The 72,089-nt window shown below is 45.9% G+C and overlaps 3 protein-coding genes and 1 long non-coding RNA gene across 5 annotated transcripts in view; 1 reads left to right on the forward strand and 3 right to left on the reverse strand.

The window, feature by feature from the left end:
- Positions 1–4,662, forward strand: part of LOC147010194 (epidermal growth factor receptor kinase substrate 8-like protein 2) — a 133,355-nt gene extending 128,693 nt beyond the window's left edge. The window contains exon 12 of the mRNA XM_085863354.1: positions 2,522–4,662. Within this exon, the coding sequence (XP_085719480.1) occupies positions 2,522–2,648 (127 nt within the window). The 3' untranslated portion in view covers positions 2,649–4,662. The remainder of the gene's footprint in view (positions 1–2,521) is intronic.
- A 6,811-nt stretch (positions 4,663–11,473) lies between these two features.
- On the reverse strand, positions 11,474–49,707 carry GYS1 (glycogen synthase 1). Of its 2 annotated transcripts, none has more exons than XM_085863078.1 (16): positions 49,109–49,707; positions 28,487–28,668; positions 25,587–25,778; positions 22,879–23,064; positions 22,099–22,243; positions 21,898–22,015; positions 21,395–21,515; positions 21,203–21,309; positions 15,387–15,446; positions 14,658–14,736; positions 13,847–13,960; positions 13,430–13,556; positions 13,216–13,311; positions 12,882–13,045; positions 12,707–12,787; positions 11,474–12,541 (listed from the first exon to the last, which is right to left on the reverse strand). In XM_085863078.1, the coding sequence occupies exons 1-16, from the start codon at positions 49,227–49,229 to the stop codon at positions 12,206–12,208; spliced, it is 2,229 nt and encodes a 742-aa protein (XP_085719204.1). In that variant the 5' UTR covers positions 49,230–49,707; the 3' UTR covers positions 11,474–12,205. The 2 variants fall into 2 exon arrangements, with proteins under 2 accessions (XP_085719204.1, XP_085719205.1); XM_085863079.1 differs by lacking the exon at positions 49,109–49,707 and adding an exon at positions 42,396–42,524.
- An 8,044-nt stretch (positions 49,708–57,751) lies between these two features.
- On the reverse strand, positions 57,752–65,941 carry RPL27A (ribosomal protein L27a). The gene is made up of 5 exons (XM_085863364.1): positions 65,752–65,941; positions 61,051–61,114; positions 60,500–60,575; positions 58,125–58,299; positions 57,752–57,925 (listed from the first exon to the last, which is right to left on the reverse strand). The coding sequence occupies exons 1-5, from the start codon at positions 65,752–65,754 to the stop codon at positions 57,797–57,799; spliced, it is 447 nt and encodes a 148-aa protein (XP_085719490.1). The 5' UTR covers positions 65,755–65,941; the 3' UTR covers positions 57,752–57,796.
- Positions 65,942–70,272: 4,331 nt separating this feature from the next.
- The window catches only part of LOC147010201 (uncharacterized), a 12,680-nt gene continuing 10,863 nt past the window's right edge, over positions 70,273–72,089 (reverse strand). Inside the window, exon 2 of the long non-coding RNA XR_015053028.1 lies at positions 70,273–70,803. This is a non-coding gene — a long non-coding RNA (uncharacterized LOC147010201). The remainder of the gene's footprint in view (positions 70,804–72,089) is intronic.

Consider the following 72,089-nt stretch of genomic DNA (forward strand, 5'->3'; position numbering starts at 1 on the left):
GTACACCTCCGTTTACTTTGCGATCTGATCAAAGATGGCTGACTGGTAGACTGGTGACCATTTTAGTTGTACATAAATATGGACTAGCCCTTTAACTTCGTGCAGCAAAATTACTAAAACAACGGGGGCCGATATTTTATATCTTAAGTTCCCACACTTAGCTAAGGAGTTTTAAGGTGCAACTCACTTGGTCAACCACAACAAGGCAAACATGAAGATCAAGGAGCTTTCCAAAGAAGTCAGACATGAAGTGGTGGAGAAGCACCCTTCAAGAGAGGGTTCGAAGAAGATTTCAAAGTCACTTATTAACCCTTTGAATACAGATAAATCCATCATTAAGAAGTAGAAGAGGTATCATACCACGCAGACGCTACCCAGATCAGGTCGCCCATCCAAACTCAGCAGCCAGGAAAGATGTACAAGGCTCTATGTCCGAGATGGGGGTCTGTGTCCATCAATCAACAATATCCCGTTCCCTTCACAAAGCTGGCCTCTATGGACAGGTGGTGATAAAGAAGCCATTACTGAAAAAGACGCATCTAAAAGCATGTATGGAGTTTGTGAAAAAGCATCTTAATGAGACTGCAGGGATGTGGAGAAAGGTTTTGTGGTCAGACGAGACAAAAAAATTCAACTTTTTGGTTTAAATTCAAAGCATTACATCTGATGCAAACCTAACACTGCACATCAACCGGTCAACACTCCTTACCATCAAGCACGGTGGTGGAAGCATGGTGGTACTTTTCATCAGCAGGGACTGGCAAGCTTGTCCGGATAGAAGGGACAATGGACGGTGCAAAGTACAGGAGAATCCTCGATGAAAACCTGCTCGAGTCAGCCATGGATCTGAAACTGGGTAAGAGATTCACATTTCATCAGGACGATGATCCGAAGCACAAAGCTAAAGCCACACTGGAGTGGATGAATAAGAATAAAATAAATGTTCTTGAGTTGCCCAGTCAGAGTCCTGACTTGAACACAATTAAACACTTATGGTGACACTTGAAGATTGCATTCCATCGATGATCCCCATCAAACTTGGCAGAACTAGAGAAATGTTCACGTGAAGAATGGGCAAAGATTTCACCATCTCACTGTGCGAAGCTGGTAGAGACCTACCCACAAAGACTCGTCACAGTCATTGCTGCACAAGGTACTTCAACCAAGTACTGACCTAAGGGGCACAATAATGTTACAACCAGTGAATTTTGATTTATACATGTTTTTACAGGTATTCCTGAATTGTAACCTCCTTCAACGATAACAGTGTTTAGTTTGATCTCTTCAGTTATTAATAAAAAAAAGTTCATTTGGAAAAATTATTTCTACATAATTTGGAATTCATCTAAATGCTTCAGAATTTGATTGTCAGGTCAGGCCAGATCAGATCTGTGACTTCTCCCAGCAAACATGGAAACCCATACTAACCTGTTCATGGTTGAGTGTCGGCGACTAAACTAGCTACTCCGACCAAGCCCCCCCCCCTCGTGTGGAGAGGGTATGCATGTGGACACCCGGCAAGATTAAACAAAAAAAAACCTGCCAAAAGGTGGAGGACCTCCTCATGAGCCAACGGCCATCCATATCTGGTGCCAGCTGTGTCTGCGGACATCCTCCTGCAGTTGGTTATCTTCCCTAGGAGGTTGGTGGCAGTATTTGCACTCCGTCCACCAGAAAATACTTAATTCCACAAAACACACTGAGCTGTGTGTATAGTCGAGGGGGTGCTCAATGTCGTCCACCAGACAGTGGTCGCCTCGGGTTAACCTGAGGCAGTCCCATCAGGTGGGTGCCTGGAATGTCCTATCCCGAAGAGATGGGGATGGGCCAGGCATTTTCCTGGGGGATGGCCAGATGGAGGCCCATGGAGTAGCGATGGAAAGTGGCCGCAGTGGTGAGCTGTGGCGCATGCTCTCCATGCATGTATCTAAATGCGTCATTATTGGAAGGGGGTGAATAGTTTTGCAGGCCACTGTAGGAGGGAATTGTATTACACATACAAGGAGCGTTGTGCACATTATATTATGTTAACCATAAAATGGCAAAATATTTTATCATCACCCACATATCCCAAACCTCCACCTCATCACCCACGCGTCCCAATCCCCCCCTTCCTCATCCGCATGTCCTAAGCCCTCACATCACAAGCATCCGTTCTCGTTCCTCTTCCTCCTCCCAACCTCCTTTTGCACGTCATCCCAAATGGAGATCACCCTCAAAATAACAATTGCCTCATCATGATTGGGATTTCAAAGAATCGATAGTGTGTGCAGTTAAACTGCCATGAACTGGTAGTTGCGCGACAGAAATGAATCCTTTGAGAGTGAAGGTTAAACCTTCACAGGTCCAGCTGGATGAAGGCCACCGTGTGACCGAAACATTGGCCTGAGCGCATTTCTGTTGTTAGAGTTGGTTGCAGTATTTGAGTGAAGGGTCTGGATCGGTCACGTGTTGGTGGAGTGAAGGCCGAGTTAAGATGAACAATCGGGCCATGGCCGCTGAATTTGGGTTGTACCCACAGAGCTGTGGACAGCCTGTCGACCCTCGGCGGGGAGGAGGTGTTGTCCCTAACTAGCGAGGAACTACAGGAGGTGTGTGGAAGAGAAGGAGCTCGTCTTTATCGCCTCATCCAACAGAACGAGAACTGAGGGAACTCGTGCTGGTTCTACTTTACAACTCTGAACACCTCCACAAATCAAGTGCCAGGATGACCCAGAGAAGGTCAAGGGTCAAATCCCTTACCTGAAGGGCCTCAGGTGTTCACTGGAGTAGTTGATGCTTAAAATAAATCAAAATACCTGTTTTATTATGAGCTTGAAGTTGTAATAACACCTCATCAGTAAGTCCAACAAACCATCAAATTGCAAAATGCACATTCAGTCAGTGTGATGGAGTGAGAACTAGTTAACTAAACTAGTCTCAACCAAAAACAAAGTGGCCACATAGTGCAGGTTCAAGTAGCGAGGGTTCAATTTAACCTAAACTAGTCTCACCCAAAACTTGGTCATTCAAATAAAGTGGCCACATAGTGCAGGTTCAAGTAGTGAGGGTTAAATTTAACCTAAACTAGTCTCACCCAAAACTTGGTCAAAATAACAAAGTGGCCACATAGTGCAGGTTCAAGTCGTGAGGGTTAAATTTAACCTAAACTAGTCTCACCCAAAACTTGGTCAAAATAACAAAGTGGCCACATAGTGCAGGTTCAAGTCGTGAGGGTAAAATTTAACCTAAACTAATCTCACCAAAAACTTGGTCATTCAAATTAAGTGGCCACATAGTGCAGGTTCAAGTCGTGAGGGTTCAATTTAACCTAAACTAGTCTCATCCAAAACTTGGTCATTCAAATAAAGTGGCCACATAGTGCAGGTTCAAGTAGTGAGGGTTAAATTTAACCTAAACTAATCTCACCAAAAACTTGGTCATTCAAATTAAGTGGCCACATAGTGCAGGTTCAAGTCGTGAGGGTTCAATTTAACCTAAACTAGTCTCATCCAAAACTTGGTCATTCAAATAAAGTGGCCACATAGTGCAGGTTCAAGTAGTGAGGGTTAAATTTAACCTAAACTAATCTCACCCAAAACTTGGCCATAATAACAAAGTGGCCACATAGTGCAAGTTCAAGTAGTGAGGGCTCAATTTAACCTAAACTAATCTCACCAAAAACTTGGTCATTCAAATTAAGTGGCCACATAGTGCAGGTTCAAGTCGTGAGGGTTCAATTTAACCTAAACTAGTCTCACCCAAAACTTGGTCATTCAAATAAAGTGGCCACATAGTGCAGGTTCAAGTAGTGAGGGTTCAATTTAACCTAAAATAATCTCACCCAAAACTTGGCCATAATAACAAAGTGGCCACATAGTGCAGGTTTAAGTAGCGAAGGTTCAATTTGGCACTTTGGTTGAAATGGAGCCGTCCTTGTGGAGGATTCGATTTGTTTAATCTTTATCTTTTTATCATTTTATAATAACTGCAGGATCGCGATTGATGTTGATGTTGATGTTTGTGTTGGTTTCATCAAACAAGTCGTTTCGACTTTGCTCGGGGTGAGGAGTGTATTCTGAAAAGTCTTCAACAATAGACCGCTGATACACACACAATCCCTTTGCGGCCATTTTTCTGCTCGCTTCCTCTCAAAGCTTAGATCTTGGCAACTGCATTTAACCACAAAATCCACTGCACCACTAACAACCACCATGCATACACCATACAACCACTATTTTACCACCAAATTCCATTGCACCACCAAACAACCACCACACTCCACTGCACCACCAAACAACCACCACGCTCCATTGCACAAGCAAATGCTTTGGCAGCACCAAACAACCTCCAAAACACCACCAAGCAGAATTGCACCACCAAATAACATTGCACAAGCAAACACCATTGCACCACCAAACAAACCACATCGCACCACCAACCCTCCATCGCACCACTATCGCACCACCGAGCCTCCATCACACCACCACTACACCAATGTACTTTCTGTCGACATGGTCAAATGGAAACAATGTGCAGACACATTCATTGCTTGTATGATTCGTGCAAACATTGCAACCCAAGTAGTGGATTTGTTAATCAGGAAACCGAGATCTGCTCTAAACGAGAGATAAAAGTCTCAACTTTGTGCTTACCTGTACCAATAAAGGTCATCTCCCTTTGTTTGTGAACTTCACTTTATATGAACTACAAAACAACCATCTACTGAAACACGACGGAGGGACAGTCTCATTGAAAACACGAGAACGGCACTCGGTAGGGCGCGTACCTTCGGCAGGTGAACAGTTCACGTCTTGTGTCCACTGATGGGTCGGATCTGGATCCGGACCTGAACCAAAATGGAATCACCTTGTTCTTGTCATCCAATCAACTCGTACATCCATAACCTGCTCACAGACAAACATCAACTCTGTCCACCTTGGGTGACGGACGGAATAAACAACCACTATCCCGACCATGACAGACAACCAGTCACGATCCCGACCATGACAGACGACCAGTCACGATCCCAACCATGACAGACGACCAGTCACGATCCCGACCATGACAGACGACCAGTCACGATCCCAACCATGACAGACGACCAGTCACGATCCCGACCATGACAGACGACCAGTCACGATCCCGACCATGACAGACGACCAGTCACGATCCCAACCATGACAGACAACCAGCCACGATCCCGACCATGACAGACGACCAGTCACGATCCCGACCTTGACAGACGACCAGTCACGATCCCGACCATGACAGTCAACCAGTCACGATCCCGACCATGACAGACAACCAGCCACGATCCCGACCATGACAGACGACCAGTCACGATCCCGACCTTGACAGACAACCAGTCACGATCCCGACCTTGACAGACAACCAGTCACGATCCCGACCATGACAGACAACCAGTCACGATCCCGACCATGACAGACAACCAGTCACGATCCCGACCATGACCGACAACCAGCCACGATCCTGACCATGACCGACAACCAGTCGGTCAGGTCAGGTCAGGTTCGATCTGTGACCTTTTGTCAGGTCAGGTTCGATCTGTGACCTGCTTCAGGTCCCATGTAAACCTGTACTAACCTGTTCCATGGTCGGGTTGTCGGCGACTAAACCGTCTCCCCCACCAGGTTTTCTGGTGAGGAGGGTGTTTGGATATGGACACCCAGCAGGATTAAAAACAAAACCTGTCAAAGGGTGGAGGAGCTCCTTGTGAGCCAACGGCCATCCATATCTAGTGCCCAACTGTGTCTGCGGACGTCCTCCTGCAGTTGGGTCACTTCTTATTAGGAGGTTGGTGGCAGGATTTGCACTCCAGACACCGTAAAACGCTTCATTCCGCAAAACGCAAAAACGCAAAAAAATCTGAAAACCCACTCCGTGGGAGTACCTCCTGTGCAGCTTCCCTTCGCCTTCGGGACCCCCAATCTTTGATAGGAGGGAAACCACGGGGTAACATCCCTGGGTCAGATTGCGGGAGAGTGTGTCGGAGTGGTGCTGAGGTGTCGTCCACCAGACGGCGGTCTCCTTGGGTTAACCTGAGGCGGTCCCTTCGGGTGGGTGCCTGGAATGTCCTATCCCTAAGAGAGGATGATCACCTGTCTCTGTTATCATCTGAGCTCAAGCGTTTGGACATCGGGATTGCAGCTCTCTCTGAGGTTCGGAGACCGGATTGCGGCGAGATAATGGTGGGTGGTTACACCTACTATTGGTCTGGTCGCTCTGATGGTTACCATACCCAAGGAGTTGCTGTAGCTGTGTCCAATAAGCTGACCCCAATGATAATTGAGGTAACACCGGTCAACGAGCGTATTATGAGATTAAGGATTCGTCACTCCTTAGGTGTCATTTCCTTGGTCTCTATTTATGCTCCGACTGAGGCGAGTGATCTCACCGTGAAGGACGCATTCTACGCCACACTCGAGTCTGTGGTTGATCAGTGCCCCAGACGAGATACACTTCTAGTCTTGGGGGATTTCAATGCATCAACTGGAACTGATAGGGATGGTTATGAGGTGTGTGTTGGTCCCCATGGGTCAGGAACTATGAACCAGAATAGCACTAAGTTCCTTGACTTTGCAAGAAGTCATGGACTGAGGGTGGCTGGTTCATGGTTTCAGCACCCACAAGCTCATCGCTGGACTTGGTATTCCAACGCTGGCGGTGTGGCAAAGGAGATTGACCATGTCCTCATTGACGGTCGTTGGAGGATGATCCAGAACTGCAGGGTCTACCGGAGTGCTCAGTTCCTCAATACTGACCACAGGCTTGTTGTAGCAACTCTAAAGCTGCACCTTAAATCCTGGAGAATGGTACCATCCCAGCCGAGGCTGGATGTTGCCAAGCTCAGGGATGAGAGAGTAGCTGAGGAGTTTGCGAACAGGCTGAGTGGACACTTGGGGGGTCTGGGTGCTTTGGGGGGTCCTGAAGAGTTGTGGAGCACCTTCAGGACCACCGTCCTTGATGTTGCCGGTGGATGCCTTGGAGTTCACCGCAGGGCAAAGAAGAATTTTGTCTCTCAAGGGACACTGGATACCATTGACCAGAGTCGCAGGGCCAGGCTGAATGGCAGAGCTGAGCTGTTCAGGGAGCTGAGGCGTAAAACTGTACGTGCACTGAGGGTGGACAAGGAGGCCTATGTGCGAGGAATCTGTGAGGGGGTAGAGCATCACCTGTGGACAGGTGATTCTCGTCCCGCTTACAGGGGAATTCGCGCATTACGTTCATCCAAGCCCATCCCTCGGAGCACTGCAGTTCGAGCAGAGAGTGGTAGGCTCTTGACAGAGGAGTCTGAAGTGAAGGCCCGCTGGGCCGGTTACTTTGAGCGGTTGTACCAGGCTGATCCCCCAGCTGTCGAGTTGGACGTCAAGGGTGTTACAATCCCTGTTGCTGACCCTCGAATCAACTGTGGTCCACCATCGCTTGTGGAAACATGGGCTGCGGTGAACCAGTTGAAACGGGGCAAAGCTCCAGGGATCTGTGGCATCCATGCTGAACTTCTCAAGGCTGGTGGAAATGCTGCACTCGCGTCGTTTAATGCAGTTTTGTGCTCTGCCTGGAACACAGGCATCATCCCAACTGACTGGAAGAGGGGCCTTGTTGTCCCTCTCTGGAAAGGGAAGGGTGATCGCCAAGACTGCAACAACTACCGAGGGGTGACGCTGCTCTCAGTGCCGGGCAAGGTCTTTGCTCGGATAATTCTTGATAGGGTTCGCCACCATCTGCTTGAGCACCAGCGTCCAGAGCAGTCAGGCTTTACACCAAAGAGGTCAACGATTGACAGTATCCTTGCTCTTCGTGTCCTCACTGAACGCAGACGAGAGTTTCGGCAGGGGCTGCTTGCAGCCTATGTTGATCTCTGTAAAGCGTTCGATTCAGTGAATCGGGATGTCCTCTGGAGGATTCTTGGTCTTCGTAGGGTGCCACCGAAACTGATCGATCTGATGTCTGAACTCTACTCTGGTACTGAGAGTGCTGTGAAGTGTGGTGGTACCGCCTCTGACTTATTTCCAGTTGTTACTGGAGTTCGTCAGGGATGTGTACTTGCCCCCACACTTTTCAGCACTTGTATGGACTGGATTTTTGGGAGGATGTCGGAGAGATCAAGTTGCGGTGCATCGTTTGGCAATGTCAAGATCTCGGACCTTGATTTTGCAGATGATGCAGTCATCTTCGCGGAGACTTTAGACATCCTCTTGGGGGCCCTCGAGGTGCTGAATGAGGAGTCGGAGCCGTTGGGATTACGGATTTCTTGGGTCAAAACAAAGATCCAGGCTTTCGGTGACATCTTGGATGCTGCTGTCCTGTCTGTGTCTGTTTGTGGTGAGGATGTTGAGGTCGTGGATAGATTCACTTACCTTGGCAGTGATATTCATGTCTCCGCAGGTTGTGAGCCGGAGGTCAATAGACGTCTGGGTCGGGCCTGGGGAGTCATGGATTCACTGGATCATGGGGTGTGGCGCTGCCGGTACCTGTGCGGGAGGACGAAAGTCCGAGTCTTCAGGTCCTTGGTACTTCCAGTCTTGCTCTATGGGTGCGAGACTTGGACTTTGACCAAGGATCTGAGACGGAGACTTAATTCCTTTGGTACCAGGTCTCTTCGGAGAATCCTTGGCTATCGCTGGTCGGATTTTGTGTCCAACGAGCGGTTGCTGAGAGAGACTCGGATGAGATTTGTTACCTGCATAGTCCGTGAGCGTCAGCTGCGGCTGTATGGACATGTGGCTCGTTTTCCTGACGCTGATCCTGCTCACCAGATTCTCTCAGCGAGGGAGTCTCATGAGTGGAGGAGGCCAGTGGGCCGACCACGTGCCTCATGGTTGCAGCAGGTTGACCATCATCTCAAGGAGATGGGGATGGGCCTGGCATCTGCCTGGGGGATGGCCAGACGGAGGCCCCTGGAGTACCGGCGGAAAGTGGACGCAGCGACGCGCTGTTCTGGCACATGCTCCCATACCTGACCTGACATGACAGACAACCAGTCACGATCCCGACCATGACCGACAACCAGTCATGATCCCGACCATGACAGACAACCAGTCACGATCCCGACCATGACAGACAACCAGCCACGATCCTGACCATGACCGACAACCAGTCACGATCCCGACCTTGACAGACAACCAGTCACGATCCCGACCATGACAGACAACCAGCCACGATCCCGACCATGACAGACAACCAGCCACGATCCTGACCATGACCGACAACCAGCCACGATCCCGACCTTGACAGACAACCAGTCACGATCCCGACCATGACAGACAACCAGCCACGATCCTGACCATGACCGACAACCAGCCACGATCCTGACCATGACCGACAACCAGTCATGATCCCGACCATGACCGACAATCAGTCACGATCCCGACCATGACAGACAACCAGCCACGATCCCGACCATGACAGACAACCAGTCACGATCCCGACCACGACCGACAACCAGCCACGATCCCGACCATGACAGACAACCAGTCACGATCCCGACCACGACCGACAACCAGCCACGATCCCGACCATGACAGACAACCAGCCACGATCCCGACCTTGACAGACAACCAGTCACCATCCCGACCATGACCGACAACCAGTCACGATCCCGACCATGACCGACAACCAGCCACGATCCCGACCATGACAGACAACCAGCCACGATCTCGACCATGACCGACAACCAGTCACGATCCCGACCATGACCGACAACCAGCCACGATCCCGACCATGACCGACAACCAGTCACGATCCTGACCATGACCGACAACCAGTCATGATCCGGACCATGACCGACAACCAGTCATGATCCGGACCATGACCGACAACCAGCCACGATCCTGACCATGACCGACAACCAGTCATGATCCGGACCATCAGCTTTCGGTTCAGGGATTTTTTTTCCACGCGTCGGTCGAATCCTTCGCCGCTTCTTCCATGTCATCAGAGTGAAGTTTTCCAAACCAGATCAATCATGTTTTTCTGTTACATCTTCGTGCCTGTGTTACTGTTTGTGGTTTTGTCCATGTTTTCATGTTAATTCGTACAGTGTTGTGCTGTATCGTCAGATTTGTTTTCATGTTCCTCAAGGCCTACTCCTCAGCGAGCCAGCATGCAGATTCTCTCCCTCTGTTTCGATGACTTATTCCTCGTTCCGCTTCTTTGCTTTCTCAGGTATTGTCCTTTCTGCCTCCAACGTTAAACTATTTCACCTCCTCACTTCAAACCAAAATAAAAACTTTTTTTCACTCCAAAACATGATCTCATTCTGCCCGTACTTCCTATAATTCATTCTTTACTCCGTTTTCTCAATATCTCGAAAACGGAATCTTCATTGAATGAAAACGCCTCTCTTTGCTTATTTCTCTGTCAAAAGTACCACACGTATTCTTTCTTCACCATGATCTATTCCTCCTCTTCGTCACAAGGATTATTTCCCAAACCTGTCTCTCATCAAGGCGCTTGGTCCTTCAACCCTCCTCCCATACGTACAAGTCTTGTACTCTGCTGATCTACGCCGAGTCCACAGACAAGACCGAGACGACGGGCTTTGGGAGTCATGCTTTGCCCAAGAAAGATGGCTGATTGATAGACCCGAAAGTTTGAGCGATGTTAAGTCGATGGGAGGGTTTGCCAGACGGTCCTTTCGGAGAGAGAGGGGGCGAGCGTGTGGGATTTGTCGGGCTTGAAAGACTTGTTCCAAGCCTTCTACTCTGCTGTTGCTGTTTCCCCCTTTCCATTCTCTTTTCGCTCTTCCTCAAGCCTCAATCATGTGTACAAAAATTAATTAAAAAAACAAAAAACACAACCATTATCTCAACAATGGAAGACAACAAGTCTTAAGATCACAGCTTAAGTCGTAACTGATGCTGAAACAGACAAAAGAATTGAGAAATTGAGAGTACGAAATCATGAGGCAAATCAAGGCCACGCTCTTCCCGTTTCCTGGGTCAATCATACCAAGTCATCATCTACGCAGCACACAACCACTAACTGGGAAGGTTTAGCACTCATCACCCCTTCACTTGTGAACATTCCTTCACATGATCTGCAGTCAACAGAGGCAGCACAATCCTCAGCAGTCTCCAAGGTGACGGCACACTCTTTCTCTCTCTCTCCCTCCATTCTTCCCTGTCTCTCGCTTTATCCAATTCCTCAACACAGCTTGGAACCCAAGATTAAACAAGTCTCACAAAGAAAGATTCAAAGTTTAATTCCTCTCATGCGCGCACACACACACACACACACACACACACACACACACACACACACACACACACACACACACACACACACACACACACACACACACACACACACACAGGCTGATGGGCACATGCCTCAAGTGCCAGAACACTGGCGAGCGGATTGGGCGCACAAATGTACATGAGGCAGGATGTTCACGATCACACTAAACAGGGGACACGTGTGGCCTGTTACATGTTAAAAATGGATACCTCGGTGGAATAAACCTAAACGATTGCACAATAACCTTGGGAGGGAGACAGAGAGACAGAGAGACAGAGAGACAGAGAGACAGAGAGACAGAGAGACAGAGAGACAGAGAGACAGAGAGACAGAGAGACAGAGAGACAGAGAGACAGAGAGACAGAGAGACAGAGAGACAGAGAGACAGAGAGACAGAGAGACAGAGAGACAGAGAGACAGAGAGACAGAGAGACAGAGAGACAGAGAGACAGAGAGACAGAGAGACACAGAGACAGAGAGACAGAGAGAGAGAGAGAGAGAGAGAGAGAGAGAGAGAGAGAGAGAGAGAGAGAGAGAGAGAGAGAGAGAGAGAGAGAGAATTGCTCACGAGTTACTCTCACTCACGGGGCTTGTGTTCGTGGTGGTTAGTTGTCCCACTCTCGTTTCACATTCAAATCAACCGCCTCGACCCTCCACCCAAGATGAACAACGTCGATTTACTTTGAATTAAAGATAACGTCGATCACTTCCTCAATTAAAACCAGCTGCAGAAAATAAATTATTTACCGTCGGCAAGGAACAACTCTCAGGTTTAAAATTGATCAACCGCTTTAAGGCAATTAGGCAATAGAATGGCAAAAAGACAACAACGTGGGAAATGAAAATTACGGACAGAAAAAAAAAAAAAAAAAATAATTGGTGAATGGCCGATGAGTGGGTTAAGCAAAAGGAAGAGTTAGCGAGGTGGGTGAAGACTGGCTTACGAGACACACACAAAAGGGCGCTAGTTCTTTTCATCAATGCCGTCACGCGAGGCACGACGTCGATACAATTGTGGTATGGCGGACAGCTCCGGCGTACGGATATTCTTCCTGTCTTTTGCGGCTTCTTCGTCTTCATCGTAACGTTCCTCATCCTCGTCTCCTCCGACATAGTCGTCTTCCGAGCCGGCCAGTGAGCTGGGAGCACTGCTACTGCCTGCAAGGCTGCTTTCGCCGACACTGCTTCCACCCAAGCTTCTGACTGCAGGCGCTTCGGTGTCAGAGTGTGGGCTCGATGGACGAGACACACTGGGTGAAGGTGGCACAGAAGCTGGGCGCGGGTAACTGAAACCCGTGGTCTGGGGATTGGGTAGGAGAAGGGGAGAGATGATGTGAGAAGGTTGATTGACGATCCTAGAATGGTACATTTTTGGCTTGGATCAAATTGGTGAGACGCTTCGGGGAAGCTAGGAAGGATGCAGGAAGGGGGTGGTAAGGAGGCAAGGAAGGAAAGGTACACCAACCGTCATTTCGTCAAGCAGCGAGTATGAGAAGATATCTGGATAGGTTTTGGAGAGAGCCAGGTGTCGAGCTTGACTATAGTACTAGGGGGGGGGGGAGGGGTGGAGAGAATAAATGAAAAATGGAGCAAGTGAGCAAATGAATGGATGAAAAACAGGTGAATATCATGGTGAGCACCTTTCCCAGGTATCTCCAGTCGAGTAGGTCGGAGAGACGCTCGGTACGGTTTCGTTGGATGATCCTCTGCCTGCGCGTTTGCTGACAAAATCCATACAGGAAGGATGTGAGCTGATTACAGGATTCATCCGCAGAACGGAACCGCCTGTCCACAATATATATCCCTGAAGGGTCGGTAAGGAAGGCATGAAGGAACAGGGACAATGGAATCATGCAAGGAGGAATGGAAACCATATCCATGGATGCCAACCGCACTTTCAATACATTTCAAGACTTCAAAGACAAAGAATGAATGAGGGTGTAAAGTTTGTGACATGTCTCATAAAACATGTACCGTAAGATAAGGGATCAGCCACGTGCTCTGCCATGAAACAGCCAAAGCCAGACAGGTTGGTTGTCACACTTGGAATTCCCATAACGGTACACTCCGCTGGAGAAATGAAAAACAAAATGGGGGAAGGAGGTACTTTGGATGAATCTTGGAACTCATAAACATAAACACCCCCCCCCCCCAACCCCAAATCCAGAGTCCCTGAAAGTTGTCCCACCTGGGGTGTAACCCCAAGGTTCATAGTATGAAGGGAAGACTCCCAGGTGGCAGCCTCGAACAAACTCTTCATAGTCCATCGGCAGCAGTGGGCTGGTGGAAGACAGAAACTCTGGGTGGAAGATCAGCTGCAGAAAAATGGGAAAGAATAAGGAAGTGGTTGGACTAGCCAGAAAAGTTTTTGTGAAACTGGTAGCAACAACTGCAGGGATAGGGGTCATCTGTCATCATCAGATATTCAGCCATCCTTACGGATACACGTTTCGCTGCTCAGCTAGACGACAAGGAATGAAAGCCTGTGCACCGTCGCTTCTATACGACGGGCCCATCTCAATATCCAAGCCGTTTGTGCAGCTTCCCTTCCCCACCACCCTATGTTTACCGAAATTGCAGTGGATATTGTTGCAGGTGTACATGCCTTGACGCGCTCCATGCGACTGTTGAACAAGCCAATACGGCGGATGTTGGTGAGGACTGGGTCTGTGGCGTCTTCCAGCATGTTGTGAGTGCACACAGGTGGAAGGGAGTGTCTCTGGAGGAGGAACAATGTGATAGAAAGTACATCTCGTTCTCAGTGCAAGACTCAACCACAAGGATATACAACAATGTGGTGCAAGAGAGATCGTAGTTAGAAGACCCTCTTTGTGCCCCTATTATTGTTGTTGTTGTTAATACTATACCGCCCTGTTAATCCTATGAATGCCCTCTTAACCCTATAAGCTACCCATTAACTCTACTCCACCAGGTTAATCCTATAAGCGCTGACGGAAGTTTACAATTTGGTGGAGAAACAAACCCACAATAAACGGCTCATAGGTGAGCTCACTACACAAGAGCTCTGCTGTCAGCACCCCCCCCTCCCTGCCCAAACTGTGATAAATTCAATATCTTCGCTAATGGCACCCAAATCACCAACATAATTCCGTCGATGAACCACATGTCTGTCACATTAGGGAAGTATTTTGGGTGAGAACGAAGAACTAATGTTGATCATGAAGGTTAGGGTCATTTTGCATCGGATTACAGGTAGAACAATGCACGTAAACACCTGGACGTTGGTCGAGGCATGATAACCGACGCGGTAAGCAAGTAGAAGCTGACGTTTCGGGTATCAACACATCTACCCTTCATCCTCTTTATAGCTCAATCAACGTCCTGTTCGTTTCGTCCATTACTTTTGGTGAGCACCGCCACGTGCGAATGACAAGAGAGATCAAGGCCAGCGGTACCTGCGTGGCAAAGATGGCACGTTTCATCAAGGTGAGGTCCTCCTTATCCATCATGTTCCCCATGTCTGGCATTTCTCCACTGCATGGAGACAAAAACCAGTCAGAAAGGATTGGTTGGGTTCCCTTTTTAAGGGGGAAGGGGGGAGGGGGGAGGAGGTTCAGGACATTGTCCATCAAAAGTGCAAAAAAATTAAATAAACGTGTTGGTGACTTGGATACGACAAGTATAACCACAAACTCAACTGAGATTACCACAAATGAACCGAACAAACACTGACTACACCGACATGGATCGCATTCGCAGCATAAATATTGGCTTTGGCCTAAACCCTTTTTCCATTTATCTGAGCTTAATAAAGGTTCGCCTGAGATGTTAAGGTGCAAGGAAGAGGAGAAATAATTTTGAGTTTTTACAAGTCCATTGTTGGGAATACCTTGGGCTGTGCGTGCTCAACCCCTGGCCATTTTGGCCATGTTACCGCAACTTGCACCGGAATGCACCAAGTGAAGCTCCGCCTAACTCTCCCGTCTACACGCCAATCCATCAATTTGCTTCAACTTTGACTCCCAAGAAAACAAAACCGAGCAATTGATCGAAGGGAGCGCACTTTGAGGTTCATGACGTTCAGAAAGTGATCAGGATCGGATGATGGAGGGACCGTGAGGGATGTGCCGAAGGTTAGTGAAGCGCCAGGAGAGTGGCCCTGAAGGTGATGACGTAATACTTACACCAACAGGGATTCGTAAAGCTTCTTGCCAAACTTTTCCTTTATCACATTTGCCGTGTCCCTACAGAACAAAAGGAAGGAACACAAAGCAGATTGGTGAGCGTGTCAGGTGTTGAATCAAGCTCGCCGAGGGAAGCAAAATCATCAAAACGTCAAATTCAATGTTTCAATTGTAGTTATACATGCAGAGAGGTCTGCCTTTTGTCTTATGAATACAAATACATTGGATGTGGAAGAGGCATGAACTTAAGCAGAAACTCATCAGAGTTGGAAATGATCACAGCACCTGCAGCTGTTTGAAATGTTCAACATAAACATTTCTCAGGTGTAGCAGAGTCACAAAACCACAGCTAACCCTCCACATTTTACCAATGTGCGAACTACGTTTAACAATCAAAGGTCGTGGTGTGAGGACGCAGAAACGGAGGGACTGCCGGCACCAAGATCAGACCTGTGTTGGAGGTAAAAGTATATCACTGATGGGATTCTCTCGACAAGCATCACTCGCAGAACAAGACTGAGCAGATAACATGGCAGAACCTCTCCGGGATACGTAGCTCACAGAATATCGGAGAATGGTCGATCTACATCAGAGAAAATCTTAGTGCGGACAACACAATGACAACAGCAGCCCGTCGCGTCCCTTCGGGAACGGGTGAAGCTCATGCAAGTAGATAAAGTTCAATGTATGAGGTTTAACCTTTTGCTGCTGCCTCGGTTTAAACGACTACCGACTTCTCTAAAAAGAATGCGATTCTACTTCTTCCTATTCTTACATATGGCAAATGGCGACTGACAGGTGCCAATGAAAATTAAGCAATGCTCTACAAAAGCTCGTTTTGTTGTTGTATTTTTATCTAACCTAATTGCCTCGTTTCATGCAAGGGATGAAAGGAATACTTTTACATATTTAAAAAGGGGATTGAACAAGCATTCCAGATGGGCTCGGATATTACCCCAAGCACACGAAGCGAAAGATCAGGGTTAAGCAATCGGTTCGTGTCCCACCGTCTGTAAACGGCAGTTTATGATCGAGGAACAAATTATTTAAATTCGTCGTTATATTTTGAACACCAATTGGAAATCAAACCTTCCCTTTTACCGTACCATGGCTCTGAACTCATCGCCATCGCACATGCGCAGAGAGAAGCGAGATAATTGCTTTTGTCTGTCTGGGAGTGAAACATTATTGAAAATCACTCCAAACAGGAAACGTACCGTTTTTAAGGATGTCGTAAAGGACACAAACAACAGGCACGAATAACTAATGTCACGTGTTAAATAAGGTGGTGCATAAGGGTGATGTATATGACCGCTTCAATGGTGCTAAATTTCCACAATTTTTGAAACAATCTTTAAAGTCATTATTTTATTAAAATTGAAGTACGTACTGTGTATACTTGTACACTGCGTGGGTTATCGTGTTCTATGAACTCTCTAGTTGTCCTTGTATTCGAGAGCCATCAACTCGATCATGGGTTGGTCGGATAGTCTGGAGGTGTGCATTTCAAACAAGTGCCCTCTGTTTCTCGGATCATCGAGGAATAGCACCGGGAGAGTGGTTCGTGAGGAAAGTGAGATGGCAGGCTTATTAAACAGGTATTTTGCTTCAACTTCAACACAAGAACAGTTAGGAGGATTGCCAATAGCTGAGAGTATCTATCGAGGAGGTGCAAAAGGGCTTTTACAGAACATCCAGGTTGGAGTGGAGGAAGTAGAGGAACAGCGAGGTAATCTAAGAGTAGATAAGTCTCCGGATCCAGATAATATGCACCTGAGAGTATTGATGGAGGTGGCTGAGCAGGTAAGTGAGATGTTAACGGATATTTTCAATAGTTCCCTGGAGTCAGAACAGGTACCGGAGGATTGGAGAGGAGCAAACGTAACATCATTACTGAAGAAAGGTTCCAGAGAAGAATTGGGAAACTATAGACCTGTTAGTTTGACTTCAGTTGTGGGGAAGGTGTTGGAGATATTGAGGAACCAGATGAGGAACCATTTAAATTAAATACAAACCAATTAGAGGTATACCTGTTGTTGGCTTAATGGTTAGGGTGGTGGGCTTGGGATCCTAGAATCCCAAGTTCAAATCCCACTTATCTGTTGAATAAAAAACCAGGTGGGGTTGACTCTGCCTGTCATCCTTCCGAGGTCGGCAAAATGAGTGCCAGTTTGCTAGTCTCCTGTGTCGGAGTGGTGACCCATCCAGGATTCTGCCCAATAGACAAGGAGACTGCTTAGGCAGCACCAACGCTCTGCACAGAGTATGGTCCCAATGAATAGATGGATGGAATTCAAGGTAGTCAGCGTGGGTTTACCAAAGGTAGGTCTTGTATAAATATTTTGGAGTTCTATGAAGCAGTGTCTGATGGGGTGGATGAGGCAAAGGCAGTGGACATAGCAATATCAAGACTTTAATAAGGAATTTGATAAGGTCCCACATCGGAGGTTGTTAGCCAAAATGAGGGCTTTGGAGTGGCTGGTCAGGTAGCTAATTGGAATGGAAACTGGCTGAGTGGTAGGAAGCAAATAGTGGCTGTGAGTGGAAGGATGTCTTGCTGGGAGGATGAAAGTTGTGGGATACCTCAGGGATCAGTACTCGGACAATTATTAGCTCCTGGTGGACTTGGTCCGAAACGGAGGCTTTTGGATTTGGTCTCGATTTTCGTGTTCATGCGTGCATGCGTGCGTGCGTCCACAACCATATCTCGGACATGTATGGACCGTTTGTACTTGGCACAACACATGATGGTATCCATACACACGCCATTTTTTTTTTTTTGAGATCAGATTCAAGATGGCCGACTGGTATTTTTTTGTCACTTAAATGCGTCGCCAACCATTTTCTCAGACGCGCATTGTCTGATTTTGTTCAAACTTGGCACAAGCAGAGTACATGATGGCAGTGTCGATGCAATTTTATCACAATGGGTTTGAGGGTGATAAAATAAATAAATTGATGATAATTAAAACTTGTAATTAAAATTAAAATGTTAAAATTGAAAGAAAATGTACTCAAATATGATATGATTCTTTTTAAGTATGTATCCATTTGGAATTAACATAATTCTATTTCTCCTCTGTATGGAAAGATCACCTGACTATTAAAAAGTGTAAACAGGTTGAATTTTGCCAGTAAGTTGAATATAAGAATTGCCGATCATTTTTAGAGCTATCTAAAGTAATTTTTATAAAAGACACAAACAAGTTGGAATGTGGATTTAAGAAAGTGTCCAGATGTATCCACTAAGTCCTAGTCGCTTCAAGATAATATATCTTCCCGGTTTTGGGAGAAGCAGACTGATTTTTAACCTACATACGATGGAAACTTGTTTTAATGACCATTAGAGTTTCCGTTTGACGTCATTCGAGCATTCTGCTAGTTTTCTGTATTAGGGGGGGGGGGGGATTAACATGTCTAGATTTGAAATATGTGTTCCAACCATTCAAGCAGGAGCTGTTCAAAAAGACTGAAGATAAGCTTCACCTAGAAGATGTCAAGACCAGACAAACTGACGCCAGTGCTCGAGATGATAAAAAAAAACTGTGTCTTACTGAAAACTATATAAAGACTAAGATTCTCCATTTGTATTTGAGAGATCGAGAATGAGTTTATGTTCAGAATCTCCTATGCACGTATAATAAAGCGTTTGTCTGTTGAATAAATGTTCTAATAGTATAGAAGGTTCAGAAATTTCTTCAACAGCAGACACGTGCCCCTCACTTTATTTTGCGATATGATCAAAGATGGCCGACTGATAGCCTGGCGGCCATTTTAGTTGTACGTAAATATGAGCTGGCCATTTAACTCCGTACAGCAAAATTACTAAAACGACGGGGGCTATGACATTTTATGTCTTTTTTACTTGTTATTCATGATCCATCATCATCAATTTGGATAGTGGGCTGAAGAGTAGGATTTCCAAATTTTCAGATAACGCAAAGCTTGGAGGTAAGGTGGCCAACAGTGAGGCTCATGCTCAGATTCCTGAAATTATTGATACTTGAAGGGTAAAGACAAAATAAATACAGAAGAGTTAATCAGCACAATTGAGAGTGAAAGGACCAAGGGCCACAGCCTGAGAGTAAAGAAGAGTTTACACACTCGGTGGTGTCATGGTTAGAGCATCCGCTCTGAGTGCAGGAGATCGCTGGTTCAAACCACTGAGTCAGAGCAAAGACTTCAAAACGGTAAGTGCTGCTTCTTTGCTTGACGTTCAGCATTAAAAAAAAAGGATAGAGCACAGATAAACAGCCATAAGTGGGTAATACTAGCATTGGCTTTGATGGGCCTAACAGCCTCCTCCTCCATCTAAGTTCCTTCGAAGGGAATTCACATTACAAGATGACAGTAAGGCCTAAGTCACATTTGCTCTACGGAGGTAATACGATGGCCGTACGCCCTCTGAATTGACAGAAACGTGCGGCGGCCGCAGAGTTTCTGAGGTGGCCTCAGGGTGGCCCTACGCGTTATGGCTATCTTTTACAGGCCGTAGGTTCGCTGTGGAATTATAACACGGAGTTATAACTTTTTTCATTTCTACGTTCGCCGTAGCAATTTGACAAGCCGAAACAAAAGAACTGGTAAAAAAAAAAAGAAGAACCCACTCGTTACCGTCCGTCTGGCCGCACGTTCGGCTTAGGACCCCCCTGCGGTTGCCTTGCGTCTGCCTTGAAAATTCTATGGTCGCTGCAGGAACACCCTAAGGTCACCGTGCGACATCAAATCAAAGACCGTACGGCACCCCCACGTTTTCGATCTCCACAATTTATAAATACGCCGTGTGGTTCCCCGAAAAATAAAAAAACATATGTGACTGCTACATTGTGTGACCGTGGAAATCCTGCGGCTGCCCTATAATTGCTAGTGGCCGTAGATTTTGTAGACCCTACGGCCACCGTGCCAAATGTGACAGGCCTGAGGCAGAGGTCTTTTACACAGAGAGTAGTTAATGCATGGAATAGTGTCCCTGGAAAGGCAGTGGCAGAAGAAAAGGTGGATGGTTTAAATTTGGCTTAGATACGTATCTATAAGCATTGGATATCGAGGGGTACAGGGATATTGGCAGGAATGGTTGGTAGTTCGAGTATGGATGGACGTTTGTGTACATCTGTGCTGAATGTGATGTCTGTGAGAGAGTCTTGTCAAGGGATTATGTGTGGTTGGTGTTGTACATTCTTCACCCTAAACCTGCCGTGTTCACTCCTCCCTCCTCCCCGTCCACTCACCACTCCCCCAAAAAGAAAAGGAATAAGAAAAACGACAAAAAAATTCCCATTTTTATTTTTAGCCCCCTGGTGATGTACCTGAACCAATCAATGCTTTTCTCACCGCCACTCCCCCTAATCAAATCAAGTCATTCGCCTGACGGATAGATTTAATGTGGTGTTGGTGCAGCACAGGCATGATGGGCCAAATGGCCTCCTGCATTAAATTTCCTTGTTAAAACGACCTCGTGTCTGCTATTCGTTGGAGAACGTCAAAGATCCCACGGTGTCCTTCGTGAAAAGTAGGCGAGCTATTGCTGGCACCATGACCAAATTACTAATTCCGGTCTTGACTTCCAGTGTTAGAGAGGCGTCCCAGCTCGGATTGCAACCCCAGTCAAGAAACTGCTTTGGCAGCACTGACGCTCCGTATCGAGCATGGTTCATGATCTGAACAGGCCTGCCACTGTCCGCCCAGCACAGATCAACGTCACGTGAAGTTTAACCTATGTGTGCCAGACACACACAAGCTGCTTGGTTTGTAATGAAGATGACAGGATAAGAGAATGATAAGAATAAATTGGGAATCATTTTATCTCCATTACTCACCAGAGTTGCTTGCGGACCGCCTGACCCTTCAGAGTTTCCACGTTGAAGTTGTTGGTTCGTGCCGGCATGATGAAGAATACGACGATGGTGGTGTCACTGCGGTTCAACTGAACAGCATCGACGAGGCTATTATAAAAGCACACAGAGCGAGTGGACAAAGCCCGCGAGATGTGTATCGATAAGGAAACGTACCCGGAGAAGGTAGTTGAGCCGTGCCAGAGCCTCGAGGAAGATATCCGCTCCCTTATTAGAGAACTCGTAACGTCCAGCGATGAAGAAGTACAGTGTCTTATCCAATGAAAAGTCAATGTGCCTGCGCCGAGAAAACTTTACAGTGACATTGCTACAGATCTAGTCCTTAGAAATACAATCGTGTTTGTTGTCCAGATCTCAAGCTATGTAGCAGCAACGACATGTTAAAATTTTACTAAAAGCGATGGTTTCCAGAAAACACAAGAAGCAATGTCCACGGGACACCGCAGAGAGGGGTTAGGGGTGTGAGACAAACACAATGGAGGAAGGACAAATGTAGGGGACACAAGACAAATTGGTTGGGGGAGATAATTCGGCAATTGGAAGCGAAAAGGTTTTTGATTGGGTATCGGGCGTAGCCAATGAGAATCGCACATCGTCACTCACGGCACGCCTGCGTTCACCGAGCGAGGTAAATGGAGGGGTCGTAGTACCCAACGTACCCGTAAAAATGGCCACGGATGAATTCCTGAATGCGCGCCTTACTCTGTGCGTGCAGGTTTTGAAACTCGTGCATTGCGGAGAACTTTTTGAGGTTGAGGCCATTGGGAGTGATGATGTCTGAGGGTTGGAATCACAGTCAGATGGTCAGAGACGAGCGGTTACCTTACAGGGCACAAAAAGTACACCAGTCAAGCACCCACCGGGCTTCCTCTTGAGAAGATGCTGGGCCTCGACGCCCGTAATCTGTGACACCGTGGTGAACACGTGAGCGCAATTTGAGGCGGCGCGCTCCATACAGTAACGGTGATATATCTGACGATCACCTGCTTCCTTGTCCACATTGAACTGAGACACAAAGTTGGGGGGGAGACAGGAATGAGAGCCACAAGTGAGCGGAAGTGGAGTTGAAGGGGTTGTGGGTGGTGAGGGATGCCTGCAGTTTGTACGAGCAAGGAACACAACAAAAACTATAACGGGACTTGGTTGAGCGCATACCTCCACCTGGCTGAACAGTTTACGTTTTCCATCCCACTCGACTGATAGGTCAGATCTGGATCCGGTCCTGACCCAAAATCGAATCGGCTTGTTCTTATCACCTAACAAACTCATCTACCTAGTTTTGTCGTGACTTATGCACAACTTTTTTGAAGCATCATGATATTATATCATTTTTGGCCCTATCTCCCAATGGTGAAGAATCACTTGAAAAATTAAAAAATTCTCACATCTGGATCTTCACCAAAATTGAATTAATTTGTCCTCATCACACTCCCAACCTTTCCACCAAGTTTCGTCCGAATCAGCTTACAACATTAAGAGATATTCTGCTCACAAACAGAGAGACAGACAGGTGTGAAACCATAACCTTCGTCCACCTTCAGTGGTGGAGGTACTAATCCTTCCCAGATAAGAAGCTGTGCCCCTTTCTGGTGCAGTTTGGAATAATTTCAACATCGCTGTGCAGCTGGGTACGGCCTTACATGTTGCAGACCATTGTAGAAGTCCACCGCTCCGGCGCAGAGGTATCGTCCCAAGAGCGTGGCGTGCGTCGTGAATATCGTGGCCACGGGCAGATGGCGCATCCGACACATGATCAGGCCGATGCCGGCAAGCCACTCGTGAAAGTGTGCCACGACGTAAGAAACCTCATCACACTGCGCCGCAAACTGAAAGGCACACACACACACACAGCAGCAAGTCTGAGCTCCTGGCTCACAAAGACTCCTGGCTCATTATCGAACACACAAGGCGGTGTGAGTTCAAGCTAAGGATGAGATACAAAGCCAAAAAAAAAATGGTGAGCAGTGAGTTTGGGCAGCACCACCTTCACCCATCACTCACTTGCCTGGCAGCAGGGTACGTCCGACTGAAGTCCAATAACATCGCCACAGGTCTCAGTCCACAACACAAAATGTTGTGGCAGTTATGAAACCGGTCGTCGGGTGAAATGAACATCCATGATACGTCGGAGTCAGTTATATCGTTAGTTTGTGTGCCCAGACTGACCCCACCCCTTGTCTCGAGGGGAGTGGGACAAATGCGTTGTGTGTGCTATGATAGATCTTCCTCCTCTACACCCCTCCTGTACTTCCTTTATTCCCCCTCTAAATCCTCTTTTATTCATGGCTCATATAGTGATTGCCATTTCATGCAACACAGTACAATTCAGCTCTGTGTCTCTCTTTCTCTCTCTCTGATATCAGGTGCAACCCGCTATTCATAAATTTCCTTTCTTTCTTTTATTAGCCTTCACATACAGCAACACACACAACCACATTCTGAAACACCGCACCACAGACAGCCACAAATTCAGAAGACGAGAGAGAGAACAACATTCCTGTTTTCAAACGCAATGGGTGGGAAACCCGTTAAAGACGTGGTAGCGTCAGCTCTCGGGAGGTCCTCAAGTCGAGGATGATTGACAACAAAAGGAGGTGTTGAAATAGTCAAAGGGCACGGCACGACCTTTGCTCCCGGGAACTGCAGCTCCTATGAACTATGCTTCTGTTCTTCCTCTTGACGCTTACATGGTATGATCCTGCTGGCGCCATGTTGTGTTTGTAGCCGATTATGATAAGTTTGTCGAAGGAGAATAAGTGCTCAGAGTTAGTCTATCCTTCGTGCCTGTAAATACATGCCACTGATTACACCGATTGCTTGGTTGTGTTTGTAAATCCATGTGCTTGTTCACGATTTAGCGTTTAAAGATGAGATAGACGGGAAGTTCTGCCACATTGATTGGCTCCACAATTAGCCAGTGCGTACTCATGGTACCGCTTGGCCATACAAATAAATAGACAGGTGCGCACTGAGGGTACATACCCCAATTGACATTGCCAAACCACCGGAAAAGGTAACACATTTTAGAGCAAGGATCCTGCCAGGTTTGGTGGGATCAATCGGCATCCGAAGTTGCTCGACAACCCGACGGGTCGTGGACTTCTCCATGGCACCGCGGCCTACAGGGCCAGAGGTCGGGAAGAGTCCGAGAAGTCCCCCCTGTGGTGAATCCCGAACCCAGGTTCCGTCATAATACAAGCCCCCTGTGTCGTACTGTCATAATGTATTAAACGCAAACACCGAGTGTTAACGGCAGGAACCCCCGAACAACACACAGAGGACCGGATATCGGGTTTCAGTCACGCATCCTCTTCCTCTCAAACGTTCACTTGATGCACATTGTGGAAGAATTGCAGACCAGCACGAGTGTAGAAACCTTGTCTGTCGACGTGTCCCACGACATAGAAACGCACACTTAAAATGAGTCTTGCTGGTACGGTTGAAGATGCGAGTGTGGACGACTGAGGTTACGTGGGTTCACAACGTCGTGCATTTCAATGACAGCTTTCACTTGCAATTTAAAACATTCACAAAATCCTGGTTCAGCACCTCTAAAATGGCAAGCACGTATTTTAAAGCCATTTTCCCCTGCTGGAGCAGGGGTTAGCTTTGCGGGCTCCATGACAATCATGGTTCCCTTCTTGAGGCAATGTTTTTATGGCCGGATGCCCTTCCTGATGCCAACCCTTTAGTCGCCTCTTACGACACGCGGGGATATGGTACACCTCATCTAACCGGGGCAGACACCGGGCCCAGCACACTGGTACTCATTTCGCTGACCTCGGAAGAATGACAGGCTGAGTCGACCCCACCTGGTGTTAATCCAGCAGCCAACAGGCCACAAACTCAGGACCCGAGGATCCCAAGCCAGCCACCCCAACCACGAAGCCAACACCAGGCTTACTCGAAAATGGCAATTGTACACAAATTGATTGCTGCGAGTCAACAGCTGAAAGGTGCGTTTAATGACGTTAAACCCTTCAAGGTGAAGAACAATGATGCGTGATGTGTGCAGGTGAGTGCAGTGCATCGAGGCCACATGTTTCCGAGCTCAAGCCAATGTCGATACGCTAATCTTTATTCTGTCCTTCTATTAACGTTAACATCAGAAACTCAGGTGAAGACGATGCAAGCGTTGTTCTGTCCATCACCATTTGTTCAAGTTTTATCGATTTCAAGCGGAAATCCACTGAGTGACACAAGTCTGGCACGTGTGTGGGAGCTTGATACTTTGATCAAACCTATCACACCAAGAAGAAAGAGGAGGAAAAAGAAGAAGAGGAAAACTAAGCGAACTGTGGAGCCTTTCAGGCATTTCCGACCCACCTTCTCACACGCCATATCTCACCTCCCCAAGGAACCAGGTGGTAAGGAAGCCAAACAAGACAGCATCGTTGGCCTCACGATCGAACCACGGAACGCCGACTCCGGAACTCTCCCAAAGCTCAGCTTTCCACAAGTCCAAGCTCCAAGCGGCCGACTGTAGATCGAAAAGGACGACGCAAGGTCCCCCTTCGATGAGCCAGCGACCAAAATACACCTGCCAAACACACGTTGGTAACCTTCAGTCATCGCCATACCTTTCGGTAGGTTACGCCATGCGGCTGTCCACATCTCGTTTTTGTGATTCTCCATCCTTGCATTTACACCTGCACCCTCCAGTCCTCAAATCATGTTCCGTCGGAGCAACGACGAATGTTGCAATTCAAAGCAATGAACATTAAAGTTGGCTCAAAAAATCTTGTTCAAAATGCTACAACCAATGGCAAGAGAAAACCAGGTTTCATGAGGGTACCAACAAGGACGGACTCACAGGGTACCAAGAAAATGCAAAACCCACATCGGAAATAAAGATTACAAAAAAAACAAACAATCATAATTAAAAATAAACCAAACCAAAAGAGCCAATAACACCAACGCCTTGAATCTATAAGCAAAAGGTACTATACAAATACAATTATAATAATTATTCTTATTCTTATTAGCTCACCTGGAATTGAGTGAGCTTATGCGATCGAGCAGTGTGTGGGTGAGTGAGTGTCATTATCGCTTGAACCAAACACACGATTTTGATGAAACTTTGGCCACAAGCTTGAGATCTGATGCCTCACGAAGGTTTATTGACCAAATCAAAATCTGCACTCATTAAAGGGGTCTACCGGGAGGGGTGGGGGGTGGGGGGTATGACTGCCAAAATAGGCATTTGCTCTCTACTCTGAAACTACACACACAATTTCAGTGAAGCTTGACTCCAACCTTCATCACCCATGATGTACCTCCGTTTGTTCACTTCACTGCATTTAGAAATAAAAATAAATAAATCAGGGTCTAAGGAGGTCTGCGGAGGGTTTAAGTGACTGTTGCTCCTGATCCAGGTGAGCTTCAGGACACGTGGTCCTATTTTTATTATTATTATTATTATTATTATTAAAAGGGCGAATGTCCTTCTCTGGTTTCACAATTCCACGAGATTTTCTGGGGCTCTAAAACATGCACGAGACCTGCCAACTACATCACGCTGCTCAGTTGGTTGAGAAACCAGAAACCGTTCTTCACATCGGACGATGCACAACAAGCACAGTAGGCCATTCTATTGGCCGATGCACTACGACTGGGGTATCACTACTCATGTCGTTACATCCTCCCATCTCACGAGAGGCAGCCACTGTTTAGAAGTCAGAGTTTGAGACTAACTTCCTTTTCATCAATTCACTTATTGGGCTGGCAGGTTATCCTGGAGGTATACACACACTGACCAATGAGCTGTCTAGCCGAGGTTTGAATCCCGAGCCAGTTATAAACTGTCATCCTGGTGTATTGTAGGGAGGGCGAATCATCGATATATGTGCCGTCCCTTGGATGGACGTTAAACTGGGTGTCCCGACAGCCGGCATTAGTTGGTAGTTGGTGGCCGATAAAGATCCATTAGTCGGTGGAAGTTAAAAGATTAACGGTTTTCAAAGGTCTTTTTCAAAGAGTAGGGGAGCTATCGCCGGCATCCTGAACAAATCACAAATTCCCGCTCACACTCACAGGGGCATTGCATCAGCAAGCACAGCTGTGCCCCCAGCAAACAATGCTGCCTGCAGTCATACCCTGCCCAGAAATGACGAAGAACAAGATATAACTGTCACCTGTTACATTACCTCTTCCACTGCTGTGTATATGCTGCACTGGACCTGCTGCCATCCTCTGGAACCAAGGATTTAAAGGAACACCTGGGCACATTAATTTGGTTATAGTGTAGACAGTGCTACGCAACACTCACCACTAAGCCGTCTGGCCTGGGTTTGAATCCCAATCCAGCGATAAACTGTCATCCTGGTGTTTCACAAGCAGGGAGATTCATCAATGTGGCGTGCCCATCCCTCGGACGGACGTTAAACGGGCGTCCCGTCTGCCGGCATTACTTGGTGGACATTGAAGATGCAACAGTGTCCTTTGTGCAGAGTAGGCGAGAGAGCTATCTCTGGCACCCTGAACAAATTATAAATTCCTGCCCAAACATCATATTCCCCTTGTCCCAAGGGAACAAAGTGTAAAAGGGTCAACCCCAAAAGGGGGTTGCTATGGCCCTTAGGGAATGTGTAGTAGTAGATGGAGGAACCACACAACCACAATGAGTGAAGGTGTTAAGGAATGTCCAAGAAGCCAAGACCAATCTGGTTGCGTGTACAATAACCTCACTGAGAAGCGTCATCGTCAAGAAGCGTATGTAAGATCACACAGAGGTCAAGACCAATGATTGATCGAAACAGGTGAGCAAGTCATAAGAACTCCTATCTCCTCACCTGTGCTTATTGTAAACATGTGTGACAATGAAAGAAAAAAAGTATGGAGGAATCCGATTGGCTAATCACTGTGATGAAGGTCTGCGATGAACGATCTGCTTCGTCGACCGACCAACACAGAAATGAGATCTATGGTCAGCTGATGTTCCTCTGCTGCATTTGCGGAGTACCTTGCATGCAGAGCAAGTAATGATGTTTATGTAAATACAAGTAAAGATATCGGTGCTCAGTTCATGACCATTTGGTTAAACTTTTGACAGGGCAAGGCAGCGGTGTGTCTCTTGCCGATAACCACCTATATTTTTCACCTGCCTTCCGGACCGGCCACTCGGGACCTTCGTTGGTGTTATTACTGGCCTTCGGTCAGAGGACCAGCACCAAGATGGAAAACCAGTAACGATCATAACATTTATTCTAGAGTTGGGTTTCTCAACACCATCGAGATCTTCAAGCTCACCTTCACTCCGCGGCTATTCATGGAGTCGACGGTGCGTTTCAGGGCTGGTTTCGTAGGTTCGATCAGTTCCACCTGCGTACGAACATTGTGCTCAAAGTACGGTCCGATAAGTATGTAGTCCTCACCCCATTCATCGCAGGTCACTTTCGCCTTTGTCTGGATCACCGTGTAGATCCCGCCAACTGAAACACAAACGTGCTTACGCACTTTATCCTGCAGCTTCTCACAACTTTAAAATCAATAACACACCAGGTGAGTGGCAATTAAAAAAATTTAAAAGAATAAATAAATCAAGAATTGAAATGAGAGACGACATGAAATGTAGGTCACCTATAACCTTAAAGCAGTCAGTGCAGGGAGGAACACGATTGGACAGACACAGGAAGGCGAATCCACAGACGGGAAAAGAGAGCGACAAAGGAATGCTGGTGAGCAAGACAAAGAATGAATAGAAAGACCACAAAGTGGTCTACGGTGATGAAGGAGTAGGCCCTGTGGGAGAGCCTGCTGGTCGGCCATGCCGATGACTTTAAGAGCCTTGATCTCCCACAGAGGTGCGACACACGGACACCGGCCCACAATGAAAAACAACACGCCATTGTGTGTCGAACAATTGATTTTGAGAGCGTGAAGTTCAGAAGATCCAAGGAAGGATTTTCCTTGCACGGAATATACAACTTGTGCATGGCTTTAACAGCCAGTCAGCGGCCATAAGACCTGTCGGAGTTTTGAGGTGCACGAGTTTTCTCACTGGATCCTGTTCGAGCATAAGGAAGGGAAAAATCTTGGGTAGACATCTGGAATCCTGCGCCTAAGTTTTTTTTAATGATGCCATATTGTTTTGGGAAGTTGCGTAGAGTACCCCCTTTGGGGTTTCATCATTTTTCTCCACTTCTGGTTACAGCTGTGCCAAATGTGACACGTTCCTTGGATTCCTCATGAAATTTCCTGTAAAATGAGATGAGTTTTACCCTCCTGGGGCCATCGGCATTTGGCATAGCTGGAACCAGTTGAGAAGAAACGATAAAAACCAAGACAAGTCTGGAGACGGCGATGGTTCACGAGCAATGTACACGGTTCGCCTTTTTTAATTTTTGACCGAGGGGACGCCACGGGCAAACTGGCGGGAATCGGGAAAAACGTAAATGATGAAAGTTGTAGTACTCAAAGAGCACTACTTGCATACCAACTTTCATTCAAAACAGTTGAAAACCCGAGGAGCTCGATGCCAAATTTATTGATTTTTTTTGACATTTTCTAAGTTCGTGACCTTGTGAGGAAAATGAAAAATCGAGCTCGGTGGGGCCGTGCAGGTGCCATTGGGCTAACCAAATACCGAAAACCCTTGGCAGATTCCACAATGCCCCTCGGAGAAGATGTAACTTGAAACCGGCTACCCCCTAAAAACACGTTTTTTGGGCGTGGCTCCACCCATAATGGGCACAGCACGCCCATTCTCCGGAAAACACAACTAGATCATGATATAAACCTCCCACCAAAATTTTATCAGGATCGGATCAAAACCCACGGAGCTCTGCTCGGGACAGACAGACAGACAGACAGACAGACAGACAGACAGCAATAACGAATATAGTGGTCACTTACTGATTCGTGAACCAATAAGGTGTCATACGCATCTGACCAAAACTCGTCCACCTCAAAATCCCCACACGTCTTATGGCCAGGGTCGTGTATTCGTACTTTTTAATGACTAATATATATATATATATATATATATATATATATATATATATATATATATATATATATATATATATATATATATATATATATATATATAATATGCTGCTTCTCTTCCATGTCAAAAGCTGAGTTTATCGCATACCATCGGACGCCTGTGACCATCCCACCAGACTTGAGTCACCGAAAAGGCTTTCACTTTACCATGTAATGAGATCAAGAAGAGAAACGGAGAGATGGAGAGAGAGAGAGAGGTTTGGTGCAATCTGCGAGTGGTTTGAACAACCAAAGTACATTGGCATGGTCTGGTATTCATGCCATAATCTCAAAAGCTAATGTTCCTTGACAACATGTTGGCTTTCTCCCAATGCTGCCATCATAAGCAGTTATGGCTTATGACAGTGTGTATTCAGTTATGAAAAATTTCCAAAGCCTACTTGTGCATCTCCAGCAATCATCCATCCATTGGGAACATACTCTGCGCAGAGCGTTGGTGCTGTGTAAGCAGTCTCCTTGGCTATTGGACATAATCCTGGACGGGTCGCCACTCCGACACAGGATACCAGCAAGCTGGCACTCATTTTGCCAACCTCGGAAGGATGACAAACAGAGTCAACCCCCCCCAGGTATTAATTCAAACAGCTGAGCGGGATTTGAACTCATGATCTTAGGATCCCAAGCCTACCACCCTAACCATTTAGCCAACACCAGGAATTCCAGCAATCAGCACTGACAGTTAAACAATCAGCACTGACAGTTATATGTCATGAAGGTGTTTACCATATTGCAGCTCAAATTAAAACAACAACATTGTGCTTCTTATGGGATCCTTCCATTTAACTAAAACAGTCCTTGCATGCATTGGAAAGTATATTGTCAGTCGTGGGTTAGAAAATGTCCTCAATGAAAATCATGTGCTTGGTCCAAAAGTGACACAAAGTGTCCTGAAAGGTAGCAACGATGCAAGGTCAGTGGAAGGAATGTTCATGCGAGCAGAAGTTGGAGAGAGACTGAAATGGAAAGCATTTTTAAGCACCATGGAAGATGAGGCTGCATTAACGACACAAGGAAGCGATTTCGGCGATGCAATGCAAAACAGGAAGACAGAAGATGCACAACTCATGTTGCACGAGCTGAACACAACATCAGAAGATGCACTCGAATCGTTCGATGATTTCATTCAGAAAAAAAAAAAAGAGAAAGATGTTGAGCGTTCTGAGCAGTGCAAGTATCTCGAAGGATTCTTACATCGAGTAGGTCTTCTGAAGTGCCTCATTAGAGCTGACATGGAGGGAAAACTGGGTCCTCTCCCTGCACACAGTAAATGAGGCCCTTCCTGCTTTTTTTTTTTCATATATTTGATAGAGTTAACTACTTAAGATGAGGTTCACTGTTCCTCGAGTAAATGCTGCATCTTGAGAGACGCCGTCCTGAAGTTTATGACAAGTTCACGAAAGGCTATTTCGTCGTTCGAAGAACAAATGGAAAGTTTAATGCAGTTGGTGTCGACGTGGCTCTCGAACAGACAATAAAAGGATCTCAGAAGTCAACTGGAGGGATCATTGGCCAAATAAAACGAAAAGACGATATTGCTGAATGAGAGCTTGCCCATCATGAGGTCCATCTTGTTCGAAAATCATTTCAACGACGACTGAACACGACACGAGTCGATTACGAGCTGAGAATGCACCACCAGCCAACAGGAAGGCTCTCGATTCAAATGGAGGACCAACATGCAACATCATCAAACCCAAATCTCAGCGGAGGTGAGGTCAGGCTGCACGACGTATTAACCAACGAACGTGTGCCAGCATCAAATTCCCCAAAAAAGTTACTCCAGTGGTTTTGATAACAGGGAAAGAAGCTTATTCGATGTTTCGAAGGCGAGGAAAGGTATATCTCATGCTCAAAACCTCCGTCAGCTACAATCCACAAGTAAAAGCTACCCACTTTTCGAAGTGCAACAGGCTCAGATGTTTCATCAAACCAGCAACCTGTAAATGCCGTCAAAGAGTTATAACAAGCTCAAAGGACTGTTGACATTGCTAAAGAAAGAGGAATGGCAACGGCAGATATCCTTAACTACGACGTTACGTCTTCTGCCTTACGAGATCGAGAATCGAGACGGTGCAACGACTAATCCGATGAAATCACAGCTCATAAATGCAGAGAGTGAAAGAAGATCTTCTGTTGAACCACTACCTTTGACGTCCGTTACCCCTGCTACGAAACCTCTTTAGTAGAGGACCCCACCATTGAATCCGTGACCAAGTTTCCGGGACTAATATTGCAATGCAGATTCTGGTAGATGGGGCCAAAAAAAAAGAGATTTTTAGCGAGGGTACCCCTCTCAAAAGTGTGTGCTTACTCCACCCAAGGGGGCGAAATTCAAAATGGCCACCCAAAAATCAATATTGTGGTTTAATTAGTCGAGAACATTCGTTTTGGTGTCTCAATCTATGTTTTTGGGGTCAAGAATTTCAAATCTGACCATAATAATTATGTATATGCAACACCAGAGGGCGTTTTACAATATATATGCCGATACAGAGATTTTTTTGTCAGTTTTGGGGCTGACATTGCACTATGGTCAGATTTAAATACTTATTATTATGGATGTAATTATATAAACCAGCTGGCAAGTCTATATCTGCAGTGCATGTACAAAATCGGAGTCCAGTACGTACCGGTTTCTCGATGACGGTTCAACCTGTTGTAACAAAGAGTAAGCCATACTACTTCTTTACATATCCAAGTCCTCCTAACAAGATGGTAGTACATGAGGTAATGTGCAGAGTCGCTGCGGCAGCAAAAGCCAAGAACATGCCTTTCATTCTGTTGGTTGTTGATCAACCTGTATACGCCCACATTGTGCAGATCAAGTACGAACATCTGGAGGAATTTGGTGTCATCTTTCCCTTCATTGGGCCTTTCCACATGCATTTCTCCTTCATATCTGCCATGAACAAACGGTTCCAGGGATCAGGCTTGTCAGATCTATTAGTGGCAGCAGGAGTAATTGCAGACGGCTCAGTGGACCAAGCTTTAAAGGGCAAGCACTATAAACGTGGCATGAGGTGTCCAAGACTGATGTACGAGACAAGTGAGACAAATTGTCCAAACTGGAGCAGAAAATGGCAACACAGTACAATCAGATGCAATAAAAGCAAGTCTGCAGGTACTTCAGGACAAATCAACCTCTGATGAAGAACGTCAACGTGCATATGTGTTCCGGGAAGGAGAGCCAGAAGTTACGAGTGTAGTCGCTCAGGAATTAGGAAGATTGGAAAGCAGTGACAGCCCAATGACAAGGCACTGGTTGAGTTTCCTGAACATGACTGAAATTCTAATGATTAATTTCCATGCCTTGAGATCACAGAACTGGGACGAGTTCAAGGCATCTGTCAGGCTTATGATTCCATGACTGCAAGTGTATGATAACACAAACTATGAGATGGCTGGAACTAGAGTCTTCCAGAAGACAAGGCTCAGTTTATGGCAGGTGGTCTGTTTGCCTAGTCAATGACAGGAAAACCATATTCTTGCCTGCCCCTTGACCTGTGGATTGAGATGAGTATGAACAAGGGTTCAAAGTTGAAGGCTGGATGGCTTAAGATTTTGAAGAATGAGAAAATGCTGCTCACACAAACCCGTACAGTAAACGTTGTCAACAGGGTCAGGTCATCCTTGCATGGAATTGCCCAATCCAGTGAATCTGAACAAGCAAACAGTGAAAATACCAGAAATCGACTGGAACTTGATGAAAAGGCTGGACAGGATTTGCAAATGTGTATTAATGAATTTGAATGCGACCCTTTCAATGTGGAAAACACACAGCTGAGATCTCTAATGTCTGGTGTTCCTGCTTCAGATGACCTTATCAAGGACTTTGAGTCAGATTATGATGATGGAGAAAATCAGTTCTCAGCAAGCAAGTGTCAAGAAGAATTCTAGAAGAAGCTTCAGCAATCCTCCACCAACAAATGAACAAAAAAGACAAAAGACCTGCAAAATCTGAATAAATGGAGAACAAAGCAATGGCATCCATCATTGCAATGGCCGAGAAACATAACAAAAAAAATTTGTTTTGGCAGATTAATGGAGTACAGAGTCACTGATGAATGCTTACCAATCTTTACCATAAATGGCACAATGAGGAAAACTCAGAAGTCAAAGCTGATTGAAGTCCTCGACTTGGAAAGCCTTCAACATGTCCCAGGTGATTACGTAGCCATAATTGACATGAGCGTCATGTGGAGGTTATCTCTTCCATCAGCTGAACAACGGAATAAACATGATTGCGAGGTGTTCACTTGGTCTGAGTATGCTTCAAACATGCTCTCTTTAATACTGAGGCGTCACACATCCGCTGCCACACTTATCCTGGTGAATGATCCTTATGACTTACCATATACTATCAAGGACAGTGAGAGAAGTATGCGAGCAAGTAAAAATGGTAACGGAGGATTCAGAAACATTTTCATCAGAGCAGAGGAAAGCTTCCCATCACCAAAATTACTTGCTGACATCTTCAGTAGTCCTAGTAATAAGCAGAGGTTGCAAGTATTTCCAAAGAACCAGTTCAGAATTATGTCAACCAGAATTATCTAAAGAACCAGTTCAGAATAGGAGAAAGGAGTGTGCCAAGAGGCCACCCCAATTCTGCAGTCAGTTTGGCAATGAAATTACAGCCTCCAATGAAGTTCTGGACAACATGGCCATTTTCACAATGCGATACATCTATGATGACAAAGTCAGCCAAACACTTGGTGAAGCCAGAGCTCAGAAGTGGAAGCATCTCAAAAGGAAGTCTACATCAAGAACACCACCTGACAGAGATTCTCACAACTTGAAGGTGCAGCGAGTGAATTATCAGTCCTACCCGTTTCTCAACTTTGATAAAAGTGAGCTCATTCCATCCCCACTGAACGGTGGGTGGAGGCTGGAGAATGGAAAATGTGTACCCCAGAGGTATAGTAAGCCAGCTCTACCAAAGGACTTGAGAGAATCAATACAAGGTGTAGATGAGGAGGAGATGCCAACGTCTGATGAGAGTGATATTGAAGATTATGATTACAGTGATATAGAGAATGGTTAATTCAGTAGAATTTAACTATGACAAGTACGACAAGTACATGTATGTTCATGTTTGATATAGCTGTGTCAAATGTTGTGCACACACATTACCTTCACTTTAGGACTTAAGAATTGATGATAAGTTAACTGTCAAATGTCATCAGTTTCTTGCATTTTTAACTGGGTCTGATGGCATTCAAGGTTGTACAGTCGAATTATATGTCGGAGATTGGAAAAAAGTCCAAATAAAGGCAAATATAGTGTAAAACGCCCTATGGTATTGCATATACATAATTATCATGGACAGATTTGAAATCCTTGACCCCCCCCCCCCCCAAAACATAGATTTAGACACCAAAACGAATGTTCTAGACTAATTAGAAGTGAAATTAAACCACGATATTGATTTTGGGTGGCCATTTTGAATTTCACCCCGTGGGTGGAGTAAGCCCGCACTTTTGAGAGGGGTACCCTCGCTAAAATTTCTTTTTTTGGCCCCATCTACCAGAATCTGCATTGAAAAATTGGTCCCGGACTCAATGGTGGGGTCCTCTACTACTTGTGCAAACGGACAGGTTCTGGGGATCGGTTGACAATAAAATTTAGATTCAAGATGCTCTGAAACAGATTTGACTGGAGGTATCGGCTAATCGGTTGTGGGGAACTGTCATAAGTGTCGCGTTCCTTGAAAGTGGACCGATCCCTGGAGTAGCTGTAAAAGGCAGTAGTCGTCGCACAGTCGAGGACATACTTCGGACACCTATTGAAGAAGCCGACTTGCGCCTCATTTCTCACATTTTACACTCAACCAAGGATCACAGCGTGCAATCATACTTTCAAATGATGCGGATGCGTTTGTGCTGCTTGTTCATTTCTCCAAGTTCCTTCATGAAAATGGTCTCTCTCAACTCTGGATGAGAAAGTCAGCAAAAGTCATCATCTCTATTCATACTCTGACGTGACGAGTGAAATAAGAACCAAAGCATCATCACTTAAAGTAAGCCAAGAAAAAACAACTTCAGAGCTTCGGTCGACGTCTTCCACCCGGTGCACAATCCTTTGAACCCGCAGAGGAAAACTTGGCCAAAGTTGTCAAACCAGGTCCAAAGTGTAAGACATTTGAAGAACTTCGTGTTGAAATTGTCACACAAGCTCGTGCACCAAACTTGCGAAGCCGACCTTGTACAAGTTCTTCATCACGAGGTATTATACATTGATCGTTTTACATGGTGTAAACGCGTGTGCTTCAGTGATAAACATGGAGTCACCACGAGGTCCAAAAGATTTCGGATGGACCATCAGTGCTGACCACTCATCAACCGTGCCAGAGCCTTGCATTAGTGAACTACCCGAGGATGTCACTTTTACCTGTCTTTGCAAGAAGTGTAGCACAAAACGATGCCGGTGCCGTAAAAACACCGTCTCCTGCACGTCATTATCTCTGCCACTGCAGGTGAAGGATGTTATGTTTTTACCCCTTTCTGTCTGTCTGTCTGTCTGTGTACAGGATACCTCAAAAAGTTGAGGACAGGAATGAAAATTTTATGGACAGGTTGGGTGTGTGACAAGGAAGAATCGATTCGATTTTGGTGAAGATGCGGATCTGGATCCGACTACTAGAAATTCTAAGTGGTTCTTCCCTATTGAGAGATGGGGCCAAAAACGATATGGAGCACAATATCTCAAAAGTTGTGGACAGATTCGGACAAAACTTGGTGGACACATTGTGTGTGTGAGACAAGGAAGAATTGATTCGATTTTGGTGAAGATCTGAATCCGGATTCGAGAATGTTTAAGCGATTCTTCACCATTGAGAGATACAGTAGACGAGGCGTAAGTCGTCACCATCGAGACCGAGAAAAAAGTGACGACTTAGAAATGTGACGACATACGCGTATGCGAACATTCATGATGACTGTGGGGTGAAGGATGAAGTCGCGCGTGGCCTGGACACGTATATGTGAGAGCCGGCTATTGTACCATAAGGAAAACACAATCCTCGGGGCATAGGTGGGGGTTCATTGGTGAGTTGGAAAGTGATCAAGCAAAGATGGAATTCATGAATCAGTTTATCAAAAGTAAAGATAATGAACTCCTGTAAGACAACTCATATACCATTGGTGATGGTATGGTGACAAATTACATGACACACAGTCATCGTGGTGATGATTACCACTCAATGCCAGTGTGTAAGTGAGTGCGGTAATGTACAAAACAAGCCAATATAAAACCATGATCGGACTTCAACACTAAGCTTGATCGATCCTTTACTCCTTCGCGAAGTAATCCGTTATGTTTGACTGCCTCAAACTCTTGGGCATCTGGTGCATGAGAAAGGACTCAAACCGGCCATTGTATTCCATGATGTTGTCTGGGCAATCCTCCACCGAAAGACAGTATCGGCGCATCACATCCAAACAGTATCGGCGAATCCACGCTGCCTGATTCGCCGCACTTCTTGACCTTGCCGATTCCCCACCTCACTTTGAATCTGTCTGTCCAGTGCATCGGCAAGGTCTTGGCATCATCATGCCCGAGGTCCGCAGCGAATTGACGTGCCTTCAGCAGCAACATTAAACCGTCCAACCGAATATTTGGCTGAGCCGACATTTGCCGAAACCAGATGATGAGCACGTCATCGACATCTTCAAAGGACACACATTTCACGCGTTTCACACTTACCACCGGCCTCGCGATCTTCTCCACTTGTCCAAATATCTTGCCCTTATTCTTCAAGATATCGTTCAATGTCTGCCGTTTGATGTCCAACTTCTCAGCTGTGGCTGTTTTCTTCATCAGTGGGTTTGCCTCGCAAAACTGGATAATGTCATATTTTTCTTGGTAGGTTTTAGTTGTAAGCTTACGCTTAGTCGCCATTGTCCTGCCTGCAGTGCTATCAACGTGTGTACGCAGTTATAAATAGTCCATCACTGACGGTGTAAACCAATGAGCGAGCATCACGATTCCATGAAATCGGGATTCTCACTAGGCAGCAGTTCCGTGTGACGAGTTAGGAGTGGTAATTTACTCGAGTTTCCATTACGCGGGAACGGACAACATCTGACGACTTAGACGAAGTGACGACTTAGAGATGATGACTTACAGAGGGATGACCCTTTATTCAAAGGGATTTAACACGAGATAAATTCGGGACTTTTTGACGCTGCCGACTTAGGCGAAGTGACGAGTTACACGCTGCCGACTTACGCCTAGTCTACTGTATATTGTTACGAATCTGGAAACCATGCGGCACTCAACATTCAGGTCCCAAAGTTAGTTATGTCGATAAGTATGTGTACAGTTAGAATCCATCCCCTCTGTCTAATGGGAATTACATGTGGGCGCTCTGGGTTATTTTTTTTTAGCTCGGTTTTTACATCAACAACACCATCGCCCACGTGCATCGTGTCACGTACAGGGGTGAGGTGGAGAATAGGGTGCTCCCCTGGCTGTTCCGTTTGGGTTCTCAGACACACACGGTGGGAGGGTGGTCGTTGCCCCTCCCACCAGACCATCCCTTGCCCAATCAGGGAAGCTATCACCTCAGGCTGGCTCTGCCTGAGCCAGATTGAGTGTTCAGCCTGGCCAATCGGGAGGCCGCCACGAGTCGCCTGACAACCCACCATCCAACCAGGAGGCGAGTGGTGGGGAGAAGAAGCTCCTCCCTCCTCAAGAGGAGGAGAGTGGTTGTCTGGAGGAGTGTTGTGGAGACAAGAGTGCGTTCTGCAGAATCGTGGCTGGAGTGATCTGCAGACGGTGTGGTCGTGGCTGGAGTGATCTGAGACAGTGGTGATCGTGGTTGAGCGGCCTCGTTCGTGGGCTGTGGATTTGGAGGCGTGGGTTCCGGTCCCACCGTGGTGGTCTCGGAGTCAGTGTGGCCGCACGAAGCGGACAGGTACCCCGGCCCGGCTTGGCCGAGATAGACCCACGAGGTCCAGTTCGTGTGTGTGTGTGTGTGTGTGTGTGTGTGTGTGTGTGTGTGTGTGTGTGTGTGTGTGTGTGTGTGTGTGTGTGTGTGTGTGTGTGTGTGTGTGTGTGTGTCCGTGGGCCCAGTCTGTTAAGTAGAATTGTGCAAGTGCTTTTCTTTGCTTGTAAATTACATTTCTTTTATTCATGATAACTCTGCTCTGTGTCCCCCCCCCCTCCCCGATTATCATTGTAAAATAAACCCCTGTTAAATGTGCCAGCTCGCTTCTGTGTTTCTTTCATTGGCTTAGCACGATGTGTGTTGAGAAATAGCGAGGCAGTAAATTGTTCATTTGGACCGACGGGCCTTGGTAAGCTCCGCTCGGGTTACATACGGCTCGGGCACGGTAACGGCTCGTTCCGCTCGAGGTCCGTCGAGGGTGTGAATTCCCCGGTAGCTTTGCCGCGTGGATACTTAGGTATATTGAAGTTTGGCAATTTACCCTACCCCACGCGGTCGAATTATTGGCGATTCATGGTCGAGTAAGGGACCCGTGCCTTTCGGACTTATCCGAGAGTCACGACCTCAATTCTGGTTGAGCCGACTCTACTGCTCTCTCGAGCGGTCGTGCTCGCCACCGATACCCGGTCCCGTAACAATATCGCATGATATCTCAAAAGGTTGAGTGCGGATTCGGACGAAACTTGTTGGGCATATTGGGTGTGTGGCAAGGACGAATTCATTCGATTTTGGTGAAGATCCGGATCTGGATACGAGAATTATTTAATTTTTAAAGAGATTCTTCACCATTGAGAGATAGGGCCAAAAACAATACACAGCATGATTTTTCTCAAACATGTGTTGAACCCGATATGTTCTCGTGGATCAGGCGTTACGTGGCGGAGGTATGTCCTCTACCGAGTGCCCTTCTCGTGTTGCAAATGTAATATGTATTGTGAGAATGTACAGGCTAACCTGTTCCAAGCTATAAAGACAATCTTTTTTTATATTCTGTGGAAAAGTTCCACATTCTCAATATTTGTAAAATAAGTTTTCGTTAATTTTTTTTTCCATTGCCTTCCCTTACATGTAAAAATAAAAATAAATCCCTAACAGGATCCAGTGAGAAAACTCAAAATTCCTCCAGGTCTAATGGCCAGGGACTGTATCATTAGCAGTGAGTTCGAGTCCAATACAAGGTCTCCACAGGAGAGGCGATGACCAACGGTGAGGCCCGAGGGTTCAAGGGACTCGATGAAGATTGATCACAGAATCTCACTCCATACCTTGAACAGCCCGCACCCTCCCCTCGATGGTCACCTATGGCCTTTTTGAACCATAACAGCACAATTAAAAAGGTTTAGTTTTCAATAAATGTGTTCAAATTAATGTTATTAAATGGACATTATTGAGAACACAATCATCAAGGAGAGACTTTTTTGTATATATAGAGTTAAGGCTCATGGAAGAGCTAGAACACAGAACATATCAGGACACTACAACAAATAGAACAGTGGAGAGAGAGGGGTGGGGAGGGAGGGAGAGAGGTGGGGTTGATGGTGGTCTGTGTGTGCCCTGCAGAAACCAGGAAAAAGGGAGGGGGTGGACGAAGCATGGACAAATGAGATGGTGTAAGACCAAAGACATGGTGGTTGAAGCCAGAGAGACCACCGACCTGTCTGTGATGGCAAAGCGATTGGCCCACACATTCAGCTTCATTGCAGAAGATGCCAATAATCTTGAAGGCCTTGGTTTCCACGGCCTCAAACTGGGCAAGACGTGAGGCAGGGGAGCCAGCCAGAAGGGAGACCAGTACTCCATCAAGCTGTGGATGAAGGACTGGCAGGTGAATAGGAGTTCAGGTGTGCAAATGAAGTACTTTGTACAAAGGAGGATGTCCAGTCGGCTAGCTTTGGAGGACAACTTTGAAATGTGGTTTGCTCAAGAAAGATCATGGCTGATTGTGAGACCCAAGAGTTTGAATGACTGAACCTCCTCAAGAGGATTCTTTATAAAGCAGATAGGAGGGAGTGGGATAGGGTGGGGGTGGTGCCAGATTATTCTTTCAGTGAGTGAGAGAAAGAATAAGAGATTTGTCAGAATAATTTTCTTTAATCATTTTATGAGTCTGACATTTAAAAAGCCATTTATGAGACTCAGACCTAAGTCACATTTGCCACGGCGGCCGTGGGGTCTCCAAAATCTACGGCCACTAGCAATTATACGGTGGCCGCAGTATTTCCACGGTCACAAAATGGAGCAGTCACATATGTTTTTATTTTTCGGGGAGCCGCACGGCGTATTTAGAAATTGTGGAGACCGAAAACGTGGGGTTGCCGTATGGTCTTTGATTTGATGTCGCACAGTAACCTTAAGGGGGCCCTGCGGCGGCCATAGAATTTTCAAGTCAGACGCAAAGTAGCCTCAAGGTGCCTGTAAGGTGACCGCAGGGGGGCCCGAAGGCGTACGTGCGGCCAGACGGATGGCAACAAGTGGGTTCATTGTTTTTTATTGTTATTTTTTTACAAGTTTTTTTTGTTTCGGCTTGACGAATTGCTACGGCGAACGTAGAAATGAAAAAAGTTACAACTCCGCGTTATAATTCCACGGCGAGCCCTACGGCCTGTAAAAGATAGCCAAACGGCGTAGAGCCACCCTGAGGCCGCTGCACATTTCTGTCAATTCAGAGGGCGTACGGCCGCCGTATCCTCGCCGTAGAGCAAATGTGACTTAGGCCTAAAGCATCAAGTAAAGTGTAAGGGTGGATGAGGAGTAGGTACAGAGGTACTAAGTGAGGGGTGGGGGAAATGTGAGCGTACAGTGGGGAGGGGGGGGCAAAAGAAGATGAAGGTCTGCCATGAGGGAGGGTGACATTAAAGGGTACTACAAACTGTATTTGTACATAATGTCACAATCATCTGGTTATAATTCATAATGAGACACCAGATGAGCAGAAGAATGACTTGGTGGTTGGTGTGTAATCTTTAAATTTAAAGGTGGGGGGGATATATATATATATATATATATATATATATATATATATATATATATAAATATATATATATATATATATATATATATATATATATATATATATATATATATATATATATATAAATATATAAAGAAAATAACTGGAGACAAGGGTAGGGGAGAGCGAGGTAAATAACCTCGAGCTCCTTGGCGTGTTGGCTTACACCATGGTGTTTAAAATAGATCCCTTACATGCCCAGAAGTCGTGTCCACCTCCACCCCATGGGTTTGGTGTCGCACTGCGAAGGACTTGAATAGGGCTGGCAGGTTTAAGACACGTTTGACCCAACGAGCCATTACTTTGGATCATCGATGAGAAACTCACACGTTTAACAACCGATTGTTGTTCAACAGTCGATTCCAACATCTTGGCGCCCATCCATCCATTTGCGGGTTCATCTCATGCCTTCGAGCTCTGAGAAAAACAGACTTCAAACACCAATCCACGAGGAGCCTGGGTCGAGCAAGGCCACGTGTACACGGAATGAACAAACGTTCATGGATGTTGCGCCATTGATCTTCCTCTAACCTTGCCATATTTGGAACTTGGCTGCACCCTCAAGTGACTCGGTGCCAAGCCACAAAGCAAGTCATTGCAATCTCACCAGTTATCCGTCCTCACCGATGGCAAACTCGTCGCAAACACTGTGCGGAATGTGCTGTCAAACAACTTGAGCGGGTGGATGGACAATCCGAGATAGTCAGAGCACCTTATTCTCGAGCATCGTCATGAGGGTCCAAGCAGCCGAGACAGCAGGCTTAACATCCCCAAAGGACAGTGTTTTGCACCGTACCTCATTGCAGGCCTCAAGCTCGAGCTTCGTGATGATTCCGAATTATAGGCCGTGACATACGATGCACCAAACCACCCAATACCCTGTCGAAGCACAACTTCATCATCTCCAGCAGTCTCTAATTGCCATAATATAAAGCGTGTCACCTTTCGAGGGCAATTCGGCCCATATCTACATATTACATATGCAAAATGATGGGGAGAAGCATACGTTGAGAGAAGGAAGAAAGGAGGGAAGGTAGGGAGGGATTAAAGGATGATTAGAGGAAGTGCTTTATGGAGGGGAGGGCATGGGAGAGAAAATTGGTTCCGGAGGAATCAGGAACACGAGGAAGGAAGATGAATGTGTGGGGCGTAAGAGGAGATTGTGTGTACGTGTGTGCATGCAGGCATGTGTGTACGTTTGCGTACGTGCATACGTACATGCATGTTTGCATACAAAACAGATCATGTTCATTTCACTACGACCAGGCACCTACAACAAGTGTAGTTTGACACAAGTACTGAAAGGTAATTTCAGTGGGAAGTCTGTGGGGTATGATGACATCACAATGCCTGTAACAAACAATTTTACAACTGGAACCTCGATTGCTGTACACACCTCCAAACAACCAAAGTAACGACGCAGACGTGCATCATTGTCAGATGGGATGACACCACGAGCCAGTCATTATAGACTGTGTGCAATGGGGTCAGAGTGGATATGTACACTCACTGCGTGCGTGCGGTTGCACGTTGTGCACACTCACTGCGTGCGTGCAGTTGCACGTTGTGCACACTCACTGCGTGCGTGCGGTTGCACGTTGTGCACACTCACTGCGTGCGTGCGGTTGCACGTTGTGCACACTCACTGCGTGCGTGCGGTTGCACGTTGTGCACACTCACTGCGTGCGTGCGGTTGCACGTTGTGCACACTCACTGCGTGCGTGCGGTTGCACGTTGTGCACACTCACTGCGTGCGTGCGGTTGCACGTTGTGCACACTCACTGCGTGCGTGCGGTTGCACGTTGTGCACACTCACTGCGTGCGTGCGGTTGCACGTTGTGCACACTCACTGCGTGCGTGCGGTTGCACGTTGTGCACACTCACTGCGTGCGTGCGGTTGCACGTTGTGCACACTCACTGCGTGCGTGCGGTTGCACGTTGTGCACACTCACTGCGTGCGTGCGGTTGCACGTTGTGCACACTCACTGCGTGCGTGCGGTTGCACGTTGTGCACACTCACTGCGTGCGTGCGGTTGCACGTTGTGCACACTCACTGCGTGCGTGCGGTTGCACGTTGTGCACACTCACTGCGTGCGTGCGGTTGCACGTTGTGCACACTCACTGCGTGCGTGCGGTTGCACGTTGTGCACACTCACTGCGTGCGTGCGGTTGCACGTTGTGCACACTCACTGCGTGCGTGCGGTTGCACGTTGTGCACACTCACTGCGTGCGTGCGGTTGCACGTTGTGCACACTCACTGCGTGCGTGCGGTTGCACGGTGTGCACACTCACTGCGTGCGTGCGGTTGCACGTTGTGCACACTCACTGCGTGCGTGCGGTTGCACGGTGTGCACACTCACTGCGTGCGTGCGGTTGCACGGTGTGCACACTCACTGCGTGCGTGCGGTTGCACGGTGTGCACACTCAATGAGTGCGTGCGGTTGCACGGTGTGCACACTCAATGAGTGCGTGCGGTTGCACGGTGTGCACACTCAATGAGTGCGTGCGGTTGCACGGTGTGCACACTCAATGAGTGCGTGCGGTTGCACGGTGTGCACACTCAATGAGTGCGTGCGGTTGCACGGTGTGCACACTCAATGAGTGCGTGCGGTTGCACGGTGTGCACTCAGTGCGTACGTGCGGTTGCACGTTGTGCACCACCTGGTTAATGCATGGATTCCCACAGTTGCCTCCTGCAAATGATTACATTTTGACCCTCTCCCTCCCTCCCAACCCCACCAAATGCCCTCTACGAGCCCTTCCCTTCCATTTTCTTTATCATCCCAGTAAACCCGCTAGTGTCCCATATCCTCCATTATGGATTATACATTACATATGAGAAACAAAACTACTGGTTTAACATCGATGATTGGTTCAGTATGTCGCCGTGCACGTTTTACAACTGTCGGATTGAACTTCACCAAATAAAACTAAAAACCCCCATGGGTCCAAGCCCCGGGGTTTGGGTTACGAGTCACCCTTCGATTGTGTGGAATGACAAGTAGACAGCAAGTCGTCAGATACAGAGCCTTTCCTCGACAGACACGGAGCCCTTACTTGTCAGACACAGAGTCCTTCCTTGTCAGATACAGAGCCTTTCCTCGACAGACACGGAGCCCTTGCTCGTCATACACGGAGTCCTTCCTTGTCAGACACAGAGCCCTTCCTCGACAGACACGGAGCCCTTACTTGTCAGACACGAAGCCTTTGCTCGACCACTTACAGGGCCCTTACTTGCCAGACACGGAGTCCTTCCTTGTCAAATACAGAGCCTTTCCTCGACAGACACGGAGCCCTTGCTTGTCATACACGGAGTCCTTCCTTGTCAGACACAGAGCCCTTCCTCGACAGACACGGAGCCCTTACTTGTCAGACACGAAGCCTTTGCTCGACCACTTACAGGGCCCTTACTTGCCAGACACGGAGTCCTTCCTTGTCAGATACAGAGCCCTTGCTTGTCATACACGGAGTCCTTCCTCGTCAGATACAGAGCCCTTCCTCGACAGACACGGAGCCCTTCCTCGACAGACACGGAGCCCTTCCTCGACAGACACGGAGCCCTTCCTCGACAGACACGGAGCCCTTCCTCGACAGACATGGAGCCCTTGCTTGTCATACACGGAGTCCTTCCTTGTCAGATACGGAGCCTTTCCTCGACAGACACGGAGCCCTTCCTCGACAGACACGGAGCCCTTCCTCGACAGACACGGAGCCCTTCCTCGACAGACACGGAGCCCTTCCTCGACAGACACGGAGCCCTTCCTCGACAGACACGGAGCCCTTCCTCGACAGACACGGAGCCCTTCCTCGACAGACACGGAGCCCTTCCTCGACAGACACGGAGCCCTTCCTCGACAGACACGGAGCCCTTCCTCGACAGACACGGAGCCCTTCCTCGACAGACACGGAGCCCTTGCTTGTCAGATACGGAGCCTTTCCTCGACAGACACGGAGCCCTTCCTCGACAGACACGGAGCCCTTCCTCGACAGACACGGAGCCCTTCCTCGACAGACACGGAGCCCTTCCTCGACAGACACGGAGCCCTTGCTTGTCATACACGGAGCCTTTCCTCGACAGACACGGAGCCCTTCCTCGACAGACACGGAGCCCTTCCTCGACAGACACGGAGCCCTTCCTCGACAGACACGGAGCCCTTCCTCGACAGACACGGAGCCCTTCCTCGACAGACACGGAGCCCTTCCTCGACAGACACGGAGCCCTTCCTCGACAGACACGGAGCCCTTCCTCGACAGACACGGAGCCCTTCCTCGACAGACACGGAGCCCTTCCTCGACAGACACGGAGCCCTTCCTCGACAGACACGGAGCCCTTCCTCGACAGACACGGAGCCCTTCCTCGACAGACACGGAGCCCTTCCTCGACAGACACGGAGCCCTTCCTCGACAGACACGGAGCCTTTGCTCGACCACTTACAGGGCGAGTTGACATGGAATGAGTCTTGCGAGGGACACAAGGAGGTAGTTTGACAGTTTATATATTATATACTTCTCAACTGCTGAATATATTTACATTTATGAACGAAACATAATTAGGTCGAGGTGGACCGCCTCATGCACCCCCCCTCCCTTCTCACTACCCTTGGGGTACTATAGAGCAGGGGGTGATCAGTTGATCTCCTAACCCATGTTTTGAAAGGTCAAAACCCCCACAATACAGTGTACAGCATCATAGTCGTCCTATCCAATCCCCCTCTCCGCAATACACCATAATCAACCACAAACCCCCCAGAATCCCTCCAAAATACACGAGAAACCCACTTCCAAATACTGTACACTACAATCCCTCCAATATACACCAGTCACACCCTCAAAGCCACAGAAATACACTAAACCCTTCTCCCTCCCAAGCAATTCCCCCAATTTACACCATAGTAATAATAGCAACCCCCCAAAATCCCAGAAATACAGGAGAATCTATATCAGTCATGCGCCGCTTAACGACGTTCCGGGCAACGACGGATCGCATATACGACGGATCTGCCAGCTCTGAAAATATATATATATTTTTTTTTAAATGTGGCTGAAAAATTCCTATCGCCGAGTGATGCAGCCGAAATAGCGCTGCCAGTCGTATAAAATAGCACATACAATTATGTAGGCTGTACAGTACATAATACTACATAATGATAATAAACGACAGTGTGGCCCTGTTACAATGCGATCGTTGAGGTCCATAAAATGTTATCGCGAAAAAAGCAGGGTCGTGCGAAATCGGGATTCAAGGAAATCGGCTTTCAAACTGAACCAATGTTTGCACGTTTACCTTCTAGCAAGTATATTACCTTTGAATTGAAGAATTCCACTAATAAATCGTTGTTACAGTCGAAGTTAAAACACAAATTTATTTTTAGTGAAGCTTTTCATGTTGTTAAAACAATCGCACTGTTCCGAAAATATATATCATAATTGACGTGCTCGTTTCTTCATTTATAAATTATAACATCGATGCAATGATTACGTATTTATAAAATCCAAACGCTATTTATTCATCTTTCTATAAACGATGCGAGAGGAGACTGTAAGCTGCTGCTAACAACACCGATGGCCGTCATGAACAGCACAAAGGTAAAACTAACGTGTCTTCAGTCTCTCTTGGATGTGTTACAATTGCCGACAGTATTCAGTACAGTAACATGCTGTACAGGTTTGTATCCGAGGATTTGTTATAATAAGCTACACTGCGACACCATATAGCCGAGGTGTGTAGTTTTGTGTAAGTACGATGTTCGAAAACGAAAACGAAAAAAAAAAATGATGTTCGCACAACGACGACGTCGCTTTACGACGCGTTTCTCAGAACGTAACCCCGTCGTTAAGTGGCGCATGACTGTATTAATACTGAAGGACCAATTTTGTGCTCCTCCTAGCGGTCGCGTCACGTGTTTCTCGGTACTGTGACCTGGACTGAAAGAAACTTCGCACCTGTAAAGAGTCCATCGCACATAGTGGCAATAGTCAACTTTCAACTCTGAAGCAGAATAAACACTTTTCGTTGAGACGGGGGCGAGGAGTGAAGAGGCGGGGGCAGGGGATAAAGAGACGGAGGCGAGAAGTGAAGAGGCGGGGGGCAAGGTAAGCAAATTGAAAGCGGGAGACGGGGGGATGGGGGCAGGGGATGAGTGGGCGGGGGCTGGGGTGAATTAGGCGGGGTTGAGTGTGAGGGGTGGACGGGGGCCGGGGGAAAGTGGGGTGGGGAATCAAGCGATGGGGGCGGGGAGTGAAGACGCAGGGGCGGGGCCGGGGTAATTAAATTTTTAAGCAGGGGTAAGCAAATTGAAGGCGGGGGGGGGGTGGGAGAGGGCCGGGGATGAGTAGGTGGGGTCAAGCACGCCCTGTCCAGTCCATGTCCCTCGAGTTTGGGTGAGCTGGTGAGGGTGGTTGAATGAACGGAATCCGTCTGTGACAGGGTTTCGGTTAGTCCAAAATCATGGAATTCCCTAAAATATACACCATAGTCCCACCCCAACACCCCCAGAATAAATACATCATGAACCCGAACACCCACACACAATCACATAATACACTATAGTTCTCCCCCCCCAAAAAAAAAAAAAAATCAAACTAACTCCCCCTGTCACACACAAAAATCATCACAACCCCCCACCCCCCCCCCTCCAAAATAAACCATCGTGCTCAAAATCCCTCCCAAGAGACAGATCCACAACAACCTCCAATGAGTGCATCACCAGGGTGGAAGTTTGCATCACACGTGACTTCCTGCCCGAAGGATGAAAGCCAGGACTTGATGATGGAACACGAGTGTAGATCTGGACCGCACTTGGAAGAATGGTCGACAATAAAGGTCGTTGTAGCCCCGATTAGTGATCAGACTCGGATGGGAATTCTAAAGAATGTTCGGCAGAACCGGACGAACAGCTCGACCCACCTTTGTTGGAAACCTCCCAGGCGACCTCAAACAGGACCACGTCTTCGTCGGGCACGTCATCGTCTTCCCAACCGTTTAGTCCATTGAGGGACGTCACCGAGAAGGACCTCACCAGAGGCATCGCTCCCTCGGATCCTCAGGGTCTGCTTGGACCCTCGAACTCCAAGATCCCTCGGTGGTTAATGACCAAATGGTCGACACGGATCGTCTCACCCGGTGGTCCAAACCATCCACGCGGGGTCCTGATGTTGCAGGCTCTTCGTGTGTTGCTTTTTAAACGCGATGCAATTCCTCAAGACCCTTCATGGTCACCGGACTCAGTGTGACTGTGGGAGTGTTCACGCTCAACTAGCGGTTCTCAATGCACGTCGAGCACCGGGAATCGAAAACGGACCGTCAATGGCAGAAGTCGGGTCGTTTCGGAGACCGATCCCCGAGACTTATCTCAAAGAGCTGCAGCAATGACGTCGGGCTGTTCACCGAGCCGGAATCGTTGCCGAGGGGTCACACGTCGTCTCCGTCGCAATAGGAGCGGGCAACACAGGCACGTTCTGACCTTCCACGACAGGACGGCAGAGAATTTCACAATCTCCGCCCACCGCTCCCCCCACCATGTACGCCATCGCATCACCACGCTCCCGACGTCATTACGCTAATACGGCTCCCGACGTCATTACGCTAATACGGCTCCCGACGTCATTACGCTAATATGACTCCCTGACGGTGGCGATTCCCAAATTAGCGGTCGCCATTGTCGAAATTATTTTTCTTAATATCTCCAGAAGTAAGCATCCAAATAGCCTGGTTGAGATGTCTACACCCATGTTTATAGGGTCACTGGCCATGATAAACCCACTTACAATTACTTAATAACATTTAAATTTAGCTCATTAATATGAAAATTCGCAGTTACCATTATCAAAATAACAATTTTTCTTAATATCTCCAAAAGTAAGCATCAAAATAGCCTGGTTGAGATGTCCACACCCATGTTTATAGGGTCACTGGCCATGATAAACCCACTTACAATTACTTAATAACATTTAAATTTAGCTCATTAATATGAAAATTAGCAGTCGCCATTATCAAAACAAAATTTTTTCTTAATATCTCCAGAAGTAAGCATCCAAATAGCCTGGTTGAGATGTCCACACCCATGTTTATAGGGTCACTGGTCATGATAAACCCACTTACAATTATTTAATAACATTTAAATTTAGCTCATTAATATGAAAATTCGCAGTTACCATTATCAAAATAACAATTTTTCTTAATATCTCCAAAAGTAAGCATCAAAATAGCCTGGTTGAGATGTCCACACCCATGTTTATAGGGTCACTGGCCATGATAAACCCACTTACAATTACTTAATAACATTTAAATTTATCTCATTAATATGAAAATTAGCAGTCGCCATTATCAAAACAAAATTTTTTCTTAATATCTCCAGAAGTAAGCATCCAAATAGCCTGGTTGAGATGTCCACACCCATGTTTATAGGGTCACTGGTCATGATAAACCCACTTACAATTATTTAATAACATTTAAATTTAGCTCATTAATATGAAAATTAGCAGTCACCATTATCAAAACAACAATTTTTCTTAATATCTCCAGAAGTAAGCATCCAAATAGACGGGTTGAGATGTCTACACCCATGTTTATAGGGTCACTCGTCATGATAAACCCACTTACAAATATTTAATAACATTTAAATTTAGCTCATTAATATGAAAATTAGCAGTCGCCATTATCAAAATAACAATTTTTCTTAATATCTCCAGAAGTAAGCATCAAAATAGCCTGGTTGAGGTGTCCACACCCATGTTCATAGGGTCACTGGTCATGATAAACCCACTTACAAATATTTAATAACATTTAAATTTAGCTCAATATGAAAATTAGCAGTCGCCATTATCAAAATAACTATCTCTATTATAATACCAAGCTTGCACACTAAAAACTCGGCGCGCCGTCACACGATCCCTATGAAATTGCTGTGGCACTTAGCGGACATGCCGATAATGTTTGGGAAGTCTTGGCGTTCCATAGTACCACTTGCATTTTGCACAATGCGTATTTTTGTCATGCCCCATGTACGGTCTGTCGTCTGCTACCAGCGATGTTGTACTGCTATCCCGTGCGTGTGCACGGATATCACTAGTTTTTCTTAATATCTCCAGAAGCATCCAAACAGCCTGGTTGAGGTGTCCAAACCCATGTTTTTAGGGTCACTGGTCATGATAAACCCACTTAAAATATAATATTTAAATTTAGCTCATTAATATGCAAATTAGCAGTCACCATTATTGAAAATGTCGATAAATAGACATATATTGAAAAAAAAACACTTCAGTCTTTGTGAATATAGATCACTTTATTACTCATACAGATTCAACAATTCGATAGTATGCAATGAAAGCAGCTAATAACATGAACGAAAGAAGACATTCCTGTGTAAATCAAATGTTTATATATATATATATATATATATATATATATATATATATATATATATATATATATATATATATATATATATATATATATATATATATATATATATATATATATAACAGGTTTGTAAACCTTATGAAGGCTACTTCAGTGCTTGGTGTCTCATTCAGTGTCAGTCATCATCAAGGGCAAATGCAGCAGCTGTCTTGGTGCACTCATTCCTGCAGCCAGTATCTCCATGGCACGTACAGAAAACTGTACTGGGTAAATCGGTCTGAATAAACCCATTTAACATTAACAGCCACTCGATACAGCTGTTGGTCGTTTGTGAAGATGGTTACGGTTTGTCCACACTCTGCGGTCAAGCGTTTTCCCTCCTCCATTGCTGTAAACATCGTGTCCAGATCAGCTGGATCCATATCTATGAGTGGTGTATAAATGGCTCTCGTTGCAGGTTGGATGGATCATCCTTGCTCTCTGCAGAGCTTCGTATTAAAGCCACCAAACTCTGCTGTGTTCTGCTCAGAAGTGATTTGCTTCAGAAAAGAGAAATCCATATCTTGAATTCTCCTAAGTTGTATAGCTTGATGAGCCAATACGCGGAGAGGTAACACCACACATGTGGCTTCTTCAACTGGCATCGCTGGTTTCTCAGGTCCCTTGTACCTTTGAACCGAAATGTCTTCTGTCACAGGTGTCTTCATTTCATCACGGGTCAATCCACTGATGATGGCTTCATCTTCAGATGTGGAAGATATCTCCTGATCTTTTATGATAAGTAGTACTGCAAGAGAATGTGTTGAAACGAGTCCATTCTGGGACGAGATATTTGTGTCGAAGTTGTCAGCAACAACCTGAACGAGGCCACATTCAGCATTGGCGGTTCCCCTAATCCCGGAGTGAACATTTGCAGTCTTTGCTGCTGATCCCTTGAAACACTGAAACTCATCAACGGAACAGGTCACACGATAGTTGTACAACTGCTTGATGAGGCTTTTACGACTGACTCGAACTCCCAGTGCTAGTTGGTTGATTGGTGATCATATTCGTTATGATGTTTCCTATCAGAGCTCCTGGTAGTATGCAGTCCAGTTTAGCTGATATTTTGGAGAGTAGCAATTGAAGGGTTGAACTCACTGCTTCATTCGCAATATCTATATTAATTCTAGTCTGATAGGAACTGGGGTCGGACCACAACTGCTTAGATTCCTGTGCAACCTTCTTGGCAATTCGTTCTATGGAAATATCAATGGCGCCATCTTCATCTGATGCTACTAAGTTGATCGCAGTTGACGCTCTGCTGCGAAACAAGATTAAACTAGCGACATCTTCACCAGCCAGAACCAGAAGCTCAGAGCCAAGTATATCCAACAATTTGGATAACAGGGTTCGTCGAGAGTAGCCTATAACTTTCCTCCATGATCCTTGTACATATTGTAGACTTCTACTGAATTCCAGATGCGCAACATGTCATTTTTCATCGATAGGATGGTAGAACTGACAGCTGGCTCAATGTCCTGAGTTTCTCTGCCACTGTGTGCTGCTGCTGCAACAAAACGGGCTGCCATGAAAGACTTTCTGCAGTCATCGTGATATCTCGCATCAGCAGCATGAAGATCGCTGATTGCGCCCATTAATCGTATCTTGACCTGGCGTCCTTCTTCATCCTGGAGGGAATCGATAACATCTTGAATAGTTCTTTAAAGCAATGTTAAAGTAAAAAAAATGCAATGTTCTTTAAAGTCAAATACTGTTGTCTTTGAACGGCGGCTTCTTTTGCTTGTTGAAGCATCTTCCAAAGACATTACTCATTCATTTCAAGTGTCTTTCTATGTGTGAGTGTGATGTGTACGTTGACACACAGTCTCTATGGCATTTGAGCTCGATATATTCGTCTGTCTGTAATTTCTGTTCAAGCTCTTCATGTATACCAGTCTTGCTTTTCTTGACCGGATGATACTTTGCACTCTGTCTGGACCAACTGTTACCAGAGGTTTTCCAGCTTTAGTTGCATCGCAGGGACTGAAGAAACAGTCTCCCATGGTGATGGAGCCTCAACCTGTAACAATAGAGGTAATTATAAACATCAGTAAACATTTAATTTCTTTGTTCCTATTTTTAAAAATTCTCAGGAAACAGGTTCCACCCTGTGTAGTTTTAAAAATCAATAAAATACACAGTTGCTTTCAGACAGATCATGTTAAATAATAAATAAATAAATAAAACTTGCTTGCAAATAACATCTATCATTCTACTGTATCAGAAGACTCTTACTTAAAACTCAGTTCTCCATGTTTCTTTCATTGCATTACAAGCCTCAACTTACTTGATCAGAAACAGTTCATGCTGTTGATCTTCTGAGGTCAGCCATTTCTTCACAACTGTACTGGGGATAAACGGCTCTGCGCAAGTTATTTTCAAACAGTTTTGTTGTTGTTGTATAACTGTACTGCAAAAACACCAATTGGCGCGGACAAATTCAGGGGGTAGGGTTATGCTAATTTGCATATTAATAAGCTAAATTTAAATGTTATCAAATTGTAAGTGGGTTTATCATGACCAGTGACCCTAAAAAGATGGGTGTAGACACCTCAACCAGGCTATTTGGATGCTTACTTTTGGAGATATTAAGAAAAATAGTTATTTTGATAATGGCGACCGCTAATTTTCATATTAATGAGCTAAATTTAAATGCTATTAAATAATTGTAAGTGAGTTTATCATGACTAGTGACCCTATAAACATGGGTGTAGACACCTCAACCAGGTTATTTGGATGCTTACTTTTGGAGATTAAGAAAAATAGTTATTTTGATAATGGCGACCGCTAATTTTCATATTAATGAGCTAAATTTAAATGCTATTAAATAATTGTGAGTTTATCATGACCAGTGACCCTATAAACATGGGTGTAGACACCTCAACCAGGATATTTGGATGCTTACTTCTGGAGATATTAAGAAAAATAGTAATTTCGACAATGGCCACCGCTAATTTGCATATTAATGGGTTTCTACGAAAATGCTCAAGGGTGCCAGAGTGGCATCAATCAGAATATTCATTCAGATGGTCTGGTGATCACAAAAATGCAGAAAAGCATTGTGTGGATCCTAATGCACGCTTTTCTGGCCAACACTCGGACTATTAGGGATTGGGAGCAAACTGGACTGCAGTGAGGAACTCGATCCAAAACGGGTTTATTCCGTGATACCCACAACTGTCTGCCTTCCAATGTACAAGAAGTTTCAAGGAGAAGAGTGGGGGGGGAGAGGAGGAGGGAGGAAGGGGTGAGGAGGAGGGAGGAAGGGGTGAGGAGGAGGGAGGAAGGGGAGAGGAGAGGAAGGAGAGGGGGAAGGAGAGAGCGGGGGGGAGGAAGGGGAGAGGGGGGAAGGAAAGGGAGAGGGGAGGAGAGAGAGAGAAAGAGAAAGAGAAAGCGAAAGAGAAAGAGAAAGAGAGAGGACTCTTGCTTTCTGCCTCTCTCTCTCATGGCTTTATCGCAACTCTAATTTGACATTTATTTCATTTTTCTCAGTCGCAAAGATGGTTTAGACTCGGGTCTAAACCAGGGAGAAAAATCGGACAAAAATTGATGTTTGAAAAGGAAAAAGGCATTTTAATAGCCGTTTTGAATGCATCTGGTCGTGTGCAATGCTTTCCGAAGCCATCACAGTGTCACTTATCGTTATGTTCTTTCAAAGTTAAATGAAATGTTGATGTTGCTGGAGAACATGATGCAACGATTGATCGTAAGGTGGGGGGGATTGAGGAAGAAAGAGAGTGATGGAAGTGTTGTTTACCGGGGATTATGCTGCAGTTACACAGAATACTGAGATAATTTATTGACGAGTAATAACAGGGTTTCAAGTAAGACAACTTCAAACTCGGTGAATGGTCACATTATGTTAAATATGTCATGATCCATGTAAGAATCTGCATTTGATTTTGTGAGCGGGAAGAGGGAAGGGGTGAGGACAGAGTTGGGGTTAATATTGAAAAGGGGGGGGGGAGAGCAAAGATGGGACAGAGTCGAAAAGGGGAGGTTGAGACTTTGGGGGCGTGGGGGGGTTGGGTTGTGGTGGGGATTCAACTTTTGGGTTGGGAGAGGAAAGTTGAGGACTTGAAGACATTGCATGGACACCAGCTTGTCATTTTTTATTGTACAGGTAGGGCATTTATATCTGACACGTCATCATTTTGGCTAGTAGTCAAGGCATAGGTGCAGAGCTCATTTCCCCCCCCCCCCGCCCCCGTGTTGCAGGTGATGCCTGAAAGTTATGAATGATGGAACACTCACCTCCAGATGAGAATGCAAACTCCAGATGAGATGAGAAAGAATTGAAGGCAAACATCCACACTATTGTTCGACACATTCCTTATGACCAATATGCTGATTCACAAGAGCAGCCATTCCAATGGAGCCCATTTGTCAGATGTAATTTTTAGATAACTGTTACGTCTCATCATAAAAAAATTTTTTTAAATGTATTTATGATGTTCATTAATATATTTACAGCACTAATAAATGTGTCAGATATAAATGCCCCACCACTTTATTCTCGAGGGTTTTGAACAGTAGGAATCCTTGAGAATAAAGAGGTGGACAGACAGACCATGTTCCTTTTAGTAAGGCCAAAAAAAAAAAATGTTGCATTGGCGTAACCCGCCCGACCCTACGTTTTTTTTTTTTGTTTTTTTGCTATCGAAAAATTTTGCCGACCCTATATTATTGCTATTTTTGTTGTTTTGCTATCGTTTTCAAGTATCTTGTTGATTGCGATCGCGATCGCAAAAACCCGGAAGTGTTTCGGACAGAACCCGCCGACAAAAAGGGTGGTACTCGAGCCGGGGGAGATTTTGTGAGGGATTTATTAGGAAAAAAAAAAAAAAAAAAAAAAGATCCCGACCGACCTACCCTATTTTTCAGTGACCCGTTACGCCAATGCAACATTTTTTTTTTTTTGGCCGAATGGAAGGGCTATCTTTGGAAATGTGCAAAAGTAAGTTTTCTCTCATTACGACCGAGCTGTAGCGCATAATAACTGCTAATAATACCATCATAGCTCCATGTCCCAAACTCCTTTCCTCACCTTTACTTCTCCTGCCATTTTCCCTTTAATCCCCCCTTTCCCCACTGTAGTTTGATCAGGAAGTTCCACCAAGATGTCTCCAAATCCCAGGCCTGACTTATTAGCGGGTTATTGGAGGTTTTCACTTCTTACATAAACCATGTTTCCAACCCAAAGTTTTTTAAAATTTCGGACTGGATTGTTCACGTCGAAACGTCCCAGACAGAGACAAAAATCTCCGAATAACCACGGGAATCGTCCACTGCATGGTAAAGCAGGAAGACCTTACCCGTTCATGTAACCGAACCCTCTATAGGGGAAATCGCAAGCCGTCTAGAGGAGAATGTCGCCGCAATTCGTACCAAGGACTGTGCACGGGCTTGGAAACACAGATACCTGGTGGCCATGGATTGTCCACACACAGATCTCCTTCAAGATGGATCATTCATTCTCAAATCCACTGTAATCTATGTACCACATAAAGGGTCCACAATGTTCAATACTCGGCCTTGTTAGCAAATTCCACCTCACTCTTCCATGAGCCTAGACCTTGAACAAAATGTTAACGAACTTGACCTAGAGTTAAAAAAAAAAAAAACACAAACACATTATTACATCACTATGCCATTTTGGACAGCAATTGGAAAATTTACCTCCAACGCCCTCCTTTGGCATTTCCCCAATTTTACTGAGCTTTTACTCCCACAGTCACAAGCAGCTAGAGCACGAGTCGAGTAATGGCTGGGGCCTTAAGTTAGACGAGTATTTGATTCAAATTGTGTTTACAATGGGAATTGTCAGTGGTACTATAAAACGTGCGTTTTTTAAGTGGACCGACACCTCTCCTCACCTCCCCCCCCCCCGTTATGCAGTAAAACCATAAAGGTTTGAACAGGCCAGCCTATTCCAATTGAAAACTGAGCATAAGATTATGATGTCATTATACTAATTAATACCAATTCAGAAACGTTCAGGAAATTTGTAGTCCAGAGGAGTGATCAATCAGAAATTGTCAACTCAAAATAATAAAAAGAATCCCCCCAAAAGGCAGAAAAGGCGATTGGGCTGCATGGCTGGAAAGTTCAGGGTCAATTAACCAAAGGCAGAAACGAGAAGAAAAATCATTCAACAAAAGGTTTATTCTTTGTAGATCCAACAGCACCAGATCACGCCGAGAGTATGCAAGCACCCCCCACGGCCTTGATCTTCTCTTCCGCACGGCGGCTGAAAAACTTGGCCTTCACGATCACAGGCTGGCGGGGAAGCTTCCCCTTACCCAGGACTTTGTAATAACCCTGGGGGTCAGCAAGGGAGAGAGGGGCAGTCGGACCTCCGTGTCAGTCTTGAAGCCGTGACGAGCACGGAGCATCACGTGGTCATGGGACGGGATCACGGACACGCACTTGACATCCTTGGAACTTTGTAAAACTCTCACCCTCCACTGGTAATGCAATCGAAGCTAAAGGAACCGCAAAGGCCCAATGTGAACCTCACCGATTTCACCACATCGATAACGGGTGCGGTGCCATCCTTCTTCTTCTCCAGCTCCTTTCGTGTGTCCTCTTTGACCAACGTCCACAGGCGGTCCAGGTTCAGCACCGGGCAGAACTTTTGGTTGCGCTTCAAGTGGTACCACCGCATGCCAACCTTCCCAAAGTATCCAGGATGGCTTTAAAAATAAGTGGGTAGGTAAGAGAGTCCAACAAAATAGGGAATTAAAAATGACAGGGTGGAAGAGGAAGAGAACACACACAGGTGGTTGGTAATATCACGGGTTCCAACCAATCACAGAAAACCTATTGTGTTCCGATTTCGTTATCGCGGTGTTATATTTCGGCTAATCGCAGTTTTTGAGATAAGATGAGTCCTTGTTTGCGTCCACATGTACGACTAGCTCCTATTACGAGCATTTTGTCGTTTCACTCACACCGTTAATTGCAATAATCAGACCAGCATACCCGAAGCCAAATTTAATAATTAATCGTCATCGAACAGGAAATGACATCCGGAGATCCTGTAATACAATATCTACAAGATGTAGGACACACACAAGTTAAAATGGTGCCCAAACGTAAAACGATGGACAAAATCAACCGTGCCAAAAAGCTGAGAAAGGTTCTAACATTGTGTGAAAAAAACATCGAGTTGTTACATAGGTTGGCAAGAAATGAAAGTGCAGCATCTGTGGGCCACCATTACGGGATCAATGAATCGACCGTGTAAAGGCGAGTCAATTATCCGTTCAAGTGTTCCCGCCCCGCAAAACGCAACCGTCTCATTCCAGTCCCACAATCATCATATTGAAAAGATGGAAAAAGCGCTTAATGTAGGGATCGGGGACCAAACAGAAAAAAATGCCTTCGAGTGGACCGGTGCAAGGGAGAACCCATTGTGGATTTTGCAAGACCCCAGTTCAACCGTGGCTCATGGAACTAATCAAGGTGAAGGGATTTATGCCGCAGCAGGTTTTTAATGCCGAAGAGACGGGATTATTTTGGAAGAGGATGCCATCTCGTACCTTCCTGTCCGAGCAGGGAAGATCTGCTCCGGGTCACGGTGGCTACGGATCATCTTACCCTTCTTCTATGTGGCAATGCATCAGGTAACTTTGTTGTGCTCCCGATGATCCAGCAGGCATCACAAGTTCTACATCCACATCTTTCTAACCTCCACCCTTCCTCCGGTAGCAACATCGTCGTCCCGAGCTAAATCTTCGGTTTTCAATTTATGGCAGAGCACAGTACGAGTAATACGTTTTCCCTCACCCATCTCACTGTTTTGTAATAAATTTCAAATGTAGAACTTGTGTTTTTATTGTATTTACATGTTTATTACCTCTGCCACTGAAGGTGAAGGAGGTTATGTTTTCACCCCTCTGTCTTTGTTTGTTTGTGTGCAGGATATCTCAAAAGTTGTGAACGGATCCAGATGAAATTTTGTGGACAGGTTGGGTGTGTGACAAGGACGAACTGATTAGATTTTGGTAAAGATCCTGATACAAGAATTTTTTTTAAGTGATTCTTCACCATTGAGAGATCGGCCTCAAAAACGATATGTAGCACGATATTTCAAAAAGTTGTGGACGGAGTCGGGTGAAACATGGTGGACACATTGGTTGTGCGATAAGGAAGAATCAATTCAATTTTGGTGAAGATCCGGATCCGGATACTAGAATTTTTTTTACAGCAGCACTGATGCACTGATAAAGGGTCTGATAAAGGGTACATACACAGCACTGATAAAGGGTCCGGTGCGATGTCGACGAGGATGACAACAACAATTTACACAACCTTCTGAAATTCTAAAATGTTTTCAGGTAAAAAGAAACCTTAGCTCTCTTTTTAATATCAGCGAAACAGCAACGATGTAACTCTCAGATCAGATCATGAACCATGCTGAATAAAGAGCGTCGCTTTTGCCGAAGTAGTTTCTTGACTCGAGTGATATTCCTGGACGGGTCGCGACTCTCACACAGGAAGTCAGGGCAGGAATTTGGAACTTGTTCACGGTGCCGGAGATAGCTCACCTATTCTTCGCACGGAACACCATGGGAGCTTTAACATCCACCAACTAACACCGGCAGACGGGACGCACAGTTTAACGTCCATCCGAGGAACGGCACACACATTGATGTATCACCCTGCCTGTGAAACACCGGGACGGCAGCTTATAGTCGGGTCGGGATTCGAACCGAGACCAGACAGCCTAGGGGAGAGTGTGCGTACCTCTCGGCCATACTGCCAACCCGATGTCCACACACATTGCTCCGTGCCTACGACGGCTCAAACTGAGAACCGATGACACAAACCGTGCAGCGAGATCAGTCGTGAATGATTTAGCCAAGCTCCAATCAGTGTGGCATTACGTACTATTTATCAAAGTTGATGCGGTGGTGGTGCAAGCCTCCGGCATTACCACGGCCTCCAGGATGCTTTCTGGCCTTTCCTGCACAACACAGACCACAACAATCGGGGTTAGGAAGGCAGCAAAAGAACAATCTTCAAAAATCCACTTTGAAGGAGCTCTGGGTATCCTGAGACTCATAATAGAGGACTTAAAAAAAAAAAAAAAAATCAAGGAAATCAAATATCTACAAACACACTCGTTTAGATATTAGTGAAACTAGACAGGATTCAACAAACTGCACGAGAGTTGAGAATTTGATTGATTGATCATTAATAGGAGACAGCTCATAAAACAACCAGGATGATAAAGTGAACAATGGGAAAGGAGCCAGCCTCGCAACTCTGGTGCTCACCACACATGGTCGTCTTTATGGTCAACGGTGTGGGGCACCCCCCCTCCCCCATCCTCTCCCCAAAGAGAAGGTCCCGCCCCATCACGTACATGAAGCTCAGTTTAAAATAAATAACAGTTTCACTCACAGAAAGCTCTCCCCACACCCCAAGCCCATACACACCGACACGGCCATGCCCGTGGCTGACGTGGCCCCGCAGTTTCCTCGTCTTCTTCAGTTTCTTCACCTGAGAGGACAACGAGAACAAAGCAATTAACAACAATGCATCAAAATATTCAAACTGCACAAATAGATTACACTGGTCTGCGTCATTTCAGAGGTCTAGGTTTTCTCAACGGTTCTTATAAGTTTTTTGCATACTGAATTTAGAAATGTATCTCATTTCGCTCAATCAGGTCAAGTTTTTATGGTATCTCAATTTTAAGGAAAAAATAATCAAAATGTTTGTTTTTTTAATTATCATTTTTTTTTATTCAAAATCAGACTTACATTGACAGAAAATGTACAAACTATATATAAAATAAAATGACGCACAAGTACCGTTAATGTGAAATTCAACATTAAAAAGACGAAGGAAAACAGCGACTGCTGGAGCGACTGAAGTTGGGTGTTGCCAGAAACAACGATTTATCTATCTTTTTCTGAAATTGAAATGAAAGTAATTGAGAAGGCACTTTCTTCCACATTAAGTGTACTTGTGTGTCATTATATGTATAGTTTTTACATTTTCTGTCAATGTAAGTCTGATTTTGAATTTAAAAAAATTACCCCCGTGTGGGGGTGACGGTCATCTCTATAATACCACAAGTTCTTAATGTTAAGTTATGACCGAAGACTACTGCACAGCTCGAACTGCGCAGTTTGGTTAAAGATGACTCGGCATTTTGGCGCACGCATGAAATTATATTTTGAAAATAAATGCCAACGTTTACATTTCAGGTTTTGAAACTTTTGCACCTTTGGAGGAAAATGTATAAATATAAAAGGCTAAAAATGTGTTTTATATTTATATTTCATTTCTCCTTCCTTCCTTCTTTGCGAATCGCATCGGCGTTTATGGCCATCTTCCAGATCACGTGACGATCAAACAGGAAGGAAATTCAAAAATCTGTCCGGTTAGATACAATATAATATTTTTTACTATCATCCTCAATAAACAGTTGCCGAATATCTTGTAGAATGGCAGACTAGATAGGTTTTGAAAATGGCGATTTTTATAACTTACGTGACCTCGTGACCTTGACCCTGACCTACAACCCGGACAAAGTTATATCGTTGTGCAACACTCATCGACCTCTACCCACATACTAAGTTTCATCTAGATCGGAAAGAAAAATTGATGGACGGACGGACGTACGGACGGACATTTGGTCTGGCTTTATTAGGTCATCTCGGTAGAGATGACCTAAAAATGCTAATTACAAAAACAAAAATTTTGATTTTTTTTTCCTTAAAATTGAGATAGCATAAAAACTTGACCTGATTGAGCGAAATTAGATACATTTCTGAATTCAGCATGCAAAAAACATTAGGTCCGTTGAGAAAACCTAGGCCTCTGAAAAAAATATTTCAAATGCAGCCCAGTGTTATCTTTCTGCAAAGGGGAGTGTGGGGGGGGGGTGAGTGGAGGAGAGAAGAGCAGAGTAAGGAGAAGAGGAGAGCAGAGTAAGGAGAAGCGGAGAGAAAAGTAGAGTAAGGGCAGAGGAGAGGGGGACGGAAGAGTGAGGGAAAGGGGGATGGAAGGGTAAGGGAGAGGGGGACAGAAGGGTAAGGGAGAGGGGGACGGAAGAGTAAGGGAGAGGGGGACGGAAGGCTAAGGGAGAGGGGGACGGAAGGCTAAGGGAGAGGGGGACGGAAGGCTAAGGGAGAGGGGGACGGAAGGCTAAGGGAGAGGGGGACGGAAGGCTAAGGGAGAGGGGGACGGAAGGCTAAGGGAGAGGGGGACGGAAGGCTAAGGGAGAGGGGGACGGAAGGCTAAGGGAGAGGGGGACGGAAGGCTAAGGGAGAGGGGGACGGAAGGGTAAGGGAGAGGGGGACGGAAGGGTAAGGGAGAGGGGGACGGAAGGGTAAGGGAGAGGGGGACGGAAGAGTAAGGGAGAGGGGGACGGAAGAGTAAGGGAGAGGGAGACGGAAGAGTAAGGGAGAGGGGGACGGAAAGGGTAAGGGAGAGGGGGATGGAAGGGCAAGGGAGAGGGGGACGGAAGAGTAAGGGAGAGAGAACAGAAGGGTAAGGGAGAGTAGGACAGAAGGGTATGCTTGGTGTTTGCTTAATGGTTCGTGTGGTGGGCTTGGGATCCTAGGATCCTGATTTCAAATCCCACTCGGCATGTTGAATTAACATCAGGTGGGGTTGACTCTGCCTGTCATCCTTCAGTGATCGGTAAAATGAGTGTGAGCTTGGTGGTATCCTGTGTCGGAGAGGTAACCTGTCCAGGATTGTACCTAATCGCCATGGACACTGGTTCGGCAGCACCAACGCTTTGCACAAAGTATGGTCCCAATGGATGGATGGACGGAAGGGTAAGGGAGATGCCACTTTTCCAACAAGTCAGTCACATTTCTGCTCTGCTCAAGCTGCCCCGGTCAACTGTAAGTGCTGTTATTGTGAAGTGGAAACGTTTATAAGCAACAACAGCTCAGCTGCCAAGTGGTAGGCCACACAAGCTCACAGAACGGGACCGCCGAGTGCTGAAGCAAGGAGAGCAGAAAAATCGTCTGTCGTCAGTTGCAACACTCACTACCGAGTTCCAAACTGACTCTGGAAGCAATGTCAGCACAAGCACTGTCCGTGAGAGCTTCATGAAATGGGTTTCCCTGGCCGAGCAGCCGCACACGAGCCTAAGATCACCATGCACGATTCCAAGCGTCAGCTGGAGGGATGAATCATGCTTCACCATCTGGCAGTCCGACGGATGAACCGAGGTTTGGCAGATGCCAGGAGAACGCTACCTGCCAACTGTAAAGTTTGGTGGAGGAGGAATAATGGTCTGGGGCTGTTTTCATGGTTCGGGCTCAGCCCCTTCGTTCCAGTGAAGGGAAATCTTAACACTACAACATACAATGACATTCTCGATGATTCTGTGCTTCCAACATTGTGGCAACAGTTTGGGGAAGGCCCTTTCCCGTTTTAGCATGATGATGCCCCCGTGCATAAAGCGAGGTTCATTCAGTAATGGTTTGTCTAGATCGGTGTGGAAGAACTTGACTGGCCTGCACAGAGCCCTGACCTCAACCCCATCAAACACCTTTGGGATGAATTGGAACGCCGACTGCGAACCAGACCTAATCGCCCAACATCAGTGCCCGACCTCACTAATGCTCTTGTGGCTGAATGGAAGCAAATCCCCACAGCAATGTTCCAACATCGAGTGGATATCCTTCCCAGAAGAGTGGAGCCTGTTATTGCAGCAAAGGGGGTCCAGCTCCATTTAATGCCCATGATTTTGGATTGAGACGTTGGATGAGCAAGTGTCCACATACTTTTGGCCATGTTGTGTCTATAAAAAGGTAGATTTGGGTGGTGTGTGTGTGTGTGTGTGTGTGTGTGTGTGTGTGTGTGTGTGTGTGTGTGTGTGTGTGTGTGTGTGTGTGTGTGTGTGTGTGTGTTTGTGTGTGTGTTTAACACATGAATAAACAGGAGGACCTGGTTTGTTGTTGTTTATTGGGTTCAAAGCGTTCACCTTCATGTGAAGACATTTTGATTGTAATGTTTTTTAGTCATCCATACTTGTATCACAAGTAACCCCTTTTGGTGTGTTGCATGTCACCAAGGATGCACACCACCACACACCACCCTAGATAAGATGTTCGGCCAGCTGTATATAAACATTTACAATGTGAATTTTTAGATCCTCGTGGAGGATCTCTAACTCTTACTCACGTTGTTGTTCTTGTGGACTTTTTTTGTTTCTCAGCCTACAGTTTTCATCGAAACCTCCTGAAACTCGGCATATATATGTAAAAATACCCTGCGCAGCCAGGTAACCATCTCCGATTTTGAAAATTCCTCCTAAAAAAAGTTATGACGTCAAAATATCTCCGCAAATGGAAATCGCCTAAAAAATTATCTCTGAAACTAGGCAAGCTTTTGAATCCTGTTTGCGGGAATCGAACAGGGCATGAGCAGAGATGAATTAGCGCACATATGAAACATCACTATGACGTCATATCAATTTTATGACGTCATTCCTATTTTTTGACTTTTTTTTGTTTCACAACCCAGAGTTTTCATCGGATCTCCGTGAAGCTTGCCATGTATATGCAGAAAGCCCACGCACAGGCAGTAACCATCTCCGATTTTGGAAATTCTTCCTAGAAAAAAAAAGTTGACGTCATAATATCGCCGCTAATGGAAATCGCCTATACCATCATCTCCAAAACTAGGCAAGCGGTTTGAATTTTGTTTGCGGGAATCAAGCCGGGCATTAGCAGAGATATAATTTATCGCAAACCTGATACGTCACAATGACGTCATATTCGTTTATTATGACGGCATCATTAAGAGAACGAGGATGTTAGCTCATTCGAGCTTGTTTTTTTTTTTTTACTTCATACGACTCGTCATTAGACCAGAAGGTGAGGGAAATCTCGACGGTTTGAACAAAACCCTCATTACCAACACCCAGTGTGGGGAAACGATGTGATTGAAGTAATGACACGAATCGCTCAGTGAGGCCTAAACACTCGTCCACCGAAACAAAGCTCATTGACTATCGGTAAAAAACAAATACTTCATGCAAACTTCCAGAACACTATAAAAAACACATCCCCATCTCGTTGGCATCGACATATGAAAATCCAAACACACGGTGAAGTGGAGGATTGCGAGCGATTCGACCAAGCCAAACTGAGCGAGCAACTCACCATGTTGGCGATGAAGGGAGAGGAAGGGCTCACCGGAAACGATCGTGACGTAATTAGCAGAAGTGTAAATAACTCCAACGGAGGTTAATTGTTTAATTTATAGGAGATGCTTGACTTGAAAATATCTAAACATATGAAATATTTCAACTCTTTCTATTTTGCATTTTTACTGATATATCAACACCGCCGACAACGCCGCCGGCTGCTTCACCGCTTCACTTCTGCAACACGCGGCCCCAACGTTTCGGCGAAACAAATTATTTTCACAAAATGCAAATCCACTGCTTTAACCGAATAACATTCAAGACTAAACGGAAATGTTAAAAAAAAACCAGGTACGTATTAAACCGACAGAAAAAAAAGACGACAGCTTTCTACCAACACTAAAACCTGTACGCCTGCTACAGCGCACGACGGCGCATTTCCTTCAGCGAACATAATTCTGACAGACAATAGAATGCATTTGTCATTTAAAATCTGAACTGAGGTAAATCAGCATCGTCGCTCAAACGGTTTGTGTTTATCACGGAATTCTGGGATTTTGACACCTCCACCTGAGGGCCTTTGTGGATCCATGAACGGGAAACGAATTTACAAATGAATTTGTCGTTTTAAAAGTGTTTTTTCCATGAATGCGATGAAAGAGTGATTTCCTGAGTGAGAACTCAGAACTTGTCGCTAAGTGGTATACTCGGATCCCAACACTCTATGCGAAGAGCACGTTGTTGAACTCCTTCGATGCGGACATTTAGATGTTCTGTGATGAGTGCGACGCTCCAGACACGTGACACGTGTCACGTGTTCGATATTGAGCCCGAATATGATATTTTTGTTGGAAATAATAAGCAAGTCTCTTGCTTGGAGAGGTAAACCATCGCCATGGCGTTTCAGAAGTCGAAACATGGACACTTCACCTCCTATTCACACGTTTCTCGATATTCAACTCGTGAGACTTCAAACTTGAAACCATTTTGAAGATCAACACCGAAAACTTGGGCCGTGCATCGATGATGGAGCTGATGGTTTCCGATCCGCACAAATGGCCCCATTTGGAGGATCTCAGTCTCACATTCATGAAACATTCCCGTTTGACACGTTTTGTGCGGTTTAATGTCATATTATTGAATTGAGAACATTTCACTAGGTTATCCGATGCTAATTTTATGTTTGAAAGCTGGTGTGATTGACAACATTGAACCAGAGTTAAGTTATCTACATATTTTAATGTATACGGTTCATCAGATGGGAGTGCACCATTAATCATCACTAAAACAATGATGGGTCCCATTCCCATGACATCGTGGAGTACGTACTGCTGACAGGAGAACAAGAAATCGCAGATCCAACCAATAATAGTGGGAAGTACGATGAGATCAAAGAGATTCACAGAGGAAAATGGTTTGGCCTTTTCCACATTAACCCTTTGAACCCAAGTAGCCAGTTTACGAGCCCCTAATCAAACCTCCATATACCCGAGTGGCCAGTTTACCAGCCCCTAATCAAACCTCCATATACCCGAGTGGCCACTTTACCAGCCCCTAATCAAACCTCCATATACCCGAGTGGCCAGTTTACCAGCCCCTAATCAAACCTCCATATACCCGAGTGGCCAGTTTACCAGCCGCTAATCAAACCTCCATATACCCGAGTGGCCAGTTTACCAGCCCCTAATCAAACCTCCATATACCCGAGTGGCCGGTTTACCAGCCACAATTCAAATCTCCATTTACCTGAATTGCCAGTTTACCAGCCCCTAATCAAACCTCCATATACCCGAGTGGCCAGTTTACCAGCCGCTAATCAAACTACCATATACCCGAGTTGCCGGTTTACCAGCCACAATTCAAATCTCCATTTACCTGAATGGCCAGTTTACCAGCCGCTAATCAAACCTCCATATACCCAAATGGCCGGTTTACCAGCCACAATTCAAATCTCCATTTACCTGAATGGCCAGTTTACCAGCCCCTAATCAAACCTCCATATACCCGAGTGGCCGGTTTACCAGCCACAATTCAAATCTCCATTTACCTGAATGGCCAGTTTACCAGCCGCGAATCAAACCTCCATATACTCGAGTGGCCAGTTTACCAGCCCCTAATCAAACCTCCATATACCCAAGTGGCCGGTTTACCAGCCGCTAATCAAACCTCCATATACCCGAGTGGCCGGTTTACCAGCCCCTAATCAAACCTCCATATACCCGAGTGGCCGGTTTACCAGCCACAATTCAAACCTCCATATACCCGAGTGGCCAGTTTACCAGCCGCTAATCAAACCTCCATTTACCCGAGTGGCCAGTTTACCAGCCGCTAATCAAACCTCCATTTACCCGAGTGGCCGGTTTACCAGCCGCTATTTCATCCTCCATATACCCGAGCAGGTGGATTTTTCTCCAGGGAGCTCAGGGTTCAAAGGGTTAATGCATGTTGGATGTAACATGTCAATGACACAGTCTGACGTGGAAAGCAATTTACGGCTCCCAAACCGGTGCAGATCAAGTTTCAGAGTAATGGCACGTACGATCCATCATTCAATGATTGATTCAGTGGTCTTTGCAAAATGATCTGTAAGAGATATTGGTCTTAACTTTTCCAAAGAGGGAGGATATATTTTGGGTATTGGGGCAACGATGGAGCATTTCCACACATCTGGGACCTTTACCTGTTGAAAAGGGGAGTCCATTATACGAGTTGGAGGTGTTGTTAGCTCAACAGAGAATTCACAAATAATGTGTGCAGATATCTCGTCTGTCCCACCAGAAGTATTTAGCCAAATCATTGCCGATGCTTTTTGGACTTCCCATAGTTTTACAGTTGGGCATGGTTTTGGAGCTGGAACATAAGCTGGAAGCAACGTCAAATCAGAAGAAACAGAAATAAAATAATTATTAATAGTGTTCATGGTTGCCAAATCATATTCCATGTCTATTCTCCATTCCAGGCATAGATATTGGCAAGTGATCCCGTTGGTTTCCGGTTAAAACACGGATTACACGGAATCACGATACCATGTCGAGGGCTCAGGAACGTTTCAGATGCTGGACACTCGTGAAACAACACTCGGTTTGAGCTTTCACCACACTTGACTTCACCTTGCTTCGTAATCTTTTCCATTTCTAGACATCTCTACGGTGAAATGCAGTTTGCAGTTTGTGGATTCCTGACTTCATTCATTTCTCGGGTCATCCATACTCTCGTCCCATGATTGGAACTTCACCTTACGGATTGGAAAATATGTTTCAATCGCAGAATAGAGAGTTTGCTTGAAACATTCGCATTGTGAATTGGCGTCAGCATTGCTTATTACCTCTCTCCACTCATGACTGCAAATCCATTTGCCAAAAACAAGACTGGCACTATCCGGCACAGGCCGATTGTAATGACATCAAATTACATGAGGTTTTCTCTGGTTTGCGGCAGTAAATGGTAACCAAAGTATACTGCAGTGTTGTGATCAGACAAACCCATGGACAAGGTAATTTGCACATTTCCCAAGAAGTCAGTGATGTTTGTAATAATCTTATCCAACACGTTCTTTCCTCGAGTCGGTTTATCGACCACTTGATAGTGCTTATCAGAAAAGAGAGGAGCTATATGTTCAGATGATTAAAATCTCCAAGTAAAAACAAAACCAGCATCACAATACGTTGTTGATAAGGTCAATAGCACACAGAATGTGCTCTGTCAATTGCACTTCCATCATGTTTTCCGAATTTTGGAAGTAGATAACTGCACAAAAGACACGTGGAATCGGTCGTGGCAGGTGTCTGGGACTATGTTTGATCCACATTACTTCCAAGTTTGTACGAACCGTTGCTTCATTGGATCAAGATGGATTAAAGTGATATTTCAGGTGAACTCCCACATCGCCTCCGATTTGATCAATTCTGGACTTGCCAAACATTGCAGAGCCAGGAATGGAAACGCTTGGCCCTATTTCTCAGTCGTGAAGAATCACTTGAAATATTATAGTGTCCAGATACGGATCTTCACCAAAAGCGAATCGATTCTTCCTCGACACACAACCAACCCATCCACCAAATTTGATCTGAATCCGTCCACAACTTTTTGAGATATCGTACTCATGGACAGAGGAACAAACACACAAATGGATAAAAACGTAACCTCCGTCCACCTTCGGTGACGGAGGTAATAAACAGTACAAAATCAATTGGGTACCAGCTACGTTGGCTTGGTCCCTTAATTACTTCATGTTCCAGAGTGATTTGTGGAACACCCTGTACATTTTGTAGAATCTGAAACCAGTTTTATCAGCACACACCCGTTTGTAATTTTCCTTTCGAATAAACGTGTGGAAGAGATGCAACATTGCACTGAAATTCCCGCCATTTGTGTTGACGCAAGGCAAGAAATGGTCTAACCCAATCATTTTTGATGAAATTTTCGTTTTATAACAAACGGATCTTTCCATGTGACATGACACTCCTGTGATTTATCAATGTGCACCCATTTCATTTTAATCCTGGTTCTACGTTGGAGAAGAGAAAATGTTGAGCAGTGCAAAGTAAGAAACATTTATTTTACCTCATCATCGGTTAAACTTTTACAATATAAATCATTTTGAAAATATAAACACAAAATGAGTTCCACACGTTCAGTTGTGCTGAAACAGCTGCAAACCGAGCCATTGACCGACACGACCAAGCAGCAATACGGGCCCAGACGCACCCAAGGCGAGACACACGTAAGGTAGACCGTTGCCCCTCAGCCACGCCTCGCCGTCGGGCCCGTCCCAAAGAGCACACAGCATGCCACAAAGGGTCACCGTAGCCCAAATCACACAAACTGCAGCTACCGACACCATCGTGGTTTCGGTCGAATGGCGTCGTGGGTGTGACTGGGTTGTGAAGGTTGTTCCGAAAGTCGAGGAAACAAGAACGTGGCCTAACTGGCGGGAGGGCCAGTCGAGATCGAATCCTTCGGTTGAAGCTTGCGGGAATCTCCGGGTACCAACTGTGGGATTCCGTTCACGACAGGGTAGGCAATGGAGAGCTCTTCATTAACCAGCTCCTTGGAGGAAGCGTCATACCTGGATTGGAACACCATACCGTTCATGACATATCAGCACAGGAGACAGGAAGGGGACGTGGGGATGTCATGTTTATTCCAAAATACTCTAACCATTAATCTATCTTTTATCAATCGATATATCAATACAAATTGAACGATTGTGTCTGAACAGGGTAAACGTTGTAACCACAGCAAGTACAATGTTGAATGATAACTCATTGAAGAGCTCTTGGGTCCGGACAGTGCATGCGGATGCTTACAAATATTGTTATTCATGCAATTTTTAGTTGCATTCATTTTTGTTGCACACGTGGTGTATAGGCTCAGTCGTTGGTTTACACATCCAACAGAAGTAAAAAAATTAACCCAATATATCCACAAACTATTCAGTCAAATCTGTCAACAAATAATTACCTTTCCATCAATTTACTTTTCCAAGAAACCTGAGCAGTCTGAACAGTTAGTGACTATTATGCTGTCAAAAGAAAATAATAGCAAACCTATAAGGGCACTCGGTAGAGCGCATGCCTCCGTCCCATAATGCCTGATCCAGGATAACATATCGGGCCCAATATATTGGTACGTTTGAGGGGGGGGTATGCATTCAAAGGGTAATTAGGATGTTTAATTAGGTATGCCATGCTGTTCGAGTTTACCAGGATCTCGATGTAATAAGTAGCAATTCAGTGGTGATAAGTTGTCTAGTAAATGTTCATTTCTTCAAGGGGGAAAATGATAATTGTCACGTAATTAGATAGGGACACGGGATAGGGTAAGTGTGTCTGCGTAAACCCCTTTTTGGTATTCTCTGGAGACTGGCCGTGACGTCACAGGACAGTGCAGCGGATGGCTCTGCCCCATGATCACGATTGGCAGAAAGCGACGGCGGTGGGCCAATAAACGGCTCGGTTGGAGGTGACGAGGACAGGAGGATAAAAAGGTTCTGTTCGGGGTCGAAAAGAAAGAGGAAGAAGATTACAACCAAAAGATCGTGTTTTTTTGGTGGGGAGGCTGTTGCGCGGGGAGCATCCTTGTTGTTGTGCTGATTCGATCGTGTTCTTGATCGTGTCTTGGAGCCTTGCTGAGCCTTGTGCCTCACCTTGGTTGGCTCTGGGGTTCTGCTGACTCGGAGTACGGGGTCGAACGGCGGGCGGACCTGCCTCCCTCTCCTGCTCGCAACTTGGCGCCAGAACTGGTTCCCTGGCGGCTGTGAGCGGACTTGGGCCAAGACCAGGAGGTCGACAGCACCACGGTTTCTCCTGCCCCCCCTGACGAGAGCAAGGCCAGCTCGTCCGGCGCTGATCC

Source organism: Eptatretus burgeri, chromosome 17 (genome assembly GCF_056783735.1).
Source record: "Eptatretus burgeri isolate ZD-2024b chromosome 17, Ebu_testis_v1, whole genome shotgun sequence".
Lineage (NCBI taxonomy): Eukaryota > Metazoa > Chordata > Myxini > Myxiniformes > Myxinidae > Eptatretus > Eptatretus burgeri.

Bases quoted from the DNA above. Each gene is read 5' to 3' on its own strand.
- GYS1 (XM_085863078.1), bottom strand. From the start codon at position 49,229: ATGCCTCTGGTGAGGTCCTTCTCGGTGACGTCCCTCAATGGACTAAAC. The intron at 28,669-49,108 runs GTGGGTCGAGCT...TTTGTGTTTCAG, and splicing joins CTGGGAGGTTTCCAACAAAG to TTGGCGGGATCTACACGGTG. The intron at 14,737-15,386 runs GTAAGTATTACG...GTCTCCATGCAG, and splicing joins CTTTACGAATCCCTGTTGGT to TGGAGAAATGCCAGACATGG.
- RPL27A (XM_085863364.1), bottom strand. The intron at 60,576-61,050 runs GTGTGTATGGGC...TGTGTTGTGCAG, and splicing joins CCACGGGCATGGCCGTGTCG to GAAAGGCCAGAAAGCATCCT. The intron at 57,926-58,124 runs GTGAGGTTCACA...GCTGACCCCCAG, and splicing joins TTATCGATGTGGTGAAATCG to GGTTATTACAAAGTCCTGGG.